Source organism: Sylvia atricapilla, chromosome 3, assembly GCF_009819655.1.
Source record: "Sylvia atricapilla isolate bSylAtr1 chromosome 3, bSylAtr1.pri, whole genome shotgun sequence".
Classification (NCBI taxonomy): domain Eukaryota; kingdom Metazoa; phylum Chordata; class Aves; order Passeriformes; family Sylviidae; genus Sylvia; species Sylvia atricapilla.
This window is the reverse complement of record NC_089142.1, coordinates 95526714-95597596: the sequence shown is the minus strand read 5'-3', so window position 1 is coordinate 95597596 and position 70883 is coordinate 95526714. Positions and strand designations below refer to the sequence as shown.

Genomic DNA, 70883 nt, shown 5'->3' with positions numbered 1-70883 from the left:
TACATGGTTTCTTGTTCTTACACCAGCCTGCTGAAACAAGACATTGTAAGAGCTCTCCCAGTTTCCCTTCACTACCCCAGCCCTTACAGGGGTCTGGTAGTGTTCAGTATTTCGAAGTGCTTTAAGATCTCTGATCAAAGGTGCTGTAGAAGTGCTAGAACTCTGAGAGAGATCTTATTCCCATGCCCCAGCTGCCCATCTAAAATGTAACAAAAAATAATTTTCCCTCTGTGCCACTGGGAAGGGCTGGGAGAAGAGGTAGAGTCATATTGCCACAGCTGTCTGTATGATCCAAAGAGCAATAAACATTTTCACAAACAGCACAAAGCCCCACCCCCACCTCCTCCAGGTGCAAGTTTGTGTGACTTGCCCTGCTAGAGCGGGGTGGGAATAGAGGGCTGCTGGTGGCTGGATTGCAGCAGCCAGGTGCCTGATCTGTTCTAGTGATGTGCTGCAGTCTTCTTTGGCTTTGTCTCAGTGCTGGGGTGACCCCCACCTGGTGTGGTGGCATCTCGAGGTGTCACTAGCTGGCACTGTAGCTAACCTGCCAAATAGTCACGAGGTTCTTCCAGATGGGAAAAAATACATGTAGAAATGCCACATATCCAAGATGTACCCCGCTAGCTAGAAACAATCCACAGGAATAACCACTCTGGCAACAGCCTAAGCATGTGTTTCAGATGTTTGTGTGCCAGAGAGTGATCCTGAGGTGATGGGGAAAGACAAAGCAGTGGGAGACTTGATAAATTGTCTGGGTGTCTTTACCAGCCCTTCATCCTTATAATCAAGAGACCCAAGGGTTCCTAAATATCTGCTGGTATCTGGCTTTCAGGAAGCTGGGGTAGTGGGATGCATAAACTGAGGACTAGGTTTGTTTCCACCAAACAGCCATGGAAAATGCGTGCTCCAAGGGTATAAAGGGTGTAAAATAGAGTGACTAACATGCAGGAGGTTTCTCATCTCTCTGTCTCCCAGATTTTAGCTGACTATGTAATAGATAAGGGTGTAGGAGAGAAATTATCAGGCTTGGATTATCTTGTTGCAGGGAAAGCATGAGCATAGATTTTGGAGATGGACTACACCCTGCACTATGGTTAACCGCATCAATGAGCAAAAAGTCCCCTTGCTTATACTAACGGTGAGATCATGCCTGGTATCCTACTTGATAAAGGCATGTTTTGCTAAGCCTGTTTTCTGTTTCAGTTTTCTACAGAGGATGTTGGGCCTTGCATATGTTGCGAGAGAAGTCTTGTACTGCTGCTGTCATAGTCCTTGCCCCTTTCAAACTGGGTGAAAAGCACACTATGAACCCCAGTGCTCTGGGGGTGGGCCAGCTGCTGGATCATGGCTCCTTCAAAGTGGGTGGCTTTGGGTGCCCTGATAATTTTACTGTTGGCTGTTTTTTGTGTCCTTGATCCTAAACGTAATAGTCATTATAACATCTGGCATGTGTAATGTGCTGTACATAGAATGCAGGAATCATTTGCTTTTCTGCACTGGCAAGCAGCCTTCCCTTAGGATGGAAGGACTGTTATTTAACAGCCCACAGGAATACATATGGAAGCTGGAAGAGAAATCAATATGAAACAGGAAGCAAAGCTTTTTCAAGAACTGAAGAAGCAAGACTATTATTTAACACTCAGGGATGCTCTCTATCCCTCGTGATGCTCCCGTGGGGCCTTCTGAATCTGGGCTAGCCTTTCTCTTCACTGTAACAAAGGCTGGATGGGCCCTGATGCAGTGAGTCCCCAAGAGAGTTGACAAAGGCCACCCCAGAGTGTCAAGGGGGAGACTGCAAAGCAGCATTTTTAGTCTTAGTGCCTGATTTCATTCAAGCTGGCACCACACCTGTACAAGGGAAAGAAAATCAGCCAGGCAGCTAAACTTGTACTTCCTTTTGATATAGCAATACATTTTGTTAGAAACAATCAGTCAGTTATAATCCTTATACAACAGCTGCAGTTTCTCCTCTCAGCCTCTCACACTGTGCCATTATAAATAGATTGTCATATTCCTTGCAGCATTAAATTGCTTTCTACATTCCCAGTCCCTGGGAGAACTGATTGACTTGGGAAATCTGCCATTTTGGTAGCCCTCCAGAAAAAGTGATTACTTATTTTTGCATCTGTTGCCAAACCCCTATAAGTATGTTACCATTAAAAAGTCGGTATTTAACCACAATTATCATAAGGGGGTATTTGATATGACAGTAGTTTCCTGCTGTGTTATGTTTCTCTGTACACAAAAAGTAAATGGGTGGTTTTAATTAGAGGAGGGGGACTTCCTAGCTATATCTACGCTGCTTTGAACACACAATACATTCTTGCTTCTTTAACCAATGCAGAGATTAAGGAATTAGATGTGCAGCCCACAGAAATCCCCAACCAAAAATCCAAACAGAAATATACCTGTTGTAGGGAGCACACAAGCAAATAAATGTGAGGTGCCTAAGGGTGGTGCTTTAAGTGGTGTGGCTGTGTGGCTTTGGGATGCCAGAGGAATAACAATATTCCCAGCATTTGCCTGTCCTGTGGCCCAGTGCAGAAATGTAGGTATGGCAGTGAGCTGGGCACTCCGGAATCGGGAGTGTTTAGCAAGATCTATTGCCATAATGACCTGATCCTGCTTTGGTGAGTCAGTGAAAACCTCCCCACTGAGATGAATATGATACCATAACCCTTTAAAAACCTTCCAAGACAAGACAAGGTCTCATGCTTAGCTCTGCAAAATAGGACATTTTGTGCTGCGTGGTTCTTAATGAGGCAATGTCTGTTGCATTTTAATAGCAGCCTTTTAGGCATTGGCCCAGATTGGAGCTCCTTCAGTGGCTGTTTCTACACTTAATATTGAGTGCTTATTGATTAAAACCCAAACACAGCCTCAGAAGCAGGGACCAGCCCAGCCTGACCAAGCTCTAGACTGATGCTTGTTTTCTACTTCTGTCTATCTAGTCCCATGAACAGTGGGTTTTTTACTCCAGAGGGAGAAGTGCAGAGCTGTTCTTGTCTCTGTTTTGTTCTTCAATAACTCTCTAGTCTGACTGCGTTTGGCAATTGAATGCCCCATGAGAAGGCATGAGGTGGGCTGAGAAAGGAGCTGAATCTCCCCTTTTAGGCCAGCTGCTATAAAAAAACAGTTAATACTCAAAGGCTAGGGGAGGAGGTGATGTCCCTAAAGTGTCATTTTTGGGAGTTGATGACCATAGGAGAGAGCCTGCTGGACTCATCTCTCAAGAAAAGTGAAAGGTGGAGGAGACATCAAGTTTATAGCTGAGGCTTAGGTGGATATTAGCAGGTTCCTCTAGGGCAACTGTTACAATGCAGAGACTCTCTGGTGAACCTGATGAGCTTGTGATCTGACAGGGATCTCATAAATGTATGTTCCTCCAGGGACTGATGGCAGGTACAGACGCTGGTTTGGGTCACAGCTTTACACTTGGATGCTTCTCTTCTTCTGAAATGCTTCATTAAACTGAAACCTGAACCCAGAGACCTCAGAGTGCTTTTTGGAATAGGTAAATATAGCAATTTCATACTTTTGGATAAAGGCAGGATTTCTAAAGATAGCCATATGTCTACCATCATGTGCTGTCTGTTCTTCTGTGAGGGGTCCTATTTGGTATGTATTTTAGTATTTTATTATAGACAACAGACTGTTTCTTGATTGATGGTAGAGGAACATGGGGCAGAAATCATTTGTCATTTGTGCTCACAAAAAGTTGCAGATATACAAAATTCAATTCCTTTGAATTGAGTAAGAATTTAAAGTTACTAGGCTGTCTGAATATCATTTTACATCTGGTGTTTTAGCATGCTCAGCCTATTTAGATTGAGCAGATACTTATTGCATGCTAATCAGAATACCTACTGATTTAGAACATCTAATGTTTTTCATCTAACTAATAGGAGTCTCTTCAGTTGTTCTTTTCCTCCATAAATCCTTCTAGTGTCCAGTGCTCTTTTTTAATATGCAAGTCCTTTCTTCTGAATGTGAAGAGCAAGATTAAATAGGATGCTTACAATATCACTTCTAAAGAAGTAGCTCTATACTACTGAAAGCAGCTGGCTAGTAAGTACTGTAAAATCAGCATCCTTTTGTACTTTCAACCAGAGCATTAGGGAGCTTCATGCCAGAGTGCACCATCAAATCCAGGTCTGGGATAATATAAATGCAAAGATCCTGGAGTTTTTTCCCTAAGAGATCACAAACCATTACGTACCTACTGTATTTTCCCTGTACTACCTTATTGCTGAGCTGCAGCGCCTTATCAGTACTTCCTTCTGTCATTCCCTGTTGCCAGACCTCTACAAAATGCCTGCAAAGCCTTCAACGTGAAGTAGGAAAGATGATGCCTGTCTCCAAGTTATGAAGATTGTTTACAATCCAAATATTTGAAGATGTTGCTAGTTATATGGTAACCAGAACCCGTGTAACTCAATGCTTTAATTAAAGGTTTCTGTTGACTGAAGCACAGATGATAGCTGATTTGAAAGCTGTTGCTGCAGCTAGGTTTTATCTACCTCTAAAGCTGACACCAGAAAGCATGTAATTCAGAGCAAATATAAATGTAAAAAAAAAAAAAATCCAGTTACTGGCTGGTTCCTGTGCAAATGCAGTCAGCTATGAGCAGTCTGGCATAACAGGAAGAATATCTCTGATGGGAAAAACTGCACTCTCTGAGAAAGCCTCCAGCTTGTATTTTCTTCTGTTTTGTGACTCTCTATGGTTTTAATCTCTCCCAGGACTCTCTGCCCATAGAAAATATCATCGGAACAACTTTCTATGGGCTCTCTGCAGCTTCCTATATCTTCTGTGGTTTGACCAACACTGTTGCTATTGGTGTTGGATTTGGAGATTCAGTTGTGAAGTAGCACGTAGTGAAGGACTCAGATTGGCAGTGCAAAGGCACGAGCTCAAACCTTACCAGCTTTCTTGTTCTTAATAAATGTGAGCAAAAATCTTCCCTGAGGGGGATTTTAAGAAGGCATCAGCTGCTCTGGAGAAGTATCCAAACCTCTGGACCTTTTTAGGTTTGCCCATCACTTCTTACAGTCAGGAAAGAAATGCATGACTCTTTGAGGAAGGTATTTTAAGCTTATTTTCTTTAATCTTCTGGGTTCTGTGGTTGTGACTCCCCTGAGGTCATACAGATATTTTTAAATGAATTCTCACTGCTTGAATAACAAGAAAATAACATCTTGGTTTTCAACTTCTTTATTCTCCAGCTTCATAACTTTGGGCACTCCTGAAGTGAAGCTGAAGTCATTGGGCCATTTCAAGAGTCCTTTTGTATTTACACTAATAACAAACCTTCTCCCTCAAAGAACATTTGCCATACTTCAAATGTTTATTGTTCAGCTGGGCCAGTGAACAGCTGTATTGAGCAAAGGCCCATGTGACACCCATTGCATTCCTGGGTGATTATAGAGTCCTGCCAGCGACTGTTTAATGTGTATGTTGCAGTAGAATCCACATGGCCCGGAGCACAGAGAAGGGGGGAAGAAAAGCCCTTGCAATCTGAGTATGAAATCATTACACAAGGATATGAAAAGCCAGGAAGGGGTTGTTGCACCCCTGGTAAAATGTCTTTTGTGCCTCCTTGCACTGAATTTGTGTCTGTTTTTTGACAGGAGAGCACTCAGCTGAGCCTCTGTGTTCGTGTGCCTCAGCACAGAGCCTTTGGAGCCGTTTTCCCCAGAGATGGCTCAGAGCTTTTCTCCAAACCACATTTGCATTGGAAAATGGAGTCTGTCAAAATATAACATGTTGTAGGCTCACACCAGCATTCAGGGGGTAGAAGGAGGGGACACATGGCTGCTTTGGGCATCTTCAGCTTGTTCTGAGTGGTGCCAGACTGGATTGATGTGACAAGAGGAAGGCATTTTGTTTCAACCGGCAATGCTCCTATTGCTTTTCACTTGGTCGACTGAAGTTGAAGGGAATGTTAACATTAAAACCTAACAAAGGCAACCACACTTCATATTGTGGTGTTGTAGAAGTGATGTATTTCTGCACTTTTGAATTGATTTATTTTAAAATAATTACTGGCTAACAGAGAAAAACTTAAAAATTGGACTTTTTAGGTTTGTCATGACACAGAGTTGGAAATGCTGGAATTGAATGTGTCCCTGAACGACATAATTTCTTGTTCTGACCTGTGCCAGATACCAGTGTCTGAAAAATTAAATTTCCAGACCAAAAAGCTTAGGAGGATTTTATTCTCTCATTCACTTATAAGCCTTTTTAAAATTTTTGCCGTAAGTAACAAAGTTACTCTGCTTTGCTAACAGGGGCAAGTTTTTAAATCATCCATGGTGCTTAGATTGCTGCCCTGCCATGAGCTACTGTCTCGGTAATGTCATCCAACAGGCACAAAGGAAGAATGAACTACTGCGACTTGTTAATAAAAATACTTTTAGTGCTTGGGATTGTTTCAAACATGTTCTGCTTGGATGGATTTTTGTGCTGAGAACAATGTTTTTCCTCACCCCCAAATCATCTAAAACAAAAGAAAGGCCCATGTAGCTGTTGATTGTCTTTTAGCAGTTCCCAAGTAAAAAAAGAAATGATATTCAGGCAGGCCTTTTAATTTGATTTGGAAGTCTCATCTGGACTTGTCTTGCATGAGAGCCCTGCATTTCACTAGCCCTCTGCTGTGTGCAAGCTGGCTCTGCTCCTCAGCTTGGCAAATAATAGTCTCAAACGTGGGTTAAACTGACAAGCGGCTCCTTAAAAAAAGCCTTTTTTAAACGGCTCTACGAGAATTTCCAGCAAGTCCGCAAAATGTTTCAGGAACATTGGATCCGAAATTAGCTCCTTCTGATTAACTTCCATGCAGCAGGCTATTGCGGGGCCACCTCGATTCTTCCTGTTAATAAGGCTTATTTCAGGGGCAGAATAATGATAGTCTTGCAAAATGCCTGCTTTTGCAGGATTTTTTGCTACAGTTTTGATGACTCAGAGTTATCAGATGTGATTCTTTTGAATTACACGTGGCCAGTAACTGTTAACACTTTTGCAGGGTATTAAAAATTTGAAACTCTTTCATGGTAGCATTTTTGTTAGGAAATAGGAAATGAGGCTTTGCAGGCTGTGCAGAAATTTAGTGCAGGTTTTGGTTTCCTTTTTTTTGATGCTATTTTCTACAAAATTAAATACTCCTTAAAGGAATGTTTTAGTTTGTGTAACATTAAAAAAGGTTTTCATTTGGAGCAAATAATTTCACCAAACCCTAGATTAGGCTGTGCCTAATGAACTTAAAGAATTGATTTTGCTTGGGAGCCAGTACCCCAAGTCAGATTATTTGGAACTCGCTTTCATGAGATGGAGAAACTGGGAATGGAGCTGCTAACCATGGTAGAGCCCACATCCCTGAACCCAAGGGGAATAAAAAAAATCACTTTTTGTGTACAGCTCTTGGTCTCTGTCTGCTACTACCTTGCTAAGAAGCTTCTCTAAACGTTTACTTGCTACCCTGGTTTAAGTGGAGGTCTGTTCAATGCCTTTCCATTTTTCCCCCCATTTTCATCTGAAGTGCTGACCTTGGAAGACATTTTCTCTGAGATAGTGGAGAACAAGATATGATTTTCCCTTGAATTGCTTTCCCAATTCTGTTCCTATCTAGCCCAGCAGGATCAAAGGGATGGCCATTTCTGTTTCCCAGTTGGGAAAGGATGCAGCCTGGAACGGCAGGGAGCTGGTTCCCTGTGTAACTGGTGTTTCTGATGCGGAGCAGGGAGACAAAACGTGGAAAGGGCTGTGACATGAAAATTAAACAATGAGCCCACTGAAAGTTTAGAAGGAAGATTTCAAGCCTTTTGCTGACTCTCAGATGGTTTAGATACAAATGATCCATCAGACCTCTGAGTGAGGAAATGCCATTATTTGGAGAAGGTGCTCCATTGCAATGGAGCCACAAGACTCTCAGCTCTAGGGAAGGGAGCAGGGATGCCTCTGTGGATCCACTGGGTTGCCTGACACATCCTCCTCAAGGTTGTTGCAGGAGAGGTGTGGCTGCAGTGGAGTCTCCACTCTGCACTGAACCTTGCCACATGGATAGTGCAGCCAGCACTTATTTTATGTCTGTAGTACTTAGGGGGAAGCGTGGTGCACTGACGGGAAGCAGCTAAAAATGAGCAGGCTAAATCTGTTTGGACCTGCAATGTATTTCAACTTTGACCTTTGATATCTCTGACTGCCACTGTCTTGCGTCTTCTTTTATCAGAGACTTCCAGTCTCATGTCAATTTTAAGACATGGGCTGAGGGCCTTGGGCAAATATTCACTGGAGATTAGGGGGAGACTTTAATGAGCGCAGCACGGCAGAAGCACTCGCACGACAGTGGCTTTTGAAAAACCTTTCTCAGGGCAGTTGCAGCAAATCTGGAGCACGCCCTGATTTTGTTCACTTGAGATGCCAGCTGCAAGGCATGTTGTTCCATGTGAATTTTCCTTTGCGTTTCATCCGCTAAAAATGTCTGCTCTGCGGCTGCTGGGGGCTTGGAATGAATTTGGGAACACGGCCAAAGAATGGTGGGTGGGTGTGTTGCGTGGGTGACGGGTAGTGGATGGAAATCCTCATCTGATGAGGGGATACAAAGAAAAGAGGATGTCAGTGCACACCCTGGCCAGAGCCGGGACAAAGGGAGGGAGGGAACATTTGTTTCCACCGGGTGCCTCAAGATGCTGACCCAGATTTGCGCCGCCGCGGTGGTGGGGTTTTCACTGCGCTGGCAGCAGCTCAGCAGGAAATGGCTGGTGCAGCATGAACCTTCCATCACATCCCTTCAAGCATGCTAAACCAACTACCTGGACATCTCTGAAGCTTGATGATTGCTTCCTGTTTCTTCTCCTCTTCTCCATAATTACTAAACTCCATAGAAAAGCTGAGTGTTGGGATCTTGCTGCGAAGTCAGCTGCGTCTTTGAGGCAAGCCCTGCTGTGAGCAGGTGATTGTACCAGGTAACCCCCAGAGATCCCACCTGGATGACAAAAATCAGTGGGTTTGATTTTTATGAGTGTGGTGTCAGGTCCCTTGGGATATACACACCAGTGCAGAACTGGCTGCAGGTGCATCCACCTGCCTATCAACTGCTTTAGCATGAGTTTATCCCTTTTACCTGCATCCTAATAGTGAGCAACAAATGATCACTTAGTGTTTCCCTACCATCAGTCAGGTAAAACTATCAGTGTTCTTTTTTGTCTCATACAGTTCTGTTGAAGGAAATGTGTTATTCAAACACATACAAGATGCAGAATTTGGACTGACTTAGAGCTTATTTAATAAAACTCTGTTGACTTAATTGACTTCTTCTTTCTATTCAAGTTACAGAACCACATCCTCCTTTCATTTTCACCTACCTTCAGAGTTCCAAGCTCAGACCTGTAAGAAGCACCAGGGAAAAGAGGAAGGCTAGACTTGCTGGTAAGGCAAGTCTAAAGTCTAACTCAGTCCTGCTTTAACTGTTTTAACTGTCATGGACTTATGCTTCCTGTTTGTGTCCCCTTTTCTCTCTCTAGAAAGTGGGAATGATTCTATTGGCCTGCCATCCAATTATTAAACAGCTAAAGAAGTTGAAGCTTAGAAAAAACTTCGAGGCAGACAAAGCACAAACTGTGGTAGCACTGTGCAGTCCTCACGGAGGCTGTATTTGCCCCATCACAAGGCAAGGCCTCTGGGGAGGGTCGTGGCAGTTTGGCTTTTTTCTCAACCCCCGTGCCCAGGATTCAGAGGGCAACTCAGCCTGGCTGCAGCTGTCTGCAAGCTCTTGGGTCTGTGGATGGGACTGTAAGGTAGCAGTTCTTGGGATATTTCAGGTTTTTCCAATTTCAATTTCGTATGGAGTAGCAAGAGGAGAGTTGGTGGTCTGCTCGATGTACTGAACCCCAGAAATGTCACTCCTCCAGTTTTGGCAGATGAGTCACGACCCATGTTGTCCTAAGTGAAAACCATCTCCTTATGTCCCATGAGGAGCTGTGATGGATATCTTCCTGCAGGCCCACTTCTGTAGCAACTTGGCCAAGCAGGGGTTGGGTCCCTTATGTGGGACAGCTTCAGGCTGGCAGCAGGGAGCTGAGTTTTGGCACCATGCTAGGCCCCCCCTTCATGCATGAGGTGACATCTTTTTCACCCTTTGTGCAGGGAGGTGTCAGCTCCCCTCACTGCCGAGGTCCAACACCTCCCAGCTGTGTGATGCCAGCCCCGTGTCTGCCCTCAGACATGCTCATCCTGCCTGCCCACATTGACTTCATTGAAGGGAAGCCCTCAAGTTTATTGTGCCAAGCTCTTGTTTTTCCTTGTGCCAAGATCTCCTTGGCACAGGAGACAGGAGTATTTTTCAGGAACTGCAGCTATCCCAGAGATTTGCTGGTAGTTTTTAAAGTTGCTACAGCCCGTGAATGACCGTGGTGGCTGCAGCTTCCAGGTCACCCAGGAGTGACTCAGTCACCTCAGGCCATAGAGTTCTGCTGGGCTGCTCCTTCCAGCCTGCCCAATAGGATGGATAAGGAAACAATCCTGCCAGCACTGTGCTGGATAAGGCCATTCTCCATAGGGAAACACTTGGTGTGGTCTCTGGGGTCAGGACCAAACCCTTTGCCTGGTTTGGGCTGCAGAAGGGTTGGGAGCATGGGGAAGACCTGGCTCCAATCCATGTGACTCTCCCATTTGCTGCCTCTTCAGCTGAACTTTCCCCTGCCTTGGTACGGGAAATGCCAACTGAGACATGTCTAAATCTTCCCTTTCTCAGCCTGGACTTCTTTCCTTGTCAGAGCGGCCAAAAATAACCTCTGTCTCCTGTCCAAATGTTGTTCATGCAAGATTGGCCTCCCACTACCCACATAGGAGAATAAAGTGCACAGCTGGGGTTTTGTCCCTAGGCAAAAAATGACAGTAGTGCAGTGAGCAGGGGATTTCCAGAGGCGAGGTTTGTCTGCAGCTACTGGGGATTTTCCAAAAAGGACGATCCAAAGCAGAAGCCTTGAGTAGTCCTCATTACATCTGTTTGGGTAGGTCGCATTTCACGGCCTATTATCACAAGACATTGCAGGAAAACATTAGCGTTTTGGATTCAGAGGGTTTTTCTTTCTTCTCTTCTGCCATAGGATTCTCCCTTTACCTGTCCTCTTATTTTGATGTGCTTCCTTGTGGTTACTAGGTAAAAGAGAATGCTGGTGTAGAAATGCCCTGTATGGAAACAGAGACCTTGATATGGGTAGATAGAAAGGGGCCAGATCTTCAGCAGAAGATAGATGGATGCAGGGACATCTGATGGACTCAGAGGTTGTTTCCTTGCACAGGTGATCCTTCATGGGGGTGACTGTTCAGGCCAGAGCAGCTCAGGCACAGGGTGTCCCATGACCATGAGCACATCAGAGGAGTGGCAGATATTTTACACAGGCTGGGGCTCTGAGTAGAAGGGAGATGATGTGGCAAGAGCCTACGTGATGCAAGTGCTGCACGTCTCTTGCATGTTTGGTGCATGAGGTATGAGGGAGCATGGGGAAAATCCTCGAGCTTTGTAGGCAATTTTATTAATATAATATGTTATTTTAGAAGGCTGTTGAGCCATCTCCATCCTCTATCTCATTCATTCAGCAGGACACTGCTTCTTCTGGCATACCAGCATGGGGGAGAATACTAACAGTGGCTATACCTTTGGGCTAACAAAAGTGTCACCTGAAAGTCAGAATTAGAGCCAGGCTTTTGACACAGCAATCTCCCAGAATGACACTTAGTAAAATTTTCCTTTTGCCTTGCTCTTGCATGATGTTCCACTCTTCCACGTTCAGCTGGAGACAGGAGGTAAATCTGTGACACCTTCAGCAGGGCCAGGATGTTGATTTTACTGCCAGACCTGGAATAGAGATTCTTGAATGCTGGGCACCACTTATGCACCATTAAATAACCCTTTGTAATGGTTTACCAGTGCTTTTCTTCTTAGAATTCAGGTAACCTGAGCATATATTAACTTTGCATGGAAATTGGAGGCAATAGCTCTGTCATCAGCTTCAGCAGGCAAGCCTGGATAGACCTGTGCTGCTGTTATGCCCATTGCTGCTGGCTGCAGACCTGCTCCATCCATGGCAGTGGAAATAGCTGAGGAGGGGAAAACTCTTCCCTGGGATCAGGGTCAATGTATCACAACATTGAAGCAATATCAGAGTTCACCACTTGCTTCTGTCAGGCAACAAAATGTTAAACATTTGGCCCATCAGAGTATCTCGAGGGACGTGCTTATAAGGCAGCCTTCAGTCAGCAGGTTGTTATTAATGGGTCTTGTAGAAATGACAAAATATCTGCCCTTCTTTGGGATTATTAAAGGCATTTTTCAATAGCTTTCACTACCCCTTTGTAAACAGGGATATCAGCCTCAAGTGGCATAAAAAGACCAATCAGCCTGGGTGCCACTGCAGCCATTCTGCCCAGCATGATGGGGAATGTTGGCTTCATTGTTACAGCTGGCCTTTGTTACTCATTTTTTCTGATTTCCACTCAGAATTACTCACACCACTTTTTCAAACGGGATATTTGTGGTGACTAAGCAGGGTTAAATGAGTCTAGCACAGTTCATGATATCTTATGCTAACATAAGATATTATTTTTAATGTACTGACTTATGAAAAGTATATATACTGGGGAGGATGGGTATTATGTATGAATATACTATATGTGGGATCTCTCCTTGTAGTATCAACTTTCAGGCAGTTGATAGTGCTTCCTATTTTGTATGCAACCGTATAGAATTGGATTTAATGCTCCATGGGGCTGTGTAAAATGATGCACTAAGGGAACTGGGACGTAAAAAGGCATTTAAATGCACTGTAATATTTAGCTCCCAATGTCTGTGCAGAAAGGAGTGGTCTGAGACATTTGCCAACACTTGTCCACAGCTGTCCCAAGAAATACTGTCCCTGGTGTTCCTACTGTGTGGTGGGTGTGCAGTACTGACGGGTTATTGTGCTCCTCTGACATGGGATATCAGCTTTACACCCTTGGTGGGAATAGCTTTCTGGTGTCCATTTGCCTCTGTGGCCCTAAAAACCTGGGGGGAAGTTAGTCAGCAAAGAAAAAGCCTAGGAATCCTTTGTTTTTCTGCCAAAAGAGAGGTATCTTCAGAGGAAAACAAAAACAAACTGGCTGATTTTGTCATGTAGATCTGAGCTGAAAAATCAGGAGCCCGATATCCTGCCTGTGAATTTGTATTTCTGCATAGCATGTGCTCAGGAGATGATGGAGCTGCAGTATTGTACCAGCAGGAAGGTGTTCTGCAGCTCAAGGGGTCTTGTTCTCACAATCTCTCAAATCTCAGGGGGGATTGCAGTGTCCATAGAGGGAATGATTGTGTTTTATGGCACGTCCACCTGACTGCTGATAAACTGTGGCACCACTAAACCCTTGGGAACATGTTTCATCTTCCATTGGAGGTGGCATTTCAGCAAAACCTCTCTTCTCACACCCAGCAAGGATTATTATCGGAAAAGAAAATCCTCTCTCTGCAAGGTGGTGGTGATCTGGCAGGGTGTGTGCTGCACGCAGGTTGGAGGGCAGACACTGAAAGTTTTCACCACCTTCCCGGTGTAATTCCACCCCTGTGACAGTTTTAATTTCTAAATGGTTAAAGTTTATGAGTCACCTTCTGTTTCCCTTTTCCATAACTTGATAATGAATGTCTTTTCCTTAAACTCTAGCCATGACTGATCAACTCCAGTCATCACTGCTGTGAATGATTACAAATTGTGCAATATTGTCCCTCGATGAAGATTTGTCCCTTGATGAAAAGGGGTGACCTCATCTTTTGGGGCCCAGTATGATTCTTCTCCCAGGCATTTTCTTCATTAGCAGGGGTTAAAGTCACAGAGGAGGAGGAAGGCTCCTGTAATGGGAAAGATCAAACTCAAAGATTAGGGAATGGCTCACTGAAACCGCCTGAGATTGTCACAGCCCTTTTCACTCAGTAACTAGCACGTGAGTAGGGGAAGTTAGCTCACCAAATTTTTATGTGCTTCTCGCAGTGTGGGAGTATCCCAGAAAAATTAAGAGGCAGTGGGTGTGTGGTGGAGTAATAACACTCTTTTACCCACGGCATAATTACCACGTGGAAATTCCTTTCAGAGGGAGTCTCGAGGTCAAGATGCAGGAGAGAGGGATTAAGAGAGTGAAGGAAACGCTTAGAAGGCTCATGAGACTGCTCCTAACAGCTCTGTTAGAAGGAATCAGAAACACTGAGGATTTTCGCCTTCAGGAGCATTTGCCAAGGCTTGGAAATCGTAGCTGTTCCTTGGTTGTCCACTGAGGGGTTCAGTCAACTTTTTGCTGGATCTCTTTGTTGTCAGAGGCTCAAAACGGAGTAGTCGGTCACAGGGGTTGCCCATAATGCCAATTTGTTTGTGTAGCATGGAGGGAATCAGCCAAAAGCATTTTGTGTGTGTGCAAATGTGCCTATGCACACAACATTAATTGGAACAATTTAATATTCAGAGTTGTTTAGACCTCACTAAGTTTTACAGCCAAAAACTCTGAAGCCATGACATTGTCAAGGAGAAATGTTGCATTTATCACCTTTTTGCTTGCAGTCTCCGTTTTGTATACTGACCTCAGCAACTGTAGCAATGAAGACAGCAATATCAAGGAAAAAAAATCAAAACAAAGCCTCCTGGCTGCTTACACATGCATGTTCCTACACAGTGCTAGGTTTGAGTTTTGCAAAATCTTTTCTTTATAATGGGCTGAACAAGCAATTATATTAAAACAACCTCCTTTTCCCATCCTCTCCATGCTCCCCACCCAAATGTACACGAAGATACACCAGAGTTTGCTGTTTGAACTAAAATTTCCAAGCTTTTCCTGATATCTGTATTTCTTTGGAATATCTTAGTGAAACGTGCATGTCCTAATCTTCTGAGCAGTGGCTTGAGGTCCCTGCTGTTCCCCAGCAGGCCAGGCTGCAGGACATTGAGCCAGCCAGGATGACAGAATGCTTGGAAGCTCCCATCACTCTCTTGAGCCCAAACTGAAGTTTTATTTACACAGTTTGCCAGAAAAAACGTTACTCATGAATGAAATATCCATAAGATCACTGTCCTCCTAAGCTTTTATTTAATCTATTTTGAAAGGATGTATAATCCTATAATACAATGCAGTCTTTTAAGAAATGCTGTGGATGAGAGATGATTTGTATTTGCAGTGACAAATGGAACAGATGAAGAGACCTGTTGTTTATGGGCCGTGGTGGCAGTTACATACATCCTTTGCCCGATGAAGCAATGCCTTATTTGTGTATTGACTGCTAATTGTTTGTGTTTGCTCCATGTTTAACACAGAGGACATTGCTCACTCCCCTGTCATCTACAATGAGTGCTAATCGTGAGTCAGACTACCACAATGAGCAGTGCACAAAGGGCTGCTGAATTTGTTAAACCTCGAGGTGGGAACGTCACTATTACCTTCATCAGGAGCAGACTTTATCCCTGCCAGGTGCCCTGTACTATCCCAGGCCCTCCTGGGAATGAAGGTGTGATTCAAGAGTTGGGAGGGGACCAGCTGGAGAACAGGACAAACCTGGGATTCCTGGGAACTGCAGGATGCCTCTTCTCTTCTGGTCTTGATGCCCTGATGAGAGAGCGGCGAGAGGATGAGGGTAAAGGAGAAGGGAGTGCTCTTGCTGTGGTTGGGATTAAAAATGTGTTTGCTGGCAGGGAAAGCTTTGGTGATTCATTATCAGAGCCTCCATGGGTCTGAAACAATTTTACTGCACATTTCTCAATCCCTGTTCTGCTCATCCTGCAGATAACTAGACGACAGGCAAAGACTTTTGAGAAAAAAAAAAGAAAAAAGAAAAAAATTCAGGAGTCAGAAGCAGCATCAGAGTAGCAGCTGGCAGTGCTGCTGCTGATAAAGCTTGTGACGATTTCCATTCCTCTGTTGCTCGAGTGCTTATGGTTCAACCATTAGAATTCATTCAGAACTAAAAACTGACATTGAGTTGCTCATCTCTAAAACTGAACACACAGAAGGAATGGGTTTTATAGCTAAGATCTCTCATTTTTAGCAAAATTAGTAGTAAATAGACTTGCCCCCCTCTGTTAGCTGCAGGCACAGACATACACATGCAGTTTGTAAGTACAGGGCACAGACCTTCATGGGAAATTATCCAGGTGTGGACTCAGGTCTTTGTCCTCAAAACGTGCAGGCAGTTGTATTGCTGAGTGTGTAATGCACCCCAGAGCTTCTCCTTGTGTGCCAGTGAGAGCAGCACACAAGCATACACTGGTGGACTTAGCTGTGCTTGCTGCTGCTTCTGGACACTCAGCTAAGTTGGGTTGTGATAGTTGCTGGCCCCTGCCTGGCTATGATGAATATTTTTTATTTGAAAGAAGTATCTCTTATTTGAAGACAATGCAAGCCCTGTTTTAATCCTTTACATTTTTATTTTTGGAACCTGTTTAGGTGATGAGCTGTGCTCTTAAAAGGGTAATGAAAGTCCAGTTCCCATTCTTTTCTGTCTTCCCAACAGCCCCTGAGCAGTGTTGCTGCTGCTAATAGTTGTGTTGTGAGGCTTCCCTTGTGGCCAGGGAAGTACATCTTTGGTAAACAAGGGGAGAAGTCTCTTTGGAGTGCTTTCTGAAGAGGTCATCCTGCACTGTAGGAAGTATAGAAATAGAGAAGATAAATCTTGAATATGTTGTGCCTGTACAGACACACAGGGATCTGATAGCTGCTGTTGTCAATGTGTGTCTACTGCAATGCCTCTTGCAACAACTGGTTTTCCTTAGTGATTTTCTGTGGTGTTTCTGAAACACCAAGTGTGCCTGATCACTGCATGTGGGGTGGATTTTCTCCAGCCAAGCAGTGAAGCAGAATGAGAATGGGACGTGGAGGGCCACCAAGATATTCAGGCTGGGAAAGTTGGGGCTGTTCAGCCAAGAGAAGAGAAGGTTGCATGGAGACTTCATAGCAGCCTTCCAGTACTGTGAAGGGAGGCTACAGGGAAGCCACAGAGAGACTGTCACAAGTGTAGTGACTGGACAAGTGAGAATGGCTTCAAAGTGGGAGAGCATAGGTTTAGATGAGATATTTGGAAGAGATTCTTCAGTGAATCTCTTGTGAGTGAATTGGTGAGGGTGCTGTGGCACTGGCACAGGTTGCCCCCAGAAGCTGTGGATGCCCCATCCCTGGAAGTGTTCAAGGCCAGGTTGGATGGGACTTGGAGCAGCTTTGTCTAGTGGAAGGTTTCCCTGCCCATGTCAGAGGCGGTGGAACTTGGTCTTTAATGTCGCTTCCAAGCCATTGTATGATACCTTACACCAGATGAAGGGTGTAATCTCCTCAGTGAGGGTGGGTGTGCTAACTGCCCATCAGGGAACATTAATCCCATAATGGACACGGGCTCAGCAGACCAGGGTGGGTCTGTTGTCCCACCTGAAGACAATAATCTCGTTCCCACTCCCACAGGGCCTGTGTGACCGTGGCTTAATTAACACTCATCAAGAAATAATCTGTCACTTCATGATATCATCACTTTTTATTTTTACACTCCTCCGATTAAAACCTTGAGTAATTACATGCACTGTTGACTTTGGCATCTCCTCTTAGATCTCCAGGGATAAGCAGTGGACAGGGAGGTGACTCAGAGCACTGGAGTAATGCGGGGGTGGTGTCTAATTTAGGCAGGGACAGTTGGGTGCCTCATCTGGATGGCATGGCTGCCTAGAAAGGAAGAGGACTAAATTCCTGAATGAAAGTCCTGTGACAGGATTTGGAGCAGGCCCATATGATACCTGGAATGACAGTGTTCACCAGGTATCGCTGCGACTGACAGGGGGAAAAAAAAATAAATTGTTATTTACTTTCTTTCTGGCCAGATGGGATTAGTCTGGAAATTAGGAAAACTACTTTAATCAGACTAATAGTAAATGTACACCCTCATCTAGGAAAACTCCTTTTTATTTTCTAGGAAATCTGCTTGTTTTGCCTGATGCAGCATGAATGATTAGCACAGCCCAGAAATATTTGCACAGTGCTCTGTCCTGGTGTACAGGTGATGGTTTTACATGCTTTTGCTATCAGAACCTTTCTCTTTTGCTAGGTTACAGCTACTTACATAGGCTTCCACAGCATTTTAAGGCTGAGTCACCATCTCATAAATAACAAAGTCCTGCAAGTTTTCTGTACGTTTATTATTATATCTCTGTAATTAATGGCCTTATTTTGGAGAAGGAGGGGAAGCAGTATTCTTTGAGCATGGTTATAAAGGCAAAATTGATCATTGTTTTCGGAGGAAGAGCAGAATTTGAACGTAAGGGCAAAAAACACCAGGCATTGTTTGTGCCATCAGCTCATCTTAGTGTGTTGCTGTTGATGCACATAGAACTGAAATTCTGATGGGTGTCCTGGCACACACTGAATGGTTTGGTCTTGGGACTGCCCTGGATTCTTCTTTCTGGGATTGCTTCTCACCCTTTTATGTCCTAAACAGTCTGGGTTTAACTCACCTGGGATCTCTGAGCTACCAATGATCCCCCACTTTGGACAGAATCTTATCTTTTAGGTGGTCTCTTTGGAGCCTGCAGGGCCCCTTCTGGAGTATGGCACCCTCTGACTGGATTCCAGAGTGCCAGGTCCTCTTTCCCTTGTTTCAGGCAGGCAGCACAAAGGACTGGTCAGTGTGCTGTCAGCGCTTTCAGGGTGGACAAGATCCATTGCTGTGACCTCACGCAGAACTGCCTTTCAGCGCTGAGGAAGGCGGCAGTTCTGGGGGTCGGTGTGGTCGTCATCGTGAGGGTGGCATGGGCATTGCTGCCTCAGCCATGGAGGACTGGCACCATCACTGTGTTCGTCTGCAGTGACTCATTCCAGCCAGATCTCAAAGGATGAGCCAGGAGTTAGAGATCACCTGCAAAAGGCCACTGTGGTGAGGTGATGGAGCAATAGGGTATTGCAGGGTGATGATCCTTAGGGTAGTGACAGCCTGTCCCACAGCTGCCTGAATATGGCATGCATTGGTTGAGATGCTGCTTTGAGGCGCGGAAGGGGCTGTCATTAAAGCTTGCCCATCCAGCTCCTGACACCTGCAAATTGCTGCTGAACCGAGAAACAAGGGCTGAGCTGACCAACCCCACCAGCAGCCAGTGAAGTGGAGCTGCAGGAGTGCTCACCGAGAGGCCCACAGGCCATGCAGAGCTCTGTAACCCAAAGCTGGGACGTGAACATCTCACTAGGAGATGTCTTTCCAGTACATTGCACCTGCTGCAGGGCAAAATGCTTCTTTTGGGATCTGGAGCCAGGGCCACTGGTGCTGGCAGGGATTTTACAGCCAACTCAGAAGCAGCCATGTGGCTGCCTAGTGAGAACAAGATACTTACAAACACTGCAGCAGCTCATGAGAGGTCAGGAGAACTACAAGAATTGGCCTGGACCAAGAAAAAGGACTGGTCAGGTGGTGGCTGCACGCCAAATTGCTTTCAGCAAGTAACAGGGGGAAAAATGATTATTGGTCCAACCAACACATTAATCTCTCAAGGAGCTATCTAAGTAGATGGTAGGTGTGGTGCTAATCCTCAGTGGGCTGGGGAAGCAAGCTCATGGTGTGTAATCTCCACTGCTGACATCTCTTGTGTGAGTCCCTGCACTGTGGTTTCACAATCCATCAGCTGCAGGATCGTCAGTGTGGGAAAACAGAAGTCATGAGAAATGCCTGGCACATTAACATTAAACCTAAAGAAACTTGGGTTTATATTTAGTACCTTGCTATATAAGAAAAGGGCACTGCGATTTCCTATTAGGAACAGGCAGCCTAACCCGAGCTGGGTGATCTCCCTGCTAAGTGAGAAAAAGCATTTTGCACAAGATCTGTATTTATGGCCAAGTACTGCTTGCTGTGCTCTCAGAAGGGGACACAAGGAAGCCAGTTTCTTCTTCTGCCTTGATTACATCATGTCATTTTCCTTCTGTCCAGGAGGGTAGAAATCCCTTAGGAAGTCCCTCAATCTCATGAGTAAACCAAGCAGGATTTGCCATTAAATGTTGAACAATTGCAACCATTGATTATACTGCCACTAATTTATGTGGTAGGAGTGTAGTCTGCCTAAAGTCTGGTCCCAAGTATGCATGACAGAGACAGGCTCATCTGGCAAGAGCCAAACTGATCTGTGGTCTCCTCTTGCCCTCTTCAACCACCAGTGTCCTTCCCTCATCTCCTGGTGGCTTTGGTGCATATTGACCTCACAAAGGAAGAGAGGACACCTAAACCATGTTGAGAGAACATGCTGTTCCCCTCGAAACAACATTTCTGGAGGCTCAGTGAGGCCAGAGCCTCACACTAAAGTAAAAGTGCTGGTGACCTACCAAGGAAAGAACTTGGCAGCAGCAACATGTGAACTGGTGTCCTGCATTGCATCACCTCACCTGCAGGGATTAGCAGGAGCTTGGCCTCCTGTACCCACTCTGGCAAGTTTTGGCAGCCCTCAACATCACAGTTGTTGGGCCTTAATTAAGGGGGATCCCAGGCATGTTGTGGGACTCAACTGGCAGCTGTAAGAGCAGGAGGAAGTGTGGAGTGGTTTTCTGGTTGGAGGGAGGCTCTTTGGAGGCAGGAGATGGTTTTGATTAAAATCCCATCTTCCTTTCAAATGGAAAATTTCTTTAATGAAAGCTGTGTAAACTCCAGTGGGCCTCAGTAGCCTTTGGTACAATTGACTGGCAAGGGGAGCACCCTCTGCAGTTAAACTGGTTTGTCTATCAGCATGAGGAAAATGGTGAACGTAATTATTGCTCACTGCCTCAGGGAAGTGGAGGAGGAGGGAGAAAACTTCGTCCTGTGACCCAGAGCACTTTGCTCATTCACTAATGAGTTGAAATTCTGGAGCCCATTAAGATGAGCTCCTCTTTCCCTGTTGCCTGGCTTTGGCTGCACGGGGGTGACTGCTGGTTGCTTGACCATAGTGGGAGGAATGGGATTTGTGAGACAAGCAGAGGGTGCTGAGAACTCTCTGGGGTACCTGCTTGCCCCATGCTGGTGATAAAGCAAGCTGTGGCTTGCACTGAGGTAGTCATAAGTAGAACAAGGTCAACTGCCTATTTCAGTCAACATGACAGAAATAGAGTTGATCTCAATAAGATCCCAGCTCTTTCTTCCTGTTAGCTCCTCAGTTCCAATTTTAGGATTGCTGTAATCAAGCTGAGGAAGAAGCTGTTTATCCCATGGAGGGGAAGTTGCTTGAGGCCCAGTCTGGAGAAGAAGAGTTGCTTTAAAATATACTGTAAGAAAGGTTTCCCTAGCCCATGGGGAGGGTCTGTGTGGTTCAGGAGTTGTTCCCATCAGTGTAGCCATGCAGAAGGCATGGTCAGAAGAGAACCTGTTCTCCTTCCCTTCTGGCAGCAGCTGTACTGAAGGAGGGAGGTAGCTGGGCTAAGCCAGATACCTAGTTGGCCAAGAACAAGTTTCCAGGTTTGCAAGTCTGCACATTTGTTAAACTGTTAAAACTCTGGCTTTGCATAGAGCCTCCCCTGCCTGCTGGCAGGAAATATTGATGTTCTTTTCACTGAAGGTGAGATGCTGACAGCTCTGCCTAATACAGACAGAAATGGGGTGGGGTGGAAAGTGGCACTGAATGCTAATCTAGATGCAGCAACTCACAGTACAAAGCATCCACCATAAACAAATGAGTGAGGATGTTCTCTTAGGACTAACATTTGGAGTGGTTTCATGAGAGTTCAATTAATTTCCTCCGAAACACCTGCAAATGCCAAAGTGCAGCGCTGCTGAAGGCTGACTGAAGTGCTTCTCCTTGAAGCCTGCTTGTGTGGTCCTCCACCCCCTCATCTCTGTGGGCTGGTGGGAGGGCTGGGAGCCTGGTGTCCTTTCACCTGGTTAATCAGGTGAGTGAGCCGTGTCATTTGTGCCCTGAGAGAGGCTGTGGAGGCTCAGGTGGTCCTTGAGCAAAGGAGCATAGCTGATGATTTCCCTGCATGGGTGGTGTTTGCCCGTGGGTCTCGTCTGCTCTGTGCCCCTTTGCTGTTTTGGCCTAGAGCCTGGTGCAGGGAGAGGTAGAGGAAGGAGGATGTGTGCCTCTTCTGCCAGTTCCTGTCTCAGTGGGCCAGTGGAGGGCAGGCAGCTGGAGGTGACACAGGTACAAGGCACTGAGTTTAAAAGTTGCCTGTAAATCAGGGCAGCTAATGCCATTTATCTGGGCTGCTATTTGACCCCCGAAAGTCGGGTCACTTATGTCAGTGAGTGAGGCTGATGAGAGCTCAGCTCCACTATCGACACAAATTTGCTGTCTGCAAGGGCTTCATTTGCATTGCACTTTTCCACACCTCTGACCTTCAGAGCCTGACTAGTATCTGCAGGACCAAAACTGTGGTTCAGTTGCAAGGCTTGATTGAAAGCTTGCTCTGGAGGATGAGAACCAGGAGCTGCTCTTCCCAAATTAGGGCTATACAGGGCTGCTGCTCAAGCAGCTACAGCGGCACTTGAAACCAGCATCTCTAATGATCTGTTCTGGTACACTTCAAAGTGCAGATAAGTCATAAAGGTCATATTCCTGTCTTGCTTCCCTTTTGTTTGTGGGGGTGGAGGCAGAAATATGCAAGACAGAGTATTCTCACTGTTGTGGCTCAGGAGAGAGGAACCACATTGATCCATGAAAGGAAAAACAGTAGGGAGAGCACACCCAAGGTAAGAGTTGTCACTTTTAGCAGACAGGGAGCCATCCACCCTGGCATGAGAAGCAAAGCCTTTGCCACCTGGCTTTGCAGGGGGGTAGGAAAGCCCAGGATGACACCTACAGCATCTCTCTCAGCTGGGGTCCTTTCAGGAGCCCCAGCAGTGCCCTGTCGCACCGTGTCAGCCGCAGCATGCCCTCCTGTGCCCTGTGCACAGCAGCTGCAGCTGCCAGGCCAGGACAATCGGATATTCGCCTCTGGGAAGGAGACCTTGTGCACGGAAGGCGCAGTTTGCTCTCACGGCATCGATCGGGCGGGCTGGGTGTGAGGCGGGCGGGGGTGGGATTTGGCCCAGCTGGCCGCCACCAGCTCTGCAGCACTCCCGGCTCACGGCGACTGCCACGGCAGCGACTCTCTGCGCACTTATTTTCCAACAGGGCCAATTTGAATAATTCACATTCCCTGATCTCTTTTTGAAGACAGGAGGGACTAGCCTTTATGACCCCAAACTGATGAACGGAGTTATGGGACTGGCTCCAACTGGACTGTTTCCAGCCCTCTTGCTCTGTTCCTCATCACCAGTGTCTTCCCCTTTGGCTCCCCTAAGGAGAAACAGAGTGAGGGATCTCACCCAAGTTCTAAGAAAATGAAGTAAGACTGTGTCTGGCCTGGAGGTAATTTATAAATAAAGACCTTCAGAAAGCAGCTCCTTTTTCTTTTTCATACTCTTTCACTCCTTTCCTCCCAGTCCTTGTCCCCTCCTGAGCAGCACAGATGTGCCTGTCGTGTCCTGTCCTACTGATGTGCTCCTGGTGTGCTCCTGATGTGTTGCTTCATGCTGGTGGTGTGGATGCTGCCGGAATACACCTGAAGATTTCTTGTAACCAGTCTCTCTTCTGATCTCTAAGGTACTAGTACCCTGGAGAGACCAGTAACTGTCTGTTCACTCAAACAGCCACAGTTTAAATGGAAAAATCATAATGATAAAAGGACTGTTAAGAAAATAATCTCTGTCTGTCCTGCTGAGATTCCTGGCCAGGCTGCAGCCAGAGATGATTAGAGAAACTTAAATAAAAATGAGCAGGTTGGACCCAGACAGGTTTGAAAAACTAGCTGACTTTACTGAAGCAAACTCCTATTTAATCATTCCTCTGTTGCTTTAAAGGTGGCATATACAGCCAGGTAAGTGGAAATATGTTTGTTTTGAAGCCCTGGGTAAATGTCATATAGAGGAATTAAAATGTCAGTCTGTAGCTGCATTTGTTTAATGAAATTGTATAAACAAGTCTGTGAGCACATATCATCTCACTCCAGCACCTTAAAGGTGTTGAACCACTTCCCCCTCCTCCCAATGTGCGGCCATCCCCACACTCTGCTGGCAGAAGGGTTGGGGGGATGCTGATGGGGGTGCTGGAAGCAAACTCCCCAGATTGCCTTGTTCCCTAATTCATCAAACTAATTCATCCGGCTGCAGCAGCTCATGGTGTTTGCAGGGTGGTCTTGGGCTGTCCCCTGCCACCAAGCACAGGGAAGGCAGGGATGTCTGCAGGGGCTGTGGGGTGAGTATCTGACCACAGTCCCACGGCAGTGACCCAGAGCTGAACTGGAGCAGGCATGGGCAGGAGATGTGGGCTGACTTCCCCTGTCTGACCGCCTGTGTTGTTGCTTTGTTTAAAGGGTGCTGCTCACCATCATGACCTCCTTGCCCTAACTGTCCTGGGGGTGCCCCAGGGAAGGGACACCGGGTATCACCTGTGCTTTACCAAACCCACATAGACTGCTAGCTGTGCAGCAAGAGCATCCACGTGGAGTTACAGTGCCAGAGCTGTTGCATTTCAGTTTCTCACTTAGGTCATTTTATAGCAGCTTCCCCACTGGGGATAAGCCATAAAAAGCAAGCAGGAGTACCAGGATGCATCTTTATGTTTACTACTGGCTCTCATTTTTCTTATAAATTCATTTTGTGCACAGTTTCAATCCCACTCCCTTGCTTAGAGGATGAACTGTTAGTCTAAAACAGGTTGTTTCCTCTTGTACCAGACGATCACTTAAGAGGGAAGCTTGTATTTTACTAAGGTGCTTTTGAAACTGTCTTTCAAAAGAAAGGAAAAAGGGGGATATAATTTTCTTGCAAAAGGCTAACAGAATGGCTAACAGTGGTTTCTCAGCTTTGTCTCTGTAGTGAACTGACATTTCTAACAAGAACAAACAAAGGTGCCATGCGATGCATTAAAACCTAACAAGAATCAAAGAATGCTTAAAAAAACAAATGGGCAAACTTAAGTAGTGAACACATAGAAGCTCAGTCTAGCCCCTGAGGACATTTTTTTTTAGCCAGTTCATGTGATACCTGATGAAGTGCAAGCTACAGGTTTGCAGTTGTAATACTGTGCTGGCTAGCACCTTTGTTTTCCCCAGTTTCCCAATTTTCTGCTCCACTGTGTAAGCTGTTGTGTCACTTTAGGGAAGTCACTCAGCTTCTTGCTTCCCGTTTCTGCCAGTAAAATTGGGAACTTGCATTGTTCTGTTCAAGTGACAGTCTCAGGAGGAACAGGCATTTGTCCTTTGCTGTCTTTACATATAGCCTATTACTGCGAACTCCTGGCTTTGGTTGTTACTGTGCCCCTAAAACCAGAATAATGCTACCGCAGAGAGCAGCCAACACTGGAGTGCCTCATTCTGCAATCATATGTTCAACAAATGAAATCCTTTCTTCATATATGACTCCAGAGATTTAAATGTTCAAGGGACAGGACAACAGACCTTCTTCTCTGCTGAGGTGCAGGGCAGGTGATGTACATGGCTGTGTTGGTGAAGGCAACTATGTTCTGGGTCTTTTTCTAATCCTAAACACGATAAATGGTCCCTGATTGTAGAGTAGAAGAATGGTTGATGTGGAAGAAATCTTTCAATAAGAAGGAACTGTTTAGTTTGAGAGCACTTAGTAAAGGGTGTCTGTGTTGTTGGCGAGAATTTTGATGGCCTCTTTTTCACATCTGTTAAATATTCAGCATGTTCTTTTAGCAATCTTTACTCTTTTTGTGAGGTTGAACGGGTTTGATTGGATTTTATGCAGTTAGTATACTGTGAGAGTTTGTGAGAATTTGCTTCAATTCTGAGATGATTTCACTTTGTCTGCATGTGCTTTTCTTTAAATGTCTGAGCAAGTGCACCATGGTGGCAAAAGCATTTGAGGAAAATAAATGTCAAAATCCAATGTGCTGCTATTGCTGGAAGTGGGAATTTAACTATGATCTGCCAGCTTTCATAGTAAGAATTCTTGTGTGCTTTTCAGAAAATAGAAGTTTAGTTTTTGGGGAATAGATAAGTCTTGTCTGTTTTGGGTGTTGAATTACAGAAAGCAAAAGCATTTAGAAAGCTGTTCATTGAATATGCTCAGAAAAAAAAAAGTCACAGCGGGCTGTGGTTTCTGAGAACAGGAAAAAGGCCAATCTTATGTCATAGGCTAATAAAATGTATTAAGCATGAAGTCAGTAAAGTTGTGTAGGAAATCCTCTGAAATTTGGGTGGAATAGCAACTTACAGGCGACATTCGTAGAAAAATAAAAAGTCAAACAAAATATGAGACAAAATAACATTTGGCCTCTCTTTGTATTGTGAGAAAACTTGGCAAAGGCTGAGTATCCTTCAGAAGGGAGCATTGCTTGCTGTGAGTAACCTCTGCACAGCTCTCCTGCTAGGAGAAGTCCTCCATAAGAAAGTCAAAAAACATTTTCGTGGTGCACATCATTAGTACTGTACTGAGAACTTTGGTTAGAAAGTAAAAGGTTGTTAAATCAATGATTCTGAATGTTTTCTAGCAAATGTTTGCCTTAGGAGATGTCTAGCTTTGGGAGATGCACAAACAGGAACATGGTTTCCAGCTGCCCTGGTTGGAGGGGCCATTTCAGGGGGTGAATTGAACACAATCCCATGAGGAGCTCCTTCCCCAAGCCCAAGTGTGGCCTGAAAGGGATGTTTTGAGGGAAGCACGAGCTACCCCTCCTCTGCTGTGAGCCCAGTGCCAACCTCGGCTAGCCAAGGATGAAGAGGAATGGAGAGCATGGAAGTGCTCCAGTGGTGTCTCACAGTGGCACCTCTGGGGAACTGACCGGTGTTTGTGGAGTCTGAGAATAGTGCATTTCTCCATCGAGCTGTTTGCTCTCTCGCTGGGGAGGGCAGCTGTTCATGCACCAATTGCACAGCTCTGTTAAAGCCTGGTTTGCATTTATGCTGGGTAGCATGGGGACTTATATTATATAAGCTTTCAGAAGGTAATGACCTCCAGACAGTGGTCTTTGCTGCGTGAAGTCACTCTGTGACTTAATTGCTCAAAGTCTTTCCCCACGCTTGCTCTCAGTGGGAGCAGCTTGGTGGAGGTGAAGCTGTTACAAGTGAGAGCTTCCCCCACTTCTCCTGCCTTCGCAGCGTGCAGGGGAACTGGTGCCCTGCTGTGGTATCACAACACTGGAAAACAAAAGCCTGAGTTTGTGCTAGATAAGTTGCTGTCCTACAAGAAACATTTAGGAGAAGCAGCTGATTGTTTAAAGAATGGCTGTGAGGAACAGGATTTGACTTGATGTTTACCTTAGAACTCCTATAAAAAAATCAAGTATTCAGTGCTTCTAAAATCTTGCTGGTTTAATATTTTTTTAACCTGGGTTGCTGGATGATGATTTTTTTACTATTATTTATCTCCATACATCCCAGAACCAAAATCTTTGGGGGCTAATTTAGATTTAATGTTATCATGCTGACAACTTCTTGCCAGCTCTAACTTCATCTTTCCTCCTGTAGCTCAAAGGGTCAGCATTCCTGGTTTTAGGTGAAATGCTTTGTCACTCCCACGGTTAGGAAGGACATGGGAGGGGGCATTGCTGTGGGGATGCCACTTTCCTGTCTCTGACTTGGTGGATTGATACGTGATGGACTGGTACATGACGAGATGTGGTTGCTGAACCAGGAAATGTGTAAATAGATTGCACAGTGAGGAAGGAAAGGGGTACAGAAATCCTGTGCTGCTGCCAGGTACCCTCCTAGTGTGTGATGAGCTGATCCATGTGGCTTGAAAATCAATTCTCACCTTCTAGTGCTCACATAGGAAGGGTGAGAGCTCATTATTTTGCCCATGTCACCTCTGACAGAAAGGATGAAATGGATTCATGCTTATCCTTCTAATGGATCCTTAAAATCTTGTCCTCTGGCCTGTGTTGCTTTCCTTTTTACACTGGGAGAGCCCAGTCTAATCTGAACATTCAGGATCTTTACTGGACAATGTCCCAAAGCTGGGTTCTATCTGAGGTTCTGTAACATGGAGCAGCTGGATCCATCTTTAATCTGGGGGTCAGGCAGGCAGGGACCTCCAGGGCAGTGTGGGGCACATCTCCTGCCCTCCCTGTGATTTACTGCTTTTGTGTGGGGAAGTTACTGTTCTACTCCCATGTATTTAGTGTGGGCTTGTTTGTATCTGCTCCAACTTCACCCTTCCTCCTGTAGCTCTAAGGCTTTGCATGCTGGGCTGTAGGTGACACTCTCCAGTGCTCCCATGGTCAGGGTGGACTGCTAGGATGCATCGTTCTGGAGATGCCACTTTCCCTGTCTCTGCCTTGGTGGATTGATGCGTGATGGACTGACCCACGAGGGTCGGTCTCTGAGGTCATGATGATGCCCTTCATCTGTGGAAGAGGGAGATGAGGCGCTTGGCAGAGCGACGCTGCCAAGGAAATGTGTTTGCTGGCTTTTCCTCCTCCCGAGTACCTCGTGCGGGCTTGTTTGTGACAGGGACGGACCGCTTGGAAAAGCACCTAAACAGCATCCGCTCGTTCACTGCCGAGCGCCGTGCGGCGGGCCGGGGCGCACGGGCCGGGGCGGACGGGCAGCGGCGGACGGGCAGCTGGAGCGGCTCTGGCCAGCTCTCCTGTCCCGGGAGCTGGAGCGGCTCTGGCCAGCTCTCCTGCCCCGGGAGCTGGAGCGGCTCTGGCCAGCTCTCCTGTCCCGGGAGCTGGAGCGGCTCTGGCCAGCTCTCCTGTCCCGGGAGCTGGAGCGGCCGTCCCGTTCCCGGGGGGAATGCCGCCCGCGCTCTCCCCGGCCTGCGGGGGGCGCTGCCGCGGGGCCGCGCGCGCGGGCCGCCCCCGCCCGTCCGCGGGGAGCAGCGGCTGCCCCGGGGCGCGGGGCCGGAGCCGCGCCCTTCCCATTGGCTGCCGGTGACGTCATCGCCCCACCTCCGGGCCGGCCCCCGCGCTCCGATTGGCCGGCGCGGCCGCCCGTCGGCGCGGGCCCCGCCCACTCCGGGCCGTACATTTACGCGGTAGCAAAAGAGAAAGTAACGAGGATGGTGCGGGCGGCGCGCGGGGCGCGGGGCGGGCGGCGCGCGGGGCAGCGGGCGCGACACGCACCGGCACCAGCGGCACCTCCCGCGGCGGCCGCCGCCACCTCCGCGCACCGGGCCGGAGCGCGACGCGCCGGTGAGTGCGGGGCGGCGGAGCCGAGCCGTGCGGGGCACGGCGCGGAGCGGGGGCCCGCGGCTGCCGGAGCCCGCGCGGGGGCTGCCGCGGCGGGGAGCGCTGGCCCGGCCCGCCGCGCCATTGTCGGCATCTCCGGGTCCCTGCGATCGGGGGCAAAACTCCAGCTTCCCGCTTTTCGTGGGCTCTTAGGTTGTTTCCCCTCGCTGGGGGAACTGGCTTGTCTCCCTCCTTTATTTAAAAAATTAACTGCGTCAGGCGAAGGCGCTCAGGGGCCCCTTATCCTAGTTCTTACCCTAAAATAGGGCGAGGAGAGGGTTCGGAAAAGAACGGGCTGGGAAAGCGTCCCGAGCCAGCCGCCGCTGGCCCCGCTCTGGGCGGCCGCTCCGCCGTGCCGCGGGCGGGCGGGTCGCGGCACCTTTCCGCGCTCCGGAGGTGCCCGGGGGTTCGCTCCGTAGAGCGGTGGCTGCTGGCGGTGGCAATGCCCTCCGGCCACCCCCTGTGCGGGATGGACATCTCCGAGCCGGCCCGGCGCGGAGCCGGCTGGGGCGGCAGACGGGAGCCGCGAGTGCTCGCCCCGCTCCGGGGGCTTGGTGGAGTTAAAGTTGGTGCTGGGATGGGTTTTTCAGAGAGAGCTGCGACTGCTCGCAAAGTTGGTGGTGGAGGGCACGTAATGTCAGGGCTGGCTTTGAGTATTTTGCTCTTGTCGTCTTCCTTGTGTACCGAGTAGAAGCGGGGGGGATTCAAATGCTGCGTGCTGCGTCTTAGCGAATGGGAAGGCAAAGGTTGGGCAGGCAGTGACCTTGGCTGGGGCAGAGGGGACCACTCTTTGTAGAAGCTGTGAAATGTGTGGGGAGCGGGGAACTTGCCTCACGGAGTGCTGGAGAACATCAGCGTTCCTGAGCCTGGAGCTAGGGGCTTAACTGGGACTGGATTCACCTCTAACAGGGAGGAGGGAAGTGCAAGGTGCACGCTTACAAGGACCTCCAGAAGCTAATTTTTCTGTTTTCTTCGGGGCATTTTTTGTTTAGCCTTACGTGTTCAAGTTTGTAATTGTCTCAGAAAATTTATTCACAGGCTAATTTTATTCCAGCACGCTGGAAAAGTTGCATATCACCCCTGACACATTCAGCTACTCAGCTCTTACGCGTTCCTCCCTGTAGTAGACTCAGCTCAGTAGTTGCTTCCTTTTCAGTGAGCAACGGGATGAAGGAGCGTGCCCCTGTCATTATCAGGGCTGAACCTTACAGCCTGGGGTTTCGGAATAGCTCAGCACCATCTGCATGTAGCTAAATGACTCTTCCTGGCTGTCACTGCACAGTCCAGGCTGCTCGTGTGGATTCTGCGTGCCATGAGCGCACATGCAGATGGCTGAAGTATTCTCTGCAGCACTGAAAAGGCTTTTTAGCAACTACTGGGAGCTGGTAACTGTCAGAAGGGGTTGTTAGGATAGGAATAGCGGGTGTTGGCAAAATAAGTTGTTGGATCTATAAGTTTATGTGATTTCATTATCTGTTTTCATCACCTTTTTTCTTCTTTCCCTTCTGCTTTTTCTTTTTCAGGGTGATCTTGAGTTCTTCTTAACTTGCTAGTGCTCAGCCTCCTCATGCCTCCATCTCCTTTAGACGACAGGGTAGTAGTGGCACTTTCGAGGCCAGTGAGACCTCAGGATCTCAACCTGTGTTTAGACTCTAGCTTCCTTGAACCTGCCTCTTCTGCTGGTGAGAGCCACTCCGGTCTGCTTGGCGCAGCTGTCGTGTCCCTAAAGACTGCTAATCTCACGTATATGCCCTCATCCAACGGCTCTGCACGCTCCCTGAGTTGTGGATGCAGCAGTGCCAGTTGCTGCACTGTGGCAACATACGACAAGGACACTCAGGCCCAAACTCAAGCGAGCACCAGCAGCACCCACGCCGGAGCCTCCCCCGCCTGCCCTGCCAACCAAATGGTCAACAGCAATGAGAACGCCGGCAGCCTGAGCCCGCTGGGCGGAGTGGGGAGCCCCGTCTCGGGCAGTGCCAAGCAGCTCGCCAGCATCAAAATCATCTACCCCAATGACCTGGCCAAGAAGATGACCAAATGCAGCAAGAGCCACCAACAGAACCAGGGGCCTGTGATCATTGACTGCAGGCCCTTCATGGAGTATAATAAGAGCCACATTCAAGGGGCTGTCCACATTAACTGTTCTGACAAGATCAGCCGGAGAAGGCTCCAGCAGGGCAAGATCACCGTCTTGGACTTGATCTCCTGCCGGGAAGGCAAGGACTCCTTCAAGAGAATCTTTTCCAAAGAAATCGTAGTTTATGATGAGAATACCAATGAGCCAAGCAGAGTGATGCCTTCCCAGCCACTCCACATAGTGCTGGAGTCACTCAAGCGAGAAGGCAAGGAGCCCCTAGTCCTAAAAGGTAATCCTCCTTGTTGCCCAGACTCAGTGTGTGGTTGGCTTTGCAGTGTGTGCTCTCTGGTGTCAGCCTCGCTGATGGTTGGACCTTGAAAGCATCTGTTTATCTCTGGGAAGGCCTGTGTGCCTCAGGTCACCAGTGCAAAGCAAATGCCTTCCAAAGCAAAGTAAAGCAAAATAATCATGGAGCTGGTAGCAGGGGGATGCTTGCTTTCCTATGAATGTTGTCCTTGAGTAGCAGAAGGGATGAAAAGTGGAAGAAGGAGGAAATCTGCTTCCTGGTGTCTGTGTGTGCAGACAAAGAATTTCCCCCAGTGCTTATTCTGAGTATTTATAGCCCAAGGAGCAGAGGTCCAGGAGAGGATACTTTTCTTTTAGCTTGCCAGACTGACCTTTACTTAGCAGCCTTATTTTAGTCCATGTAAAACTGGACTCATAGGTGCTGGAGATGGACAGTGGGAGAGTAGAAGGGAGGGGGGAGGAAAGACACGGGAGGTCACTTGGTCTGAGGCATTGTGTCATGGACCAGTCAGCAAAACTTAAGGAGCATTCAAGCCTTGTATTGGTGACATGGGGTCAGAATAATTGACAGAGGGAGCTTATTTGTTTAAAAAGTCATCTGAAAGTGTTGTGTTTCTGTGTAGGAGTGATTATGTATGTATATGGCTTTCCTGTAAAGGCTCCTGTTTTAATATGGAATATAAGTTTATCCCTTAGTGCTTGGGTGGAGATGAGCCCCACCAATTAAGGCATCATCCAAGGATACTTCCCTTTCTTCACTTTATTCTTGAGATCCTATTTATAACAACGCTGCCCTCTAGATTAAATTTCCTTTCCCCTGGGTGTTTATGCCATTTGGAGGCATGGTTGGCAGAGACTGGCTGTGGCAGTGGGAAACTATGGAAAGATTTGCTGCTTAGCTCATACTGTATGTATTTAATTTACTTAATTTTTCTGTGCAGCTTGCAACTTCGAACCCGCATGGTGTGGCAGGAGAAGGGAGTGAGCTGGTACTTAATCCCTTTTCCTCAGCTGAGTTTCATGGCTTTCTAGGACCTTAAGGGTCCTGTGAGATACTTCTCTGTGTGTTTATCTTGTGGAAGCTTAAAATTGCTGAACTGTCTCCTTGCTCCTGGCAATGGTCATGCTGGGCTTGTTTTGATATCTGCTACAGGATCCCAGTATGCTTTTATTGAGTCTCTGGGGTCATGATGATGCCCTTCATCTGTGGAAGAGGGAGTTGAGATGCTTGGTGGGGCGAGGCTGCCACTTGAGTCCTGCCTTTCTGGTGGTAATCCTTCTGTTGTACAGCCTTTGCAGCTGGATATGTGATTGTAGTCTGCAAGCCTTCCTATCCTTAGAAAAAGTGGTGTGCTGAAAGAGTTCTCTGTGTTCCTCTGAAAGCACTGTAGCTTCTCTGAACCTCACACTGGTACTTTTTCAGTACCTGGAGTGAGATAGTGGCTGGGATGAAGCTGCAGAGCAGTAATTGGGCAGCACTGAGCTGTCGGGCCCGGTGGGCAGGTTGTGGCAGCCCCTTCTCCCACCTTCCAGCTGTATGCTGCTCTGGGTTTAACCAGGTGCTCGTGGGAGTCCTTGGGCCGTTTTTGGTTTTCAGGTGCTGAGAAATGTTACCTCAAAGCCCAGCTTAGGAGAAATCCCCTCCCGAAACTGGCCTGTCAACAGCTCCGGAAGTGTGCCGGAAGACAGAAAGCCCAAATCCTTTGCTTTTTGGATGTAGGGATGAGCTGGGCTGGAGCAGACCTCACCTCGGGGAGCCTGTAGCGGGGAGCTCCCCCATCACCGTAACTCACCTCTCGTTCTTTGAAATGGGATGAAGCAGCGTTTAGGAAGGCTATGGCTAAGTTTCCCAGCTGGGGGAGTGGCTCTGGAAGTACTCGTTATTTAGTTTCACTTGACAGATAGCGTTTTTTCCGTCGTGCTTCAGCAGCGCCGGAGCTGGCGCATCCCCATCGCGGGGTCCAGGCGCTAAAACGAAAGCGGGGGTGGCCGGGGAGCCCTCTTTGCCTGGCTCTGTTACTTTGAGTGATTTCTCTCGCTCTGCGCCGCCCGGCCCTAATTTATCGCCGGCCCATCTGATCCCCCGTGTTGTGTTTGCAAACACTGGTTGCTAACCGGGCCGGCCAAGTTCCCGTCCCCCTGATGCGGTGCCACCTTCTCCATGTTTGGTGCTGCCTGTCAGCCCGCGGCCCCGCTGCCGTTTTGGGGCCACGCCGCGGGCTCCGTCCCCTCGCCGGAGCCGGGGCTTGGGTTACAGCCCTGCCTGGCCCCGCAGCCCCCAGGGCTTGAGGTGCCCCAGGCTTTTGGAGCAGCACAGAAACCCTGTGCTGTTTTCCAAGGCCGGGCCGTGATCTATAGATAAATGGATGTATGGTGCGCCTTATTAGGCGCGAGTTAAAAAGAGGTGGTCTGGTTTATTTTTAATGTAGCAGCCCAATGTATAAAGCAGCGCTGTGACAAGGGAGGGTTTCGTGCGCGCTGTGGCATGGAGGATTTTAAGACCTCTGTTCCTCCTTTTCTATCCGCGTGTCTCCTTGCTGCTTCTTTTAACGTTTTTTTGGTCATAAGCATAACATATGCATAATTTTGATTTAAGCTCCTAAGAAGAAAGATTTGCTTATTTCTTTTGCCACAAGGCACAGCAACACTTGAGACAGGCATAAATCCTCTGTTTTTACAAAAAATAAACCCTTAAGAATCCTGTATTTTACAGTCCTGCTACACGGGCTGTAGGCAGCCTGAGCTGTCAGGGCTGAAGCTGCTGCTCGGTCTGTTTATAAACAAAATAGAAAGAGGTCATATTTCCCCCAACACTCCTAGACGATAGTTTGCTGAAACCTAAAAGCCTCACTTTTTATGGATTTTTTTTTTAATTTGGTTTTTTTTTTCCTTGGTGTTGGAAGAGAGAGGAGGCAGAACTGGTGATACAAACCCAGTGTCCCTTCTGCTTGAGACCAATGTCAAAGCTGAATTTGGGGAGGGGGAAGAGTGTGGTGCTGACTCCAGGCTGGGTCAGCAGCCCTGGTCCTTCTTGGCAGGGTTGTACCCTTCCCCTCCTGCAAACCCAACAGTAAGGGGGTCTCTGCCTTCCCTGAGAGAAGAGAAGGTCTCTGCTTCCCTGAGCACCTCAGCCCATAGCAGAGTGGCCTGGAGTCTTGGGGACATATGTGCTTGAGTTTGCTACTGGGACTTAAAAATGGAAAGTGAGAAAATCATTTGCATTCAGATGAAAATTCTTTTTTCCCTGACTGAGATGTTTAGGCTTGAAATTCAGCTTTTTTTTCCCCCTACAAGTTAAATTAAATCTACAAAGGAAACAAAAATGAAAAGTTGAAGCATCTGTGCTAGCACATCTTGACAGCTTTTGACACAAGAGAAGTTGCCTTTGTCTCCCTGACCAGGGTCTAGTGGCCTTGTCTCTATCCTCTGTCCTTCCTTTTCCTTCAAGACCCAGCACTGGGAGCCTTGTGAACCTGCTTAAGTCTTGTGTTTAGTTTGTAAAGGCTTCTGTGTTTGACTTCAAGGAGGCAATGGAATTCAAAAGCAGAGGTGAAAAATATGATTCAGATTTTTTTTTTTTTTATTCCCACTATATGCTATAAACTCATGGCTGGATTTCTGCAAAGGAGATGGGGAGGAACCAGCTGGTTTCTCCACAAAAACTGGTTCCTTCTCTGTTCTTGTTCACAGTCTGAGGAGCTTATTTATGCTCTGGCTTTCGGTCTTCTCTCTGCTCATCTGACGGGGAAATAAATGAAGTGACTTGCTCTCATTATAGTGGGGAGTGTGAGACCTGCCAACAAACCACTTCATGCTTTCTGCCATGGTCTAAGAATAGTTTCAGATCTCTTACCACACTAGAGTCACATATCAGCAAAGTTGAAACAACTACAGAGGGATTGATACGCTTACAATATGAATAATTACTTGCTTTATGTATTTATTTATTTCAAAATACTTTGAAATACCTGACCTGGTCATAATTTATACAAATACATTAATTATTACTGTCATTAATTATATAATTTAACAGTGTCAGTGTTGCTTTAAACCCTAATTGGATTACACTGCACAAGTGTATTTGAAAGTAAAACTTGATGTAATGGTCAGCAAATCCAGCTGACCAACAGAACACGTGCCTGGCACTTATTTCCACCAGAGATCTCCACTGAATAAGTATTAGGTCATGGTTGTAATAGGGAAATGTGTAGTTTTATGAACACTGAATGTTTCACATGCATTACTTAACATTTAAAAATAAAGTGTGTTCCCTCTGCTGCAGAGGAGAACTGGTCTTATCAGTCACTGGGGGAAAAGCTTCTGCTCTCTCTCTCTCAGGGCTGAGATTTCACCTTCAGTGTTCAGACTCTGATTGCTGGTGCTTAAAGTATCTTTCTACTGGAGTAAATAATCTTCTTGGCCATCACATTAGAAAATTAGTTGTGTGTGTTGTTACCTTTTGCATATAGATAAATTGGGACAAAAGTGTGGCTGGAGACCATGGTCTTTACCATATTTTGAGGGCATACTTCTGCAGATGAGAGGTACCTCTGAACTTTGCCTATTCAACAGTAATGGTAAATGTGGCATTTTCTCCCAGATTATGGCAGCTGTGCTGGCTTGCATGGTGCCTATCACGTTTTAACTGCCCTTGGGTAGAGAGCAATTACACTGTATTGGAAAAGGAGGAATAGAAAGAAAATTTTTTTCCTTACCTTTTTTGGTTCCCCAGTTTCTTATATCCTTGTAATTAAGAACTAAGAGTTAAGAAGCAAACTGTTACATTAGGCAAACCTCTCTGATACTTGTAAAGAAAAATCTTGTTCCAGTTCTGTGTAAACTGGGATAACATTCCCTATGATGTTCTTGGTAGGTAGATGTTGGGTTATAATTAGCTGAATGCCTCATGTGCTGCCCTTACCCTTGCCCTGCCAGAGGTGAGAAGTTCTGCTACTGAAATCTTTCTAGGACAGTGTGCTCGTCTGTCTTCTGGCTTTTTATCCTTGAGGTGAGCACAACTTTTTGGAGAGGCTTAGGGTGGAAGAGTAGCTGTGTTTGAGGCTTTAGTGGTGTCTGCATCTTAACTACCACAGATGAGCCATTTTATAAGTATTTTTTTTTTAGACCTATACATGGGTGGTTTCCTTCCAAAGCAGCGGCCAAAGTTTTTACTACACTTATGAGCACAGAAGTTTTTAGTGAGATTGTCTTGGCTTTAAGATGCATTTGAAGTGGAGGCTCATCCCTTGTCTTTAGGCTATGACTCTTTACTCTGTGAAAAGCCCCATTACAGTTAGGGGTTGTTACTTATGCAAGCAACTCAAAAGTGAAGAAATGCCATATATATGAGCACTGTGCACACGTCTCAATGCTTCCCTGTTTTGCAATTTCACTGGCCAGCCAGGAGGGAAACACCTCTCAAATATTCAGCATCAGCTTGCAGGGCTATAGAAGTCATGCTGTTTAAAGAACTAGGTTATGGTAATCTGAAGATAACCTAATGCATTGTCCCTCTGTTTGTGAGATAAGATTGTGTGTGGTGCTTTGGCCTTGTTGGGAAGTCCCTGGTGGACCTGGGAGTGTGCTGGCTACAGAAATCACAAGGCTGACCTGAATTACTGTGAGCAGTTGTTTCTCTCAATCTTTGATTCTAACTTCTCACCTGAATCTGTCGTTTGCAGTTTTTTAAACACCTCTGTACTGTAAAAGTTAATTTGTTGCTGTCACAAAAGTGTTTGGTAAGATGAGGCTTAAAGCAGAGCAGTGTATATATCATGGATGTCACCTTGCTCTGCCTTACCTAAAAGTAAAGGCTGCAAAGAGTCCTGTTGAGAGGAGACTGCATCGAGGTGCTGTCTCAAACACTGCATTTGCTTCAGCTCCCTCTGGCAGGCCTTTCACCTGCTCTTGATGCATTGAGTGTTGGGGTTTGTGGGAAAGCTGCAATGTGCTCTGGTCCCCTTGGGTTTGGCCATCAGCCCATTGCCCAGTCAGGACACCCTGTGGGGAGGCAGAATGAGGACTGCTGTGGGCAGGAGGCACAGAGGGATACAAGGACATCTTTCTGCAGCTGGAAAATCCAAGGATGCTCATGGTCTCTGCACAGTGTGTTGATGAATGCCCTGTGGTTCTGTAGTAAAACTTGGGGTTTTTGTTGTTTCATTTTGTTTAAACACTTTGTGACTTTTTAGTGCAGGAAACTCTTTGCTTCAATTAATATCTACAGTGAAGGCAGCCTCACATCTGGGAGCGCTCTGAAGGAAGGTTGTTTTTGATGTGTCCTCTGCTGCTTAGAAAGATGTTAATTCCCTTGAAGCCTGTGTCCTATCAGGAGGTGATCTCTGACCTAGTTCTGGAGCAGCATTTTGGGGCTAGAAGGAAGAGGGGAGAGATGGAGAAGCAAGTCAGTCCACCGTGTGGTGCAAAAAGGGAGTAACTGGACTGGAAGGATAAATCTGGTCCTGGGTAACCTGGGTGGTCTCACTGTCAGGGGGCTCTGACTAAGCACACACAACAGAGGTGTAGAGAGGTTATAGTCATCTGATTTGGTTGAGGTTTTTTTGGTGTTTTTGGTTTTTATTTTCTGTCCTTTGCACCCTTTGTAACACGGAGCTTCTCTCTCTTGCTGCCATTGGTGTGAAGTGTGTTTGACCTTAGCTCCATCCACAGTCAGAGTGGTGCCCTGGGACAGCACAGCTGCCTGCTGCAGAAGGTGGGAGATGGATTTAGGAGCACCTCTTTCCCTTGACAGTACATTTTTGCTAAATTTTAGGCTCTTATTTGTCTCCAGCTGTTTTCTGTGCTTTAAAAAAGTCAGTGTTTATCTTCATGTGTTTCTCTGCTTGTATGAGGGAGTTGCTTCCTTTTCAAAGGAACATTCTGCTCCCAGTAAAGAGAGTGAGATCCAGAAGGGTCACAAGCTTTTGATCTCCTGCCCGTGGTTTCAGTCAGCCTATCCCAGGAGAGCGCATGCAGAGGCACCCAAACTGGCAAGTCTACAGGGAGCAACTGGGACCTTGTAGGTCTAGGTGCTACCTAGTCCCTCTGACTTGAAGGAATGAGCTTCTGATGGCTGCTACCCGGGGCAGTGCCACCCTTGTCCAGCTCAGCTACACCCACAGCTCCTGCAGTGGGAGCTTCTGCACTGGGCTGTCTCCACTGGAGGGTCTGGGGATGGTGGGGTCAGGAGGCAACTGTAAATCTGTCATTACCTGCTGCTGGAGGAGCAGGAATGCACCTACTAGGTGAGAGGGTTTGGGAGCCACTGCTTCTGCTAGGGTTAAGTGCTGCTTTGTATGCATACAACACCCTTCTTCCAAGATCAGGGCTCTGAAGGAGTAGGTTGGAAAAAATAAATTAAGAGAATAATAGAAATGTGAACACATTGGCTCCAACTCTTTTACTATGCCCTAGCTTTAAAAAGTCTGCAGCATGCCTGGATAAATTCCCGCTTGATTCACTGCAACAGAGAAGAGCTGCTTCTAATTAAAGGTAATAAAAAGAAGAACAAATGTTACTCCTTGTCCACACATGAGTTATCATATATTTTATTTTATGTTTTTTACAGTGGCTTAAAGAGACTTGGAAAATAGACGATAACTTGCAAGCTTCTGTCATATCAGTCGAATTGGTTGCCTCCAGTTCATTATGCCAAAATTTAGCCTCATGTAAGCAATTGAACACTAATGTTTTAAAGCAAAAGCTGTTGTTGGAGCACTTGCCCTGCACTATGTTGGTGCTGGGCTCTTAATTCTTCTTGTTCTCTGTTAAGGTAATGGGAATCTGTCTGTCCAGTTGATGAGAGCCAAGAATAAGACATTTGCTGGCATATTTTAGGTACAAAACCACTCTGATTAATTTCATTTTAAACAATCTTAAATTCATAGGTGTTAGTCCAGCAAGGCAGAGCAACATGTCTATTGAGGGATAACACAGTCCTTATGTTTCCTCTGAAATAGTAGTGTTAACTCACCCATGGAGACAAGGAGTTATTTTATTTCGACACAAGGGTTTATTTTCATCTGTCTGGAGTTACTCCTTGTTTTATTGCTTTTAGCTCTGGATTCTGTAAATAAATATGTCTTTTTCTCTTCCCCCTTTCCTTGCTTCCTTCTTGCCTTGACTCTGGAGAATACGAATGCAATCTGGTCAACTTTCTCTTTCCATGTGGGGTTTTTAGGGCCTTGGTTCCTTGACCATTTAGACTGGGATAAATGTGCCAGCAGAGCTGGCCCTGAGGCTTTTGTCAAAGTGGAGGCTGTCATGTACCATGCTAGTTAAGTAGTCTGCTGCTTTTATTTTGGATTAGGTGGCACTGGGATATGTCAAGACAGCATCCTTTGCTTTCTCTGTTTTTCCTTCGTGTGCTTTGGAATACCTTGCTGGAAAATGTCAAATCAGAGCCAGATATTGTTATTTCTAGACAAGAGGGTAGAAACTTTTCAGTCTGAAAAGAGTTTAAATTCATCAGGAATAGATGGTACTCCTGAATAGGGGTGTGGTATTATCAGCACCCTGTTTTCTTTTCGTATTAATGTGCATGGTGCTGGTGTTTCTGATGTAGAGGAGCAGTGGTTTGGACTAGAAAAGAGCCTGTGTTACCCTCAGGAGAAACAAAGCAGCCTGCTCTCTCTTTAGAAAGAAGCTGTCCTGCAGAGGTTGCCCTTAAAAGGGGAAAGAGAATAAATGGATGGCTGAAGCATGAAAAAGTCAGTGTTCTCTAAAACACGCAGATTAAACAGAAAGGTCCACTCCTACGCATCCAGGAATACGGATGTCTGACACACTGCTGGGACCCTTCTCCCTCCTCAGATGTGCTGAGCCACTCCTGCATCCTGCTCCTGTGCTGGCTCTTTCCAGGCCACTTGCTTGAGAGATGCATATGGTGATGGCCAGGGAGGGAACTGGTAATAGATTAAAAAACAAATGAAACTTGGTGTTCTGGCCAAATCTGCTCAGCTCTACCTCTGTCTGGGAAAACAGACCCATAACTCTTTGTCAATATAAAACCATTTGTGGTATTTTATTGCATTAAAATAGTTTCTGTTCCCTCCCCCCTCACTTCCCCTGCGTCCTTTGTACATCGCTTTAGCATTTCTTGATGACCTTTTTGTTAATATGATTTCCAGTGGGAGCATTTCACAGTAGAAGTATGTACTCCTTCAGGGTTTACACTGACATTTCCAGTGATTATTTAATTGGACTTCATGTTAGCCTGCATCCCCATGGGAACACATACTTTTGCCATGAGAAGTTGTAATGGGACTAATTTTGAGTTTCTGCTATAAACGCTTGCCCTCCAGGGAGGGTAAGACCAGTCGTCCTTGGTGGCTGCAGAATTGTCACCATAGTATGTTTGGGATGTGGGGTTTCTTGCCTTATTCCTATTTACATTCTTGTATAGTTTAGTCTTTTTACCAAAATTCAGTGCAGGCCTTCTCTTTCACCTTCCTGACCGCTCCCCAAGGATAACACAGTGCTTTGAAGGATGCTGGCTTACTTTCTCATGAATACTTGAGGATTGTTTTTTTTAAATAAGCAGACCTAGCACTCCCATAGCATAGGGCAGATTTCCAGTTATAAGCTGGAACCACTGTCTTGAATGCAGAGAGGTGGTCCCAAAGTATTGAGGGTGGCTTCTGGGCAGGCTCGTGGGTATTCCAAAGGTGAGTAGCATCTCTTGGAAAAGCTGACAAGGGACAATATAGATGGGATGTGTGGGTTTGCATGGGTGTCCAGGGTCTGAGGAAAAAAACCTAAATTTAAGACAAAAAAGTAAAAAGTTAAAAAAAAAGTATTAAACTGAAATCCAAGGAAGGTTTTCTAGTGACAGGTCAAGGAAAAGAAGATTGTTTCTTTCTAGTTGGAATGAGTTTAGATGATCGAGTAGTCATGAGAAGAGGAAAAGTGAAGGGGTGAAAGCTGATGGTGGAAAAAAGCAAGTCATGTGTTGAGGTGTGGGAAGCTCCTGGGGATGATGGTGTGGTTGAAAATGGGTGGTGGTGGGATGGGAGGAGCCAAGAGTGGAGCTGGGCAGAGCCAGCAACTCTGGTGCAGCCTGGATGGAGAAGGGGCTTTGGGTGACCTCTTGCCTCCCTCCCTAGGACGTGTCCCTGGGAGAGCCAGCTTTGCTGTGCCTGGTGTCAGAGGAAACAAATAAAAGTAGATGAGGCCAAGAACCTCAAAAGCCAGTGGGAGAGGATGTGCTGTGGCGTGGAGTGTGAACCATAGTGAGATAAAATTAGAAATAATATGCAAGCATGTGCACACGTCCCTCGATGCTGAGGGGAAACCTTTCCTCTTCATCCAGTGTCACACCCTTCACTTCTAAAGGGACCTCAAAGCCATTGTGTCAAGGATGTGCTTGTGACTCCTCTAGGGCAGAATTTGTTTACAAATTTGCCTCTTGAGATAGTTCCCACATGGGAAAAAACTGACCTTGCAAGTTCTTTGGAATGTGGAGTTTTGCCTTTTTTTTGAAGGGCTGTTGGCAGCTCAGTTCGAGGGAAAGACTAGATTAGATTGAGTGTATCAAGGTGGAAGCTGTTCTTTGTGTATGCTGTTTACTTTTACTTTTTTTTTGTTTGCTGAAAGCTTAATCTTTTGCAGCGCGGCTGGTGCTGAATGCTGTGTGGGTGACAGGGGAAGCCCATGGCAGGGTTTCCTAAGAACATCCCACAGGTGAGGAGTTTACTAATGTCACCTGGCTGAGTGTGGTCCAACAGGTCCCCACCCCTGTGGATAGAAGGGAGTTGCCCTTCCTGCTGTGTGGTCAAATACAGTATTTCCAGCTGTGTCAAGGTTGCTGCAGCGGCGAGGGCAAGCCTTGACCACTGCTCAGCTGTAGCTGTGGTCAGGAGGAGGAGATCTGCTTGAAGAGTAGGAACACTCCTAGAGTGATCTGTTTGGATTCGCTCCATTGCTGTGGAAGTGTGGGAAGCAGAGCCCTGCTTGAATAAGGAAAGCGTGTGTCTTGTGTTGTTCAGGAGATCTGAGCATCCCTTCATTCAGTGCCTCAGGATGAACATAACACAATCCCCAGGACACACCAGGAAACATCTTTGTTGTGGCTAAAATCACTCCAGCAGCATCTGTGAGCAAGTGTGATGGCTGCATCTTCTACTGCAAGGTGCCCTTAGCTCCTGTGTCCTATGGATGCAACCCCAGTGCCTCCATGCCCTCCCTGAGAGCTTCCTTGGTGCTCAGCAGACCTACACCTGCAGCCATAGCTGTGTTGGTGGTATGAAGAGATGGTCTAGGTGGTTGTCCATATCTGTCGCTGTTAAGGACACAAAAGAACAAAGCAGGCAGCAGGAGGTCAAGCAGGAAAGCTCTCTACTTTATTTTTCTGACTCCATATATACAGTTTTACAAGCAGGTCAAGATTGGCTACACAGGTAGCCACCTCTTTGACCTCATTGGTGAACATCACCATCAATCATCTTTCTCCTCCCAGGGGAGAAATATGTAAACAAAATAAATAAATTCTAAAAATATACATAGTTTTCTTGAAGCTGTATGAGAACAAATACAAACAGTGAAAAGCAAGCAAACATATCCTGGGAGTGGGTTGAGCCTATAGTGGCAGAATTCTGCTTCAACCTGTGCAGCAGCATCTTCCTTGGTAGTAGGCCCGTGGTACAGGAGCAGCTCACCTGCATGGTGGCATTGCAGAGGTGGTGCCTCAGCACCAGTGCGACACCCGGCAGCAGGACCTCTAGACACTGGTGGCAGTGTGGTGAGAGGTGGCCACGACACCTGGGCCCTCCTGCCTAGGAGGCTGAGGAAGGGGGAGAGCACCGGGTGGGCGAAGCATCTGGACAATACCTAACTTCTATTTTTACATGCTGGAGTCAGGTTTGCTTAACCTTGAGGCATCCTGTGCTTTGAATCAACTTGACACAAAGTCATCTGTTCATTAATAACACAGGAGCAGTTTAATTGTTGTCTTAGTGGAAAAATACATGAGACTGTCATCAGCTGTTGCTTCTGGCAGTGCTTTTCTGCAGTAATGTAAATAAATGAGGTCACAGGTTTAAAGGAACAGGCTGTACTTGCACAAATTCAAAGCGTCGTCTTAAACAGATACGCACCAATAGTCTGAGTGTCTTTGTCCTGCACCCCAAATGCTCCCTGTGACATTTCAGCCCTAAACTCACTCAAACACAGCCTCAGGGTTTGCTGTGGTGGTACTGACAGGTCACATGCTGAATGGGTGTTTTAAAGCTTGGCTTCACTCCTGAGTGAGTAAAGCCTGTGGTGGCCAGAACTGTGGTATCACCAGATTCCCTTCTGTGCGCCCCACAAGAGCCCAGATACACGAGGAGAAAGCAATTTACAGATCGAACATCTCTTCTGCTGATACTTCCCACTGTCCTGGGATTTCTGTTCTTCTTGCGCTTGTGTGTCTGTTGCTTTTTTTTTTTTTTTTCCTTTTTTTTTTCCCCTGAGATGGCTTTGTGGTATTGTAATCGAGGATGAGCAGATCCAGAAATCCGCCTGGACAGCTTTGAAAGCTGTATAAAAGGTCTGGTTGTCTCCCAAGACCACGTGCTTAGTCTAAATGTGGCTCCCACATCTGCAGTCTGTCATGTATAAAAGTATGTTCCTGTTTGCAGTGGGAGCAGGAACACCCAGTACCTGCCACGCTCAGAACAAAGTATATCCACACCGGTGAGGTAATGCAAGAGTAATGCAAATACTCTCACCTTTGTGGTGAGGGTATTTCACTGTAGCTGCCTCCTCCTAAGCTCTCCCACTGGAAAGGAACCAAGGTAGTTTACTCTTTCAACTGTGGGGTGAGAGCCTGTTTCCAGATAGGAAACATATTGCAAATGTGCCAAAGCATATTGTAAACCCCAATCCTAGTTTGCATATAGTCACACAGCCAGAGAGCAGCAGTGGTGGCTGAAGGAGAAGCCAGAGGGGACACAGAGGAGGAGGGCAGGTGCTACTGTACTCCTTGTACTTAAATTCTCGATATTCTTGAACAACAAACAACAAAAACCCTAAACTAAGAAGCTGCGATGGTACATACAAACAAAAAAATCCCCTCAAACAAAGCACATAAACAAATCCCCAACCAGCCAATCCACTTTTATAAATCTGTGCAGGTACGGTTTGTTTTTCTGGATTTCTTTGAAGATGATTCTATTGTAAGGCCATAGCCTCTCATAAAAAGCTGACTGCCTCATTCCTCCTGTACCTTTTGTGCTTGTTTTGCATTGTATTTGCCCTTTTCTGATGGCAAATGACAGACACTGTGTTAAGCGTGACTTTTATGCCAGCTGCTTGTCTTTTTTTATTTGTTCAGAGCTACTTTGGCTGCTGTCCAGCTGCTCACCTGGTCTTGCAGTGGTGATGTGAGCCCCGGGCTCCTGGGTGGCTTTGGAGCTGGGAAATCTGTGTGCAGCTGCTGCTCGGGTGCTGCCTGGTGGAGGGGTTTGAGGTGCATTAAGTGAGATGTTTATGGGCAGATGGCTGCAGAGAACTTGAACAAATGAGTGGGAATAGCTGGAGCACATACAGTGATGACTTTAAACTTCCCAAGAGTTCTGAGCTCTCGGACACTCCAGAGTCCGTTGTCACTTACTAACTGTTCTGGCAGGGCAGCATGTTGGAAAATGTCATGCAGTTACAACTGCAAAAATGGTTCTGCAACCTGGGTCTTGCATCAGCGGTGAGCAAGGAGCCCCTGGTGTTCTGTTGTATTCTGCTAGATACCACACAAGGCCATCTGCCAGCAGGGGTTCTGTCTCATTGATTGATTTCCTCATGGAAGAAATACCTTGGGCTCCCCCGAGTGCTGAGTGTCCTTGTATGTGCATCTCTGTTTGGGTTTGGGTTGGTTCAGCTCTCTGGACACCTGCCCTGCAGCTGTTCTGGAACAGAGCAAAAGCACTTGGGATGTTCTCTGTGCCCATGCACAGGCTGCATCACAGTGGCTGGGCGTAATTCCCCATGCTTTGGTCATTACAAGCTCTGTGGAGTGTTTAAAGCCAGGAGAGATGGGCTGCAGGCAGGACAGTCTGTTGAAATGGACAGCGGTGGCTCATCTGCCTGCTGGCATTTTGGTTTGTCACTGAAGGTGGCTACACTCTGGAGTCCAGGCTCCATGGCTGTGGTTCCAAAAGCACTGCCATGTGTTCCCATGGGCTTTCTGGGTAGATATATTATACTGCCTGTCTACTTAGGTTGTCTCTGTATGATGAAGGCTTTTCTCATATTGCAAACAGCATCTAAAAAGACGTTTTTAAAATACAGCTTCTGTGCTAGTGAGAGGCTTCTGCTAAGACGTGCTTCTTGGCCACAGGTACTGCCCTCTGTATAGCTTCCTTCCTTCTCCAGGTTTGGGAAGGCTTGGGCAGGGTCAGCCACGAAACAGCTTTTGTTACAGCCCCAAGTGGAGTCCCTGCATCCATGCCTTGAGCTTCCTTGTGATCTGGAGTTGTGGTCAGTAGCAGTTGCAATGATGTCTTGCACCTTACTGAGTTTAATGAATCAACTCTTAGACCAGGCTTGCAAGAGCTTTGTGTTGGCCTCTGCTGTGGGTACAGCCTCTTCTCTTCCACCTCTTCTACCATTCCTACATGGAGACTTTAAATGCTGAAACAGCAGCTGCTTGACAAGGGAATACAGATGCATTTGAATACTTTGTATGTTGTGTTTACCTTCATGTGGAAAATCCATCCCTCTCCTTCTGACCAATCATTATTAACTTTGTTTGGACCTGTTTTGGGAGCTAACTTAAGAAAAGCCTGAGCATTGAGCTCCACCTAAATTACCCTAGTGCCTCATAAATCAGTTTGTACAAGAACGTGTGTGTTGAGAACGGAACAGCACTCAGGAGGTGTCTGGGTCCTGTTTTGGGACCTGCATGACTCATGGCAGCACAGATCCAAACTAAGCTCCTGCTGTTGGATTAGGATTCAGCTTCCCTCCATGACTGCATCTTGCTGCATCTTTTCTGGGTACTGATGTTCTTGTCCAGTCCTCCCTTGCTGATGTGCCTGAGCCAGTTCAGGTTGGTAATCCTTTCCCCAGTAATGTGTTCTTTCAGGAACATTTGCTTTTAATATTGCTTGAACTGATTTTTTAACTCTCCTCTCATGTGAGAAGGTGAATAAGGAGAATGGGAGATGTGAACTGACATTAGGGATGTTGACACTGGCAAATGTCTGTAAAAATTGTGGATGAAGGTATTGTATGTCTGGCTACTTCACTTGTTTGGGCATCTTCCACATGTTTTATTTGGGGTCCTTTCCCATCCTTTGCCCCGATATTCTGCTGTGTCTTACAGGGCAGCTGGTGAAGCAAGATGGTGTCTGATGGTGTCTGATGGTGTCTGCCACACCATCAGTGTATCCCCACCTGAGTGATGAACCAGTGGGGTCCTACCTCCACCTGGGGCTGCTTATTCCCAGAAGTCAGCAGGAGAGGTGGGAAAGGAGCATTAGTTCCAAACAACTCTTTCAGGGGTTTTGTTGGGAACCCCAGCATGCTGTGCTATTGTGTAAACAGCAATATTCAAGCTGAATGGATTGCTTGCCCGTTCAGAAAGATGGGAATGTGGGTTTAGCCTTTAGCCTAGACTGTAGGCTGGAGCTGTTTGTTTACATGAGACTTCAGACATCTTCAACTTGGGGACCATTATCTTGTTTGTTTTCTTGAGTGGACTGAGAAGACTTTTCAGGCCCTGTTGAGGCCAGGTGGTGCAGCTGAGCTCAGGTTTTTGTCCTTGCTATTTTTTCTGTCCTGATCCCCTGTTGTAACAACTTTGGGAACAGAGATATTTAAGGCAAATCTGTTTGCTTTGTGTCCTGTAAGCAGCAGAAATAGCTGAAGACAAGTGCATCTTTGAGGCAGGGGAAATACTCTGCATTTTGTAGGCATTTCAAGAATTTCTGGGAAGCTACATTACTAGCAGTGTGTGAAGGACATGAGTTTGGATGTGGAAAAGGGCATTGCATTAGAGGGGCTCAGATGGTTGTAACCAAGTCTGGGTGCCTCATGCCCTTGGCACAGGGCACCAAAATGGGCCTAGGTGGGTCCCACCCCATGGGCAGGCATGTCACAGACACTTCAATTGGGCATTTGAATTGCAGCACTCGACAGTAGGCATTGAAACCCTTTGCTGTGTCTGATCCAGAGCCTGAGTGGCAGCGTGTTTTACTTCACTTTAAAACCTTCACTGGATCACTGTGGAAGAGCATGGAAAAGATGGAAAAGACAAATAGCCTCTCTCTCTTTAGTTTTTCTTTTTAAATAGCATTACTGGGAGGGTGACATTCTGTATTTTTTTTTTTTTATTGGCTAGTGTGCCTCTTTCTAGTAACTTCAGAGTCGCTCTCCCACCTCCTGGGTATTTTTTGGCTTGCGGTTAACAAAGTGCAATTGAGCCTGAGCACTTGGCTCATCTCAATGCCGAGCATGCCTTCAAGTGTCCTGGTACAACAGCAACGTGCTGAGGTGGGGGGAATGCATCCCTGCGTTTCTCCTCTTTCCGCCGTTTTCTTTCGGAGGAGCCACCTGTTAGCATTACATCAGCGGCTCCCAGGAACGCCACCGCCTCCTACCAAAGGCCTGCACAAAGTAGTAGTTCTTGTATTGTTTGCACTCAAAGAGCTGATGTCATGCCAGCTGATGTCATTGTGTGCTTTGTGGGATCGCCATGGAAACCGGGCAGGTGGGGAGCCTGCCGCTGATGTCAGTGCAGAGTGAGGTGTAGAAAGAAGGTCCACTTTGCTTCTCCAGCCCTGTGAAGCTGCCCTCCTCAAAAAAAACCACAAAAAAACCCCCAAAAACAGGAGAGGGAGGGAAATGGAGCTTGAAAAAGCCAGCAATAGAGCAGGGAAGGCACAAGCTTCCTTCACTGTAAAAATTACTTCTCCCTCCTCCTTCAGATCCATTTCCCAATCCGTTTTAATGTCCTAAAAATAACTTGCTGGATATTTTCAGGTGGCCGTGGCAGCGAAAGGCGAGCTGTTTGCCACATGTTAAGCAAGCACCTCAGTCGCTGTTAGGTTACAAGGAGTGGTTTTCTTTTGTTCGGGCACACAGACACGGGTACACGCTGTTCCCTGAAGTGGTGCTGGGGTGAGCTGCTCCCGTCCTCCTCAGAGCTCCTGGGGTGGGGGATGCCCTGCAGGGCCGCTAAAGGACAGGTAAAGCTAAGACTGTCCCAGCTTGGCTTGCTGCTCTGCTTTAGTGTGCTGATAGCCCCTTGGCCCCTAGTTCTGGTGATGTTTTCTTGGTTGGAAAAACACCTTCCTTGTCGCCCAGGCCGGTAGGTGAGGCAGCCCCAGCAGGCTGATGTTGCACAGAGGCGTGTTTGTCCGTCAGCCCGTTCCTTGGCACCATCCACCGCGCAGAGGGAGGACAATGCCTGCTGCTGATTCGTGCCACCCTTGCTGTTGACAGCCCAGTGACACTGTTACGGTGGTGGTGGGGACAGTAGAGCCAGCTCCAGCCCTTGTGGCCCCGCCATGTGCTCTGAAGAAATCTTGGGGTATGTAACCAAAGTATCTGCTTGGTCTCTCTTCCCAGGAGGACTCAGCGGTTTCAGGCAGAACCACGAAAACCTCTGCGACAACTCCCTCCAGCTGCAGGAGTGCCCCGAGGGGGGAGGAGGGGGCGGCGCCTCCGCTGTGCCCCCCGTGCTACCTCAGTCCATCCCCACCACGCCAGACATCGAGAACGCTGAGCTCACCCCCATCCTGCCCTTCCTCTTCCTCGGAAACGAGCACGATGCTCAGGACTTGGAGAAAATGCAGAGGATGAACATTGGCTACGTCATCAACGTGACCACCCACCTGCCCCTGTACCATTACGAGAAAGGCATGTTCAACTACAAGCGGCTCCCGGCCACTGACAGCAACAAGCAGAATCTCAGGCAGTATTTTGAAGAGGCTTTTGAGTTCATCGGTAATTATCCTTGCCTGGAAATACTCCTGTTTGTTTTTATATTGTTGTTATTTTTACCCGTTATAACAATTTAGAGGGAACTTTGTGCTTTGCCAACAACTCTGAAGGCTGGTTAAGACCATATTTCCTTTAGTTTGGGTTGTCAGAAATGCTGAGCACCTCATATTTCTGACCTTTCTCATCTCTGGCACATCCGGTTAAGTAGCCCGAGGTTACTTAGCCCGAGGTTATTTTATCCAGTGATAGTAAAGCCTACCTCCAGGCTTCTAAATACAGGAAGCCCCCCAAAACTGAGATTTTCGTCATCACCTCTTTTTGATTCCTTTGCATTCCTAGTTTCCACACAGTGGCTTCCAGCCAGTTTTTCATAGTGACTATTCTTAATGGTGTCTCAGTCTTTGCTAACTTAATGAGAAAACTGACAAACTTTCACACTTGGATTGTTCCACCATTAGATTTGTAGTTGCAGAGTGTATGTGTGGTTGAGTGGATAGTGATGAAAACTTGCTTTAATAAGCCTCTAAACCCCGTAGGCTGTGTGAGAGAGTTCACCACAGACAGGCAGCTCGCTGTGGAGATTGCTGAAGAAGTGACCCAGCAGCGTTGTTCTGGACTTCATTACAATCAACACAGCACAACCCTCAGCCAAGTTTAGGGCCGTGCTCATCTAGGCTAAAGCCAGATGGTCACTTCAATAGGGCTGGTCAGAGAGGACTTCAGCACGTGGTACTGAAAGCTTTTGAGCACCTTTCCTTGCCCCTCTAGATGTCTTTGTGGACACTGCTTTTGTGGCATAGTAAAGGTGCTTCCCTAGCTCAAATATGTTTCCTGAGAGGTTTTCTGAAATGTGCCGGGGGAACCACTGATGTAAAATTCTATTTTCTTGTGCTGAGACTGAGCTAATTCCTTTAGCAATACTTCAGGCCTGGTGGAGGAGTACTAGACAAAGGAAGAAGTGTGCTTGTGTGCTGCCCCGCAGTGTAGGTCCTTGACTGACCCCGTGCTGGAGTGGGTGCAGAGCCGTGTTCCTGCCTGCCCTCCTTTGTGCTGGCTCTGCACTCAGGTGCACTCGGGCTCGCCAGGGATAGGAATGGGTGCCAGGGCAGGAGGGCCAGGCTCAGCAGGTGGTTGTGAGCCCATCTGCCCCTGCTGTGTGCCAGGCAGGGCTGGCAGCTTGGAAGCAGAGGGCTCCTCAGCCTCGCCTGGCTGTGTCTCGGCAGGGGCTCGTGGTGTGTGATGCCTGTGCTCTGTAGCCACACTGCTTTAGTCAAGTGAGTGGAGAAATCACTGCTTATGCTGCAGGTCAGCTGAGTTTTACCACTCTGAGCCTTTGGGCTTGTCTTCTACAGTGTGAAGCACTGAAGGATCTCTTAACTCAGATTTTCCCTTGTGTTCCTAACCCAGCCCCAGTGGTACCAGTAGTGCTATCAGCTCCCCAGGCTGCTGGTTACTGTGTACCTGGGAAGGTGAACACTTTTTCAAGTGCAGGGAAAAGGGAATCTTGCCTTGATCCTCTGGGAAAACAGCTGTGTCAAGAAATCCAGTAAAATCTTTAACTTTGAGTTCAACAAGATGGGGAGATGCAATAGGCTAAGCTTAGATAAAGAGACTGTGAAGCTCCATTGAGATCCTTCTGAGGTAGAACAGAGAGATTTCTGCTCTCCTCATCCCCATGAATTGCAGGATTAGAGTTCTCAAAACCACAGAAAGAGTGTTTAGCTCGTGACCTTACCAAGAAAAGAGAAAGCAGCTTTGCTCTGGAAAGGTTTAGAAAGCGTTTCAAAACCTATTTTACTTTCCTTTTTAATAATTACAGCTTGAGGGTCTGTCTTTGTTTTTAATAAACAAATATTTCTCTTCTGAGAGTTTTTCTTCTGTATCAAATTACCCAGCTGGGGGAGTAACTGGTCAAAGCTTTCCCTTCCTCAGGGTAAACTTTAAATTGCATTTGAGAAGATTTGGAAATGTTTAAACAACAGACTGTTGGCCGATGTTTCTTTAAATATGTCTTCAAAAAACCACAACCAACCCCAGGTTTAGCTAAGACTAAGGCCATAGGAAGTGAAATCATCAGAAACTCTCTGGGAATGTGTGTCAAAATGCGTTAGAGAGTTTCAGCTTCCTGAAATACTAACTGGCAAAAATGTCTAGAGGGAAGTTGGCTTCATTTATGCTTTCATAGTACAGGCTGAACGTGTGGGGTGGGTTGAACTGTACTCTTGGTGGGGTTGGAATTATGCCAAAACCGGCAAACTAAATTCACGTTCATTCTGCGGATTGAAACAAAAGAAAAAAAAAAGCCAAAAGAAGTTTGAAATGTCACTTCCTGAAAGTTCCATCTCTTGTTTTAAAAGCAAGCTGTGGCAGATGAAGATGGTATCGTAGTGACTCTCCTCTCTCATGTCCTGTTAGCATGTGGTTAGAAGCACTCTGTGCCCCCTAAGTGCTGCCCAGGGTGGTTCCCTCTGAGTGATGAATCGTGGCGGAGCAGGGGTGTGTGTATCCAGCTCCTCCCTTTGCAGAGCCAGCACAGCACAGAGCCCCACTGAAGCTCATTTCAAGAGCAGCTCTGTAAAGCTTCCGAGGACATGGCTTTGAAATGGGTGTGTTGTTATGAATTGAATCTGAAAATACTTGGTTTTTAGAAGAGTGGTTCCCTGCTTTGAAAAACAGGGAGGTTTAGATGCTGACATAACGCAGTGGCGTTGGAACTGAGGTGGAAATGGAGCCCGAGATTCCTCACCATGGGTCTTGTGTTCCTCACAAAATGCTCTCTGGCAGTGGAGAGGCATCTCTCAATGCATGGTTCCACTAATAATGAGTAGAGAGTGGATGTGAGGATTTTCATTGTCAGACTGGACTGGGAGATTCACATTCAGTAGCTCTGAAACCTCGGGGGAAGATGTGCTGGAGGGGAAGGGGAAGAGACGCCGCTGTGCTTGTAATCAAATCAAGGGACTTTTCACATTAAGTTACTCTTAATTGCACTGAGCTTGTTCTAATTTACAGACTGGCAAAAATCTTTCTTTCTTCTGTCTGTCTCGTTTGCAGAGGAAGCTCATCAATGTGGAAAAGGCCTCCTCATCCACTGCCAGGCCGGTGTCTCCCGATCTGCCACCATCGTTATCGCGTACTTAATGAAGCACACACGCATGACCATGACGGATGCCTATAAATTTGTCAAAGGCAAACGACCAATCATTTCCCCCAACCTTAACTTTATGGGGCAGTTACTGGAGTTTGAAGAAGACCTGAACAATGGAGTCACCCCGCGGATCCTCACACCAAAGCTGATTGGCGTCGAGACTGTCGTGTGACAGCCGAGCTGTGAGGGGGCAGAACCTGTTCTTCACCTGATTTGGGGCAGTGATGGGTGGGTTATGGGGTTTTCTTTTTAGCTTTCAAAGGGGAGTTTTGTGGCAAACTTTTTTGTGAATAAAAACCTTTATTTGTAAGGAAAGGTTTTTAAAATATCCAAGAACTTTGCTGGGTTTGGGATGCTGTTGTGATTTCCTTCTCAGACACCGGCAGAGCAGGGAGGCTTCAGAGCAAAAGGAGTACATTTTAAAATGAAAACAAGAAGAAGAAATGTTGGGCCTTTTTTCTTTTTATTTTTCCCTCCCCTCCGGCTACTTGTAGAGTTTATGGCTAAGTAGTCTGTGCAGGTTCATAGACTGAAGAAACCTAAGTTGAAGATGGAACACAAAAAGCCAAAACAAAGCAGAAAAAAGCCTCTCTGAAACAGAAGGGCCTTTGTTCTGCAAAGGCTTTGCTAAAGATAACCTAGCAAAATGCTCACCGATGCAAAGGAAATCAGAGCAGCTTAAAAGTCTGCAAGGCACTTTTCACACTCCTGACTCAAACTAAAGAAGAAAACAAAGTTTATTCGGCGTGTTTCATGTTCCAGTTCTATTTTTCTATTTTGGGGTGTAAGGTTTTAACAGTAAGGGACTTCGATCATTCTATGCCATATGCCTTCACTGGCTTCTTGTGCAATAATAATTTGGGGTTTGTTTTGAGTGTTCAAACCAGTTGAGAGTTGGCTGCCCACTAATAATAATAATTTTTAAAGTCTAATAGTGCAACAGCAGCCAGCTTGGTTCAGAAAGGATAAATGAAAGCAGTTATTTCGTTCCTTTATATGATTTTGATCCTGGTTACAGTGCCATAAACCTTGTTACATATGTATATCAGAATGTACAAAAATATAGAACAAGTAAAGTTTATTTAAAAATATTTTTCGCACAAAATATTGGTGTGTTTCAGTTGTCTATGTAAAAGAAATTTGATTATAAAACAAAAAATCTTTTGGAAAGTGTGTGTCCTTTTATTTCTTTAGCAATTTTTCATTTTCTTTCTATGGGATGGGATTTTTGTTTTGTTCCCTTTGGTTTGTTTTTTTGTTGTTGTTCCATTGTACCTCTCCCATTGACAAAATTGATCTCTTGTTTGGCATCTCCACTTCAGTTGTGTTCCTGTCCTCTGCTGGTGGAACATGTTTTCTTTACTTTCTGCTGTACTTTGCATCTCTTTGTAACCAGATTTTTCTCTCTGGTTCGACTGAATTAGCACTATTGGTGAGGGCTTTTTGGAACAGACCTGTAATTTTCACAGCTCAGTAGCCATTTGAAAAAATAAGAAATAAACAATCTCCACTGATTTCTTTCCATATTCCTGTAGTTAACTTATCTTCCATGTTACGAAATTGCCCGGTTTTTAGACATATGTTGGTCATGTGTGCTTTTCCCTGTCTCTCTATAGCCCCCTTTTTTAGCAGTTCCACAATTCCTGGCAATCATCCTCCTGGGATTTTCTCCTCCCTCTTGCCCTTCTTCCCTTCCTGCCCCTCCTTTTCCAGCTGTGTCAGTGTTGTGTGGTGTGTATTGTAGGGCTGATGTTTCTGCCTGACAGTGTCCCTTGGGCGGCTGCCTTTCGCTTTCCTTGTTTGTATTCACGTTTTTTTAATGACATGGTAAAACCTGATCTGTTCTGGACTGTTACCACCTCTCAAGTTAATTTGTATGAGCCTAAAATGAGTTAGAAAACATTTCTCCTATGATTCTGTTGTGGAAACTGATCTGTCCCAGGAAGGCTGATAGCAGTGAAGGCTTTTCCTAGATGAAAACCTCTGTGGACTGAACCAAGTGTAAAACAGGACCTGTTGGAAAACTTAATGTATAATCACATTAGACATGTATATTTTTGTGGACATTTTACTTAAAATGTTGTTACTATACAGATATTTTCTTGAAACTTATCCCTTTATTAAATTATTTTTCTACTGGAGTTGATTTTTAAATTTTTTTTTCTATGATTATTATTGGTCCCTTCATTGAAAACACCCTTGGCAGCGATTGCTGCCCAGGCAGCAAAACCTCTTGGACTGTGATTGCTCCTGGAGCAAAGGAGAGTGTCTGGACAGAGAAGGTGCCGTTTGCTGGTTGAGAGCCTTTGTGCTTTGGGAAGGAAGGAGTTCCCTTAGCAAAGCTGCTCTGCTTCCCTCCCTCCTGTTTGGGCCCAACCTCTTCCAGCTGCTCTCAATGAACTGCAGGTGCCTCTTGTTAGGTAGGAGGGAGGAGATTAGAGAACCTCTTACCAGAGAACCAAAAGCAGCAGCTTTTGGACTGAGGGTTGGCTGGAAAGTTGGTCCTTGAAGCCTGTTTGGGGCTATAAATGCTGTGTAACAGTGCTGGTGCTCTGTCAGGGAAACAGGTTATTCACCAAAGGGAGTATGCAGACTGTGTACCTGGGGCCCAGTGTGAAGGGACGGAGGACTTGATTCAAAGTTGATCTTCCATGTTACTGCTTTTCTTGTTCCTGTTTGAACACCTCGAGAGGGAAGAAGGTTGTGCTGCACCAGCGTGAATCACAACATCCTCTCTGGTTCAGCCTCGGCCGCCGCACGCTGAGTGCGTTGGGATGAAGTTTGCAGCCATGTAAGTACTGCTGTTTAATTCTTACTTGAGCCAATGAGTAGCTCTTGCAGCCTTGAGTGAGTTACTGGCAGCAGAGGATTCCATGTGTTTGCCTCAGTCAGGCTCAGCAGTTTGGCTGCTGCTGCTCCATGCATGGGAGTGGAGCTGGAGTTTCTGCTGCAGGAACCCTGTCAGCCTGTGCTTGTCACTGTGAGGAGCAAAGCTTGATTTTATTCTCCAGTGTGATGGTCTTGGAAGTGATGGGGCAGGGCAGTGCAAGGCTGTGAGTGAGTGGAGTTTGCTGTGGGTTTGTTGAGATGGGCTGGTTCAAACCCCTTCTTTGTGCAGAGCATTCCTTGGAGGGGACCTCTGGAGGGTTATGTCCCACTGAAGGCAGTGCTGGGAAATGGCAGCCTGAGAATTGCTTCACCAGGGAACAGGTTGGAGGGTAATGCTGATTATTTTAAGGCAGAATCTACTGAAGGAAGTAAATGATCACTTAGCATCTTTATGCTAAGGGCAGGAGAAATTCAGTGAGGGTTTGAGGGGTCCTGCCTGTGTGCACCTTTTGCATTCTTTTCTGCTACCTGGCATGATGCACTGCAAATACGTGCCTGTGTGTCAGTAGAAAGCCCCTGCCTGAGCACTACATGCTCCTGGCCAGAAAAAAATAGATCTGCCCTCATTTCTGGGAGGGAGCAAGGCTGAAGGGATGGGGGCCAGAACTGTCATGGGGTTTAAACAGGTAATATTACTGCTGTGGCAAAGGAGCATCAGAAAGGTTATTTATGACTTTAAGGACAGAATTGAGATTTGATCACCTATCCTCTGCTCTTAGTGCTGGCTGTGACGATCCTCTCAGCCACTCCAAGATGAGACACGATTTAAAAAAAATGGGAAAAAATCTCTCAGTAGCATTTTACTCACACATGAGTGCCAGTGAGACCAAGACTTGCTTTTCCCTGCTCGGTGTCAGCATTGTGCTCTTGTGTGAGGTGTGTTAAAATAGGCATGGTCCTGGAAAATTGATTCCCTCATAACTAATTTTCCATTTCTCTCCTGAGCTCTTGTTTCTGAGGATATTGCCCGGGTCCTGTGAGTGGCTCCCTGAGATCCACCTTGCAAAGCAAGGCAGGCAAGGTGTTGAAAGCAAGTGCTGCATCTGGTTGGGAATTCACTTTCTCTTTACAAATGGTGACACAGCTGTGTGTGAGACCTGCTAGAAAACTCTGTTAAAGCTAGAACTGATCAATTCATCCATCTCGCAAGTTATCCTGACTTTAGGATTGTTCCAGAGCCAAGAGATTGCTTAACTTTCCGTGCTAAGCAGCTCGTATGCTTTATTGTTCTTGGTCACACTGGGGATAACTGAAACCCCTTTCTTGTCTTGGCAGATGATTTTCTGAGGCTTCCTATGGCTCTACCTCTCACAGGTGTGCCAGCGTCCTTTGGAAAAAGACAGATGAAAGCTCCCCCCTACCCTCTTGACAGATAGAGACTCAGAGTGTTTTGAGCTGGAGCAATCGTGTAGGGAGTGCATTGGTGCCTCGCAGTCACAAGGTCTGCCAAGGACTCCTTGCAGGGAGGTGTGCTCAAGAGCACAGGCAGGAGCTGATGAGACCGAGGAGCCACAAGGTGTGTGGGAAAAAGCAGATGGGGGAGTGTGTTGGCCTCCAGCCCTGCTTAGCCATGGTGAAGCTGGCTCCTGCCATGTGTACTACCAGCAGCAGGAAGGCCTCTGGGAACTGAAGATGCTGATTCAGTAGGGAGGACAAAAATAAAGCCTGCTATCACTCAAATGAGCTAAGGAGGGAATCAAAGAGAGATAATAAGCAGTTGAGGGGCTGGCTCATTAGCAGGTATCTGCTTTCCTGTGGCCTGTTTGTCTGCTGTTCCTGTAGGTATCACAGAGGAGTTACTGATGAGCAGGTTTCAAATGGTTTGAGCCAGCCTGAGATCAGTAGCTGATAATCAGAGTAATTTATTTTCCCAGTGAGTGTGCAGCTACTGCAAAGTTCAGGTCCTGCTGTGTTCCCAGGAGAGATCCTGGATGCTGCCAGCCCCCATCATCCTCCTACTGCTGCCTACAGTATTAATCTCTCTGCTCAGTCCAGTGCTCCTTTTGCTGAGGGGTTTCTTGCCTCTGCTGTCTCCACTCCTTCTGTTAGGCCCTTGTCTCAGTGGAGCATGAGCTGCAAAAGCAGACTCCTTTCTCATCTTGCTTTAGTTTCTTCTGCATCTTTTCCAGTCTTGTCATTCCTCAGACTGGAGGAAAGTAAGTTAAAGTCAGTCATTTTTAAGGCGTATTGAGGCAGTACAAATGTTTGCAATGATCTTGATGGGCTTCTGGTGTGATTTGGTTATTTCAGGCAGAAGCTCTTTTTGGGGGCCCAGAGCCCAAGACATCTGCAACAATTCCAGCTTGCAACTGCCTCCTTACTAGAAACAAGGGGCACTGTGGGAATAGCAAAATTGCATAGTTCAACCATCTGGTTAGCATCTCTAGTTGGTGCTGCCCAGGTGGAGAGGCCTCTCAGGTGAGCTGTGAGCCAGAGTGAGGAACAATAGCAGAACTTACCCAAGGTGCAGCCAGAAATCCTACTGCTGACTCAGTGACTGAGCTGCCCTGCTCTTTGCGTCTTGATGGAGGCAGTATCCTGTATCCTGCAGTATGCAGAGATGCAGTCCCTGGCCTTGGAAGCTGTCTGAGGTCCTGTTGAATTTGGCTGGATCCAGTCTGGCTTAAATCCTGCCCTGTGAGGTGCCCATCTGTTCAGCGTCTTCCCGGGATGTGACGGGAGTTTGTCAGGCTGAGCCAAGAGCCTGCGAGCTCCTGCTTCAGGGCTGGGTTCATTTCAGTGGCAAGGAAAAATAACCTAAAGGTTTATTCCTGAGGATAAGAATGGCTGTATCTTGGAGGAGAAGAGTTCAGCATAGTACAGAAACACTTGAAAAACCTTTATGTGAATCAGGGAATAAAATTAAAAATGTAACAAACTCTTTCTGTTAGATAAATCACTAAATGACAGGTTAAATATAGTTTGACTCATATGCCTTGTCTTCACAGTTCTGTGCCTTAGTTTCTTTGATTGTCTATATATAAGAAGTGACATTAGAGAGCATGGATTTATCCTGAAGATTTATTTGTCATGGAGAGATGAAGGAGCTGTCTGGCACTTGTGAGTTTCATATCAAGTTGCTCTTCTGGCAGACACCAGTGGAGCATTTAAAGAAGACCACATTGTAGAGCAGCATAGTAAGTTGCTATAAGGATGGGCAGAGGTTTGTCTGTGATGCGGGGACTCTGCATAGAGGGCTGCTGGGTTGTAGAGTCTCTCTCAGGTCTCCAGGACAGAGGCAGGTACAAAAATGTCTAGTCAGAGGCATTGGCAGCAGCTTCAATGAGAGCATGTTGGTTGTTAAAATCCATTAAGGGAAAGGAAGAGGATGCTGGTGTGAAAAACTGAGATACTAGCAGGTGGCTAAGGAGCTGTTCATATTTTCAGAGATTTGAACAAAGTCTGGCAGTCCTGAACCAAGTTTTGCCCTGCTAGCATCTGTTTGGAAGCTGTTTTCAAGGCATCCAGCGTTGATGCAGTGTTCTGCACGTGCCTCAATGCTTTGCTCTGTCTTCTAACCCTTCAACACCTGGGACTGAACTTTTGTAGTTGCTGATAGCAGCTTGTAGGGACCCGTTTCCAGCCTGAGGCAAAGAGGTGCCGAGGGGCACACTGAGGGTTTATTTCCCTCCTCAGTTTTCAGCTCTGCCCCTTGAGTGGTGAGGGCTGTGGTGACCATCAGGACATGGCCTGGAGTCCAGCTGTTGACCTGCTGGAGTGCAAACTCTTGGAGAAACTCTTCTGGGCTGGGGTCTATGGCAGTATCTGGCAGGGAAACTGCAGTGCCCTGGGCGAGCTGTTTCTTCCAGCTGTCTTGTATAAGAGTGTAGCAACAGTAACAATCTCAGAAAGTTTGCAGAGTCCAGTTCCTACTCTGAATTTTGAAGCATAACTGCAATTTGATGCAGTGTCACAAATATGTAACCTCTGTCAGGGAATTGAGGCAGATAAAATGTTTACTACTCCATAGGAGATGTATAAAACATAGTGTGTTGGACATAATAAAGGAATTGGTTTATTTGGAAGTCCTCTCTGCCTCAAAGTATCACCCACACTTGTAAATAACACAGAAGCAGGAGGCAAGGCCTCATCCTTTAGACTGGTGTTGTCTCTCCCATTTTCCAGCTGGGGCAGATGAGCCGGATCTCTGTGGTCATAGGTCAGAGTGAGGAGCAGAGCCCGGGAGCTAGAATTCCTCCTCCTTTACTGATGTCACAAAACCATTTCTTATGCTGATAAATGTGGTGATCAGCAACAGCTTCAGACGCTGAGGGCCTTCTCCTTGTCGCTGGAGTAAATTAGGTGCTCATTGTGTCCAGCTCTCCTGAAAATGCCAGAGGACTTTTAGCCACCACACAGTGACACTGAAGGCTTATTAGTGCCATTCTCCTGACACCTTTCTCTCTAATGCTGTATGAGCATTAGCAAGTGGTCCTCCACACCTTAGCTCCAGGGGCATAGCAACGTGTACCTATGGCTGTTTACCCTCCTATATTTAACAAAGCCGTGATTACATGCAGATACAGGAGGAGCTGATAAGCTGTTTGAGTGCTCAGCAGAGAAATGGCACCAAAATAGTTGTAGTGTTGTTTCTAATTGCAACGGATGAGCAGCCTGGCTCATTAATCCTCCCTATCAGCAGCACATAGCCTGTCTGCACCAGAATAGCCCTGATCTCAGCAAACCTGCATCCAGCCCTGGCCTTCTGTTTTCGACGTATTTGGAAAGGACAAGCTTCCAGCAGAGCCCTGAAGGGACTTCCACTTGGCTGGGCTGACCATCCACGGCAGAGATGACCGGGCTGTGAGGGGTTCTGTGGCGTTTTGGGAGGCTGCACTCACGTCTGTACAACCCTGGCCTTAGGCTGAGCAAAGGAGCTGCTTGGGCAGGTGCTGCAGTGCAGGCACTCAGATAATCATGGAATTGTTAAGGTTGGAAAAGTCCTCCAAGATTGAGTCTGACCATTAAACACCTCTGGCGAGGGGTGACCCATTGCACCGGCATCTCCCATGGCTGAGAGTGTGGTGTGCAGGTCCTTAAATGTTGTGCAGGCAGGAGGTTTGCTTTGGGAACAGGCTAATGCTGCCTGCTAAAGACAGTTTTCTCCTCACCATTTCCCTTCGTTTCAGGTGTGCATGTTGTATTGGCTTTGAGGGCTGCGGAGTTGGCAGCACCCTACAGCACCCTGCTGAGGTGGGGATGTGGCAGGTGTGCTCTGGCAGCTGGCTGGGGACACTTGGTTCCATCCCAAGGTGGGCACTGCAGAGATGAGCCTTCTCCACTCACCACCTTGCAAAGAGCATCTCGCAAGCCATCCAGCCCAGTCTATGCTCAACCTAATGGCCCTCCCAGATGAATTCCTGAGGCTGGGCTGGATAAACCTCTGGGGAATTAAGTAAATAAACTGTTGCTACCTTTGCTCTGCTTTCTCTGGGGTGACCACACATTGTGCATGAGGAAGCAGAAGAACCGTGGCCTGGTGCAATCTGTCAGAGTAAGGGTCACGTATGGGGAAACTGGGCAAAAGGAATTCTGGATCATACTAACATCCAAAGGAAGTTTACTATGATGTTTTTTCTTCTTCAACCTCTTCTATTTTACGTTTCTGTCCAGTAGCATTCCAGACACATGGTGTAAACACACCACAGAATAATGGTGGTTTAGCTTTTGAAATCCTCCTTTCTGTTTCAACTGGAAGTGGTGTTTCTCTTTGCTTCCTTTTTCACCCTTAAGGTGAAAAAAAAACCCAGGCTTTTCATGATTGAAGGGTGGGAAAGACATAACCACCTTGCTGAGAAGTAAGGGACATGTGAAGAAACAAAGGATGATAAGGACAGGTGAAATTGGGCACAGCAGTGAGAGTCCCCCCTCACTGAGGGACAATGACAGGTCTCTCCCAAGTGGTGGGGATTTGGGAGCACCACCTCTGGCAGTTGATAGCAGGACCTCTTGAAGTGAGCTGCTGACCAGGGATAGAAATGAGCCCTGGGAGCTGGGCTGGAGCAAACCCCACTTATTTTGCTTCACTCATTTGTTTGTGATATTGGCCAGGTTCAGAGAGCTGGAAATGGTGACCAGATAGGCAGGGAGTTTCTGTGTGGCCAAAAGTGCACCTTAGTCCCTGCTCTGGGCTGTGGGGACAGCTGGGCTGAGATCAGACCCCTGCAGAAGGCAGTGGAGTAATTGTGTGCCCATCCAAGGGTGTGAGAACCTGCGGATCCCCACCTCCCCAGGATGGGCCTGGGACCAGCTGGCTGAGAGCTGGTTGGGTCCAACAGGCATCCTAATGCTGGGAGACAAGGCTGGATGCCCAGCCACGGGCAGTTTTTCCCACCTGAGGCCACCTTGTCTTCCCTGCACTCCTTTTGGCCATAAAGGTTAAATTCTGTGTCCCCATGGAGGGGACTTGGCACTTCGTCATGGCCCTGCTGGCTCTGTCTCACTGTGGCTTCCTTGCACTTATCATGAGAAGGCTCAGGTTTCTGTTCCTCATAATTTGACTGAACCTGAGCTATGTGAGGCTAAAATTTTCCGTGCTGGGTAGGTGCCAAGGCTGAGCACCCCTTTATGAACATCTGAAGCTGATTTAATCTATTTCCATTGTAGTCTTAGGCAATTCTCTTTTAACTTGAACTGATGAGAGTGCTTGGACTAAGATGTTTTGATTTTATTCATGAGGAAGATTAAAATAATTTAAATTTCATTAGTAAAACCGATTAATTTCATTAACAGCAAGACATTGCATAGAATGCATAATTCTCCCAAGGGTTTTGTTTAGAAAATAATTGGAAAGAGACCTTTTGATAAGGTCAGAGTGTGTCACTCTAACCTTTTTAGTGATGAAACTGTTCAACTGCTCACTCCCTAAAAGGGCTTAATCTTCTGAATGCACATCTAAAATGAAACAAAGTTGTTGATCATAAGAAGTGCTTTGGCATTCCTCAAAACTTTTTGGTCATCTGGGAAGGAGCCATTTTTAAATTGGCTCAGTGTAGGTGGTTTTTGAAAGGATGGTGTTTCTTCCAATAAGGAAAGCCAATATTTGCTGGTGGATAATAATCCCAAATAGTAAATGTGAGAGAGAGGGGAGCTTTGTCTGCCTGCCTTGGTGGTTTCACAGTCTTTGAAGCCCCCTGAGGGTGTGGAGGTGCCTGGCCAGGGGCTGGTGTGGGTCACCAGCAGGAGCATTGGTGCTCAGCCTCCACTGCCCATGTCACCAGCGTGACCCAGGTCTGTAAATGGTGTCAGAGTGGTTGCTGACACCCTGAAATGGGGCTGCTGCTCTTCCAGAGGAATCCAAGGTTTTGCCTATGTAGGAACCAGATAGAAGTGTCCAACCTAGCCAGGGTGGGAGGGAAAACACAGGAAGGGGCTCCTGTGTTAGGTTTGTATTGTCTCCGGGCAATTCATCCCACAGCATGGCCTCTGCTGTTGTGCTGCTGCTAAACCAGATTTCATGGGGCTGTGGTGGGAAAGGAAAAGGGGAAAATGTCTGTGTCAGTGGTGGACAGTGCTTGCAGGGCTGCTGTGCCTTGCCTGGAGGATGCTGGCACTGTATTTGTTCTGCCAAGACTATCTGGCAGCAAAGGGGGATACAAATAGACACACATCTCTGAACTGGGTCTTAATGTGAAGGCAAAATTCTCTTTACAGAAAATAATGATGTATTCTCATGCTCATGAGAGATCTTAAAAACAGTATTGACTTACAGAGGCTCTGCAGAGTTTCAGGCTTTCCCAAACAACACTTCAGTCTCTTCAGCCTGCCAGGCTTTGAGGGAAGAGAAGCTTCCCTTCTAGATGACGGTTTCTAACAACAAACTCTAGGCAGGTATTTCTTTCCTTCCTTCCTAAAGCTTGTCTGATCCCCTCTGGGGTAGCACTCAGACTAGAAGCACTCAGTTATGTTTACTGGGAAAATCCTTCACTTGATACCCTGAAAGTAAAAGAGAAGAATTTAGGTGAGTTTTGTGTTTGTAGTGTCGACAAGAGAACTGCTCATTTGCTGTTGAGCTGAGAGTGAGTTTGAGCTAGACATTCCCTGTGAGGATCCAGCTGGAGCCCTGGAAGCTATCTACTCCAAGCCAACATCAGGAGTAAACCGTAGAGCCAGTGGTGCTGCAGTGGCTGTAGCGATGCTGTGCCCACGCTCTGAGGGATGTGAGCTCCTGACCCAGGGCTGACCACCAGCCAGGGCAGTGGCTACAGCTGGGACTGATCTCTCTGCCCTGGGAATCTCACCTTGCACCCGTGTCAGGGGAGGTTTTCTTGTTTCTGCTCCTCCTTCTGGACAGGCAGGCGTTTATGCGCTAAAGTGTGGTCTTAATTCTCACTCTCAGCATTCCATCTGAACAATGAGGGAAGGGAATTATATCTCAGGGCTCAGTTTTGCTTGCAGAAAACGTGGATGGGAGAAGATAGGTTGGAGGTCCTTCAAGAGAAGCTGTGGCCTAAGGAGCAAATGATGGAACCACAGAACAGTTTGGGTTGGCAGGGATGTTAAAGATCACCTATTTCCACTCCTGCCTTGGTGCACCTCTCTGGATTCACCCTGGAAACACCTGGTCTGCTGTGTGTGGTATCAGGGTGGGAATGCCTGTTGTTAAAGCAGGACCATTCAGAGATGCAGCAAAGGGGTTCAGGTATTCACTAGGGCTGATTGGAATTAAAGGAAGCTTGATGCTTAACATGGTCGAGAAGGGAAGAAAGCAACACGTAGAATTTGGTCTCTCTGTGATAAAGGAGAACACACAGTTAAAAGCTGGTAGAAAGGATACTCTGTCAGAAAATCAGCCCAAAATGTGCTGGAAAGAGCCAACTCGTTCATAATTATTACAAGACCATTAGCCTGTGAGAACCTGCCATCTGAGGTCGAGTTAGAAGCGAGCAAATTTTGCCTCAAAGGGATTTTAATATTTTGGTAATTTGGAGGTATTATTTAGTTGGTAATTTACCTCTTTTTTTTCTTATAAAAGCATCAGTACCTTTTTTGCAGGAAAGATATCAAGGACATTCGTTACATTTCATGCAGATAATTCCACTGATGAGGTAAAAGGTATTATTTTAAATAACTTTTCAGCAACATTTCTTTATTAAAATGAGAATTTCAGAATGTTGTGTGTTGTATGCACAGTCTTAGTTCTGCATGGATGACACCAGGGTTGGCCCCTCAGAATTATTTTGTAGATGTTTGTAGCATTTTCTGAAATATGCTAGCCGAATTTTTACAGACCTGTGATCACAGCATTTAAGCAACCCATTTTACTCGAAAGCATCCCTGCAATTAACAGTTTGAGTAGATTTTAAAGAATAAATCTACTTTGAAATGTCTCTTTTTCCTTTTCACTGCCTTGGGGCTGAAGTTCCCAAAGCTTCCAAGTTTCTGCAAAGTGAAACCCTCTCAAATGTCTGATCATAAAAGCCCTGTGAGTGCTGCCTGAAGCTGAAGCTCTCAAGGACGTAGAAGTTTTGATTCTCTTTCCACACACCTGGTTCCTCTTGCTACTCTCCCCAGGTTGTTCTATAAATGGAAATTCTGAGATAAGAACCTTTTCTCTTTCCCATCCCCTCCTTATTCTGTTTTGACCACTTGATTTTGTTGTTCCAGGCAGGATGCAATATTTCTCAGAAAAGGTGATTTTTTTCGTCCTTATCAGCCTCACTATAACCCAGAAAACAAATCAGTCAAAGTTCGAATTCCAGTCTAGTTATCAAAATCACATTGTTGGAGTTATTACAAAATATATCTGCCTCTCTGTACCCATGCTTTCAAAATTACTCACTAATGCTGGCAGCTCAAGCAAAAATCTGTGTGTCTATTTGGAAGTGGCTACTAATAAATCCAGATTTTAAGCCTTGCCATGTTTAGCACCAGCTTTTATCCCCCTCTTGAAGTCTCTGACTCCATGGATGGTGGTGAGCATCAGTCATGATCACAGTTTGACCCATCTCAATCCACTGACAATGTACTTTTCCCACAACTGGAAGTTCATCCTCTTTATTTTGCACTTGCTCAGCTTTGTTCCTTCCTCGTCTTCTCCTTACCTGACCCTGAGGCTGAATGCTGCAGAAATAATCCTCCACAAATACTGTTTTCTGTCCTCCTAATCACAGACTAGTAGGCTGATGGACTAATTTTATTTCTACTTTTTAATTTTATTCAGTAAGCTTTTAAAGGATTTCTTTTTGAATGCAAACAAGGGGATAATTATTTAATGTAATTATTTTATTGATGTACTTTACAGCATTTGTTACCTTAATTGTGTTGAGATTTTTATATACTTACTGCATTACAGTCCTGATGGCAATGCTGGGTCTTGAAATTCCAATTAATAACCTAAATTCACTTCTAATCAGGAAAAAGTAAACCTTATGCCTGACTTCTAAGTTACTCTGACCTGACAAATTCCATTTCTGAAGCACCTTGCTCCTGTGATCTCCTCTCTCCCTAGTGGACAGCATGGTCCTAAAATTTCTCCTTGAAAAACTAATTTGGTGTTGAGTTTGAGTGTTAACTTTGATCTCCTGTTGACTGTGTGGCCCAGCAGAAGGGTGACAGGGTAAATCCATTTTATTGTCAGGTCACTTCTCAATTGCAGTCCAGCCAGGTGGGTTCCCAAAAGCTAAGAGATACCTGTGACATATTAAAAATGTGCCAGCCAGCAGTGAATGGATTTCAGCATCACTAAATCCCAGCTGGAACTTGCAGTCCTCTATTCAAATATGCCTTTTTTTTTTTTTAACATATAAGGAATTTAATCGTTGGCAGCTCAGTCTTCACAGTTTCAATTTAAAGGCACTGCTGTTCTTGGTCTGTGTGCATGGGCAGGGAAACTGAGCTACTGCCAGCCTGAAGGAAGTTCTTTAGCAGTAACACTCTCTCAGTGATCACTTGCATTCTATGAGTATTCCATAAAAATAACAAACAAATCTGCTGCCAGAATCTATAGAAGCCTTTTCATGAATCCTGAAGCAAACTGGGGCCATAGTAATTGCTGCCAGGCAGGACTGAATAGTGTTTCTTTATAGCATAAAATCTGGGCTGAGAAAAGTTGAATTAAATACCTCAAAAGAAGCAAATTTAAGACATTTAAAGAAAAACTAGCTTTCTGGATATTAAGCAGAACCACGATCCTCTCTCCACATCTGTCCCTTTTTGATAACAAAGGGGGGACTTGGTTAGGAGGACACAGGTTATGGCTGAGATTGCTCAAGAAACATTTTCTAACTGATTGGAAAGAGTGGAAGTGGACAGTTAGGAATGAAAATTTCCAGAGGGAATGATGAGTTCGTAGAATGGTTATGCAGAGCTGAAGAAGTGACTCAGAAACAGCCTTGGGTCTGGGACATCCTTACCTTGCCCGAAAATGGCTGCACCAGACACTGTGATAAATGTTCATCCTAATGTAATGGTGGGCTTTCCCAAGAGATCCTGACATTCCCAACGCTTTCCTTCTCAAAAGGGGGTGCTCAGTGAGGAGGAGATGCTGTTTTATGCACATGTGAAGTGCCAATACTGAGTTACTGAAGTCTGTGTCACCATGTCCTCAGCCTGTTGTGCCCTGCCAAGTCTGCAGGCACTCCTGACTTGAACCTCGGTGACAAGGAATGGTGAGATGTGGCTCCTGTGCTGCCTCTGCCCTCAGGGGGCTGTGTTCCCCAGGCTTACAGACAGGAATCCAGCCTTTCCTTAGAAATGTGATATGAACTTGGAGTAAAGCTGAAATTAAACGGGGAATTGAAATGCTGGATGTGGTGCAAAACTAAATAGTCATCGGCTGGTGTGAGGTACAGTCTCATCATAAGCCCCAGTCTTATCTAATTAGATGTAATAGGATCATAATATAACAATGTCATTAAATTACGATAATTGCAGGAAAGTGTGAATCATAGCACAGCTAAAGCTCATGAAACTCGGTGTCAGTTTTCATGCACTCGTTGCTGGAAACAGCTTTGGTGAAACTCTCCTGACGGAGAGGGATGGGTGACTTACATAGGGCTGGGTTTGGGGTTTTGGTTATACACCAGAAAACAAGGAGTTTTCCTCCTCAGGAGGAGCTCCAAACTGACTTTTTCTCTTCTTCTTTTTGTGGCTGTGGCTGGGCAGAGCTGGGAGCATTTGTCACCATACTCCAGGTTCTCATGATCCCAAATCCACATCTTCTCCTGCTTGGTGGAGACCAAAGAGGTAAATATGCAGGGTGAAGCTCTCTTGGGCTTATACTGGATTTTCCTGGAGGGTTACAACAGGTTATGACCAGAGAGTGGGGAGTCCTCACCTTCCTCTTCCCCTTTCCTTGGAGGGAGGAGGTTCTGCTGTTTCCAGCTGGAAAGCTGAAGGTGCTGTGTGAAAGTGCTGCTGTGGACAGGATGTGTCAGGGCTGATGGTACTTCCCAGCCCTGGATGGGTGAGGGAGATGCTGGTTGAAGGGAGCTCTGTGTGGAAGTCACTAAAGCAAAATTTGTGTGGTGTCTAGTCCCTGCTGAAGGGGCAGGGAGATCTTCTCACCAAATACCACATGGTGGGGCAGAAAGGCCAGGACATTACCTTTTCATTTCCACAACTGGCAGCAAAGTGTGCAGCTTGGTACCAAGGTTTCCAAAGGTGAGAACATTTAGAAACTTTTTGGTGAATATTTCTGTTTTGGCTTGCTTGGTGGATGTGTTTGTTCAGTTCCTTTCTGCTCTCTGTGGTCTTAAAGTCTTGTAGGGCCTGGCCAAGGAGGACTGAGACAGATTTGTGGGTGCTGAGACTTTTTCATGGTGATGTGCTTATGGAACAATAACTTTGGACAGAATGGATGTCAGCATTTGGCCTTGGCAATTACATGCCTGTGTGTGAACACTGCAGCATTCCTAGAGAAAGAGGAGTGAGGGAAGCAGGAGTTGTTAAGGAGAACCACAAAGCCAGCAGCGAGCATGATGAGATCATTGTGTCTGAGGGTAATGTGGTTCCTGGGAAAGGCTTTAGCGGCTGGTTACTTTTCTGCTTATGCAGAGATGGGTTTTGGGTCCTGCCAGTGGTTGATAAAAATACATCCATTGCTTCATGAAGCCAGAGCTCACCAAATCCCCGAGTGGGACTCTGACGTGTGTTGAGGCTTGGTCCATGAGTGTTCCTGCTGCTCAAGGGACCCTACGTTTTGTGCACTCAGACTGTCTCGCTTCCTCAAAGACACTCTGCAGTTGTTTGCTCTTCTTCAGAAGGACGCTCTCACAGCGGGCAAGGAGGCAGCTCTGAGAATCGGTGACTGAATTACTCAATGCCTCTGAAGTGTTTGTGGGCAGAGGGAAGGATGGAAAAGCGGAGGAGATAATGACTGTGCTGTGTTGGCAAGAGCAGGGAAGGCACAAGGATGCAGAGGAAGATTGACTTGTCTCTAGGATACATTAAGACACTACATCCTGATCTGTAAAATGTTTGAGCTTCAACAACACAGAAATTAGAGGGATGATGTCCCTAATAGCAGCCACTGGCATGCTTTCATTTCATTATAACCATTAAAACGTGGCGTGCCAAGAGAGCTGTGCCTCTCCATCTGCCTGTGCACAGATGTCCAGTTAGACACAGAGTTATTGATGAGCAAAGGCAATAAATGCCTGCAGGGGGATGTGTGTGGCTTCCTGTGTATTGGTAAATACTCTGCTGTTGTCTTACAGAAAATTAATGAAATCCGAGCAGTGGGAAATCAGTGCTGTGTTTTGGCTGGCAAGCAGCAGTGTGTCGATTTTCCTCTCCTCCCCCCGCCCTCTGCAAATTATGAGGTGCCTGGATTAGTGACATAAGAATGAGTAAGGTTTTTCTGAGTTTGCTTACATAAAATCTAGTCCAAGTACATTTACTGAGGGGATACAGTTTTTCCTAGCATTAAATCACAGCCTGCTCTGGCAGTGATTTGCAAGCCTTTCCAGTAGGCAAAGGCTCCCTTTCCCACCTGCCACCAAGAAGGGCAGGCTCAGCCCCATCTACCCCCAGCCCTCCTAATGAATCCCAGAGGAGAAACGTATGTATTTGATGGATGATTAGTAAATTCTGTGGAGACACAATCCTGGTATAACTGCTCCAGGCAGTTCTTACAAAAGCGCTGCTGCAAATAAATACAGATGCCCTTTATGTTTTTTTGTCTTAATGTAAGAGCTGTTCATCTGTGAGGTGTGAACAGGCCCCATCACCACCATCCAGCAAGAAAGGAACATAGGCCTGCTCCCCAGACTTTTAGTCCACTGGCTGCATGTGAACAGCCTCTTTTAAAATAGTTTAAGATTTTGACCTCCTTAGGTCCACACAGATAGTGTTATCTCAGATGCCATCTGCAGAAAGCATCCTCGCGTGTTTCATGCCAGTGAAGCTGTCAGCCGGGTCTCTGAGCCATCTGAGGCCCCCTCTGGGGCAAGGCACAAAAAAAATCTCAAGGAAGGTTTTCCTCTGACACAGAGGAAAGCTATTGCTTGTGGTTGTCTAGATGAATAGGAAATAGCTAAGGAAAGGGACTGGATTTTAGGGATAGACACAACAGCACCCTAGAGAAACAGATTGCTGGAGACATGGAGGGACTGTAGCAGTAGCTTGGCCCTGTGGTGTAGGCCCTGTACCATGGAAAGGTGCACTGCTGTTTTGGTATTCCAAGGCAGTGCCCCGTGTCCCCTGGCACAACAGAGATTACAGAAGGGGCACAGCTGCCCACCAAACAAGAAAAGAGAGATATGAGTTGACCCAGGAGGTAAATTTCCTCCGGACCCGGAACCCCCCTCGCAGCCGCCGGGCTGGAGCGCAGCTCTCCGCGGGCCTGGCAGAGGGGAAGGACAGGAGCCGCGCTGCTCAGGGCGAGCGCAAAGGTAACACCCAGCGCTTGAGCCTAACTGGGCCTGCCAGGGGATGTCACAGCGATGTGCAGGGACACGTCCCGGGGAACATTCCTCTGGCAGCTGCGGATTCGACTTGCGGAGGCGCCTCCGAGTGCCGAGTTCAGGTGGCTCAGCGCACGGCGGCTCCCGCTCGTCCCGGAGGGCAGCCGGGGGATGCGCGTGTCCCTGGCGCCGCAGCATTCCCTGCCTCTTCCCAGACGCTGCGCTCCGCGATTCCGTGTGCGCTAGTGCCGGGCGGCTTACATAAACAGGCCGGCTGCAGATGCACGGGCAGCGGCGGGCCCCAGCTCCCCTGACTGTGGCTGCTCCGCTCACAGACACAGAAGGTGTTCTTTAAGTCCTTTGAACGCGACGCTGTGAGCCAATCTTTTATATTAAAAATAACACTTCCTTACACAGGCACTCCAAAAGACGCTCCGAATCTCCACTTCCCTTCCCTCCTCTGTGCTTAAAGAGTGATTAATTAATCGGGCTTTTCTCTGCAAAAACGATATGAGGATCTCTGGCATGTGATA

The 70883-nt window shown here is 46.6% G+C and overlaps 1 protein-coding gene across 1 annotated transcript; it reads left to right on the top strand.

Moving 5' to 3' along the window:
* The first annotated feature begins 28984 nt into the window (after positions 1–28984).
* DUSP10 (dual specificity phosphatase 10) lies at positions 28985–54756 on the top strand. The gene is made up of 4 exons (XM_066316238.1): positions 28985–29126; positions 30686–31531; positions 49093–49470; positions 52522–54756. The coding sequence occupies exons 2-4, from the start codon at positions 30730–30732 to the stop codon at positions 52785–52787; spliced, it is 1446 nt and encodes a 481-aa protein (XP_066172335.1). The 5' UTR covers positions 28985–29126; positions 30686–30729; the 3' UTR covers positions 52788–54756.
* Positions 54757–70883: the final 16127 nt, after the last annotated feature.

Coding starts and splice junctions, on each gene's coding strand:
- DUSP10 (XM_066316238.1), top strand. CDS start 30,730: ATGCCTCCATCTCCTTTAGACGACAGGGTAGTAGTGGCACTTTCGAGG. Junction 31,532..49,092: donor GGAGCCCCTAGTCCTAAAAG/GTAATCCTCCTT, acceptor CTCTCTTCCCAG/GAGGACTCAGCGGTTTCAGG. Junction 49,471..52,521: donor AGAGGCTTTTGAGTTCATCG/GTAATTATCCTT, acceptor TCTCGTTTGCAG/AGGAAGCTCATCAATGTGGA.